The sequence below is a fragment of the Anastrepha ludens genome, chromosome 4 (genome assembly GCF_028408465.1).
Source record: "Anastrepha ludens isolate Willacy chromosome 4, idAnaLude1.1, whole genome shotgun sequence".
NCBI lineage: Eukaryota > Metazoa > Arthropoda > Insecta > Diptera > Tephritidae > Anastrepha > Anastrepha ludens.
Genome location: NC_071500.1, coordinates 71,402,054 through 71,474,142, shown reverse-complemented (window position 1 = coordinate 71,474,142; position 72,089 = coordinate 71,402,054). Strand labels below are relative to the sequence as shown.

General features: G+C 36.8%; 1 protein-coding gene across 1 annotated transcript; it reads right to left on the bottom strand.

Moving 5' to 3' along the window:
- Positions 1-11,560: 11,560 nt before the first annotated feature.
- On the bottom strand, positions 11,561-55,056 carry LOC128861869 (uncharacterized). Its single transcript, XM_054100244.1, has 3 exons — positions 54,872-55,056; positions 28,086-32,588; positions 11,561-14,117 (listed from the first exon to the last, which is right to left on the bottom strand). Exons 1-3 carry the CDS (start codon positions 55,004-55,006, stop codon positions 12,555-12,557), a joined length of 6,201 nt encoding a protein of 2,066 aa, XP_053956219.1. The 5' UTR covers positions 55,007-55,056; the 3' UTR covers positions 11,561-12,554.
- Between the last annotated feature and the right edge of the window lie 17,033 nt (positions 55,057-72,089).

Below are 72,089 nucleotides of genomic sequence, written 5' to 3'. Positions count from 1 at the left end.
CTATAACTTTAATCGTCTGCATGCTTATTGTTGTCTTAAATATCAGCTTACTTCTCGTTTAATAGTTCTTAAAGTTCTTGTTCTTAACGAAGTGGACATACGCTTTTTTGGGCATGTACGTGGGTACATATTAACTTAAAGCTACTAAGTTCTAGAAGATGACGCACATTTTGGCGAACCTTTCATTTAAACTTAAAGTTTGTTCAAAGTATTTAGCTTACGAAATTCATCAACCTGTGCTAGTGAAAATGTGTAATTTTTTCATACATAACTTTGCTATACCTTCAATAATATCGTATAAATGTTTAAAATCGAAATTCAAAATGCTATAAGAACGAAAGCCTATGAGTGAGATCCATCACGGACTGCGTCGCCCATATCCATAAACTTTACTTTTTGATGCTTTTATTTTTCAAGTTGTCTTGACGTACCATTTAAAAATGATTCGACTGCGTTGGCTCAAAATTCACATAAATATAATTCATTAGATATGAAACTAAAGCAAATAGCAATAAGGACCTCGCCTCATTTGAAATCGTGTTTTCTTTGGGTGACGGACACGAAAAAAACTTTTTTTTTTTCAATATTTTATTTTTTGATCTACCGCTAAAAAAACATAATTTTTTTTTTTAGGAGGATCGTTCAAAAAGTTGCCAGTCTTTAAAAAAACGGTCTTCAAATGGGCAATGGACACAGATAAAGCCGGTTTTACTGAACCGGGTTTGATGAAATACAATTTAAATGGCGTAGCCGTTATCGTGTGAGTTACGATCGTTCAGAAAAAAAATTTTTAATATTTTTTGGACCTTTAAAGTCAAAAAACGGGTTGAAAAACGGTTTTGTATCTTTGAACGTCCTTCATTTTGTAATTTTTTTTTGTTTTCAAAGATTGTAGCTTACACGCTATCGACATTTCGTCATCGATATTTCAGCGTCGACATTTTCGTCTTTTTGGTTTAAGACATCTGTGAGTCCCAGAATCCGTGTCGCCGCGACACACCTTTTTTTTGGAAGGCCATTTTTTGAAGACTGGCAACTTTTTGAACGCACCTCGTATGACCAAAAACAAAAATATTTTTAACAATGGATTAAAAAATAAAATACTCGAAACAAAAATAAAATTTTTTTCGTTTCCGTTCTACACGGTCTTAAAGAAACACCATTTCGAATGAAGCAAGTGCCCGAAAGTCTTTAATTAAATACATATTTGGTATGGGAATAAGTTTCCGCCCTCGTAAAAGAGTTTCGCTGCTGATACTATTTTTGTGTTCGTTCTAGTAATATAGTAATGATTTGAATGCGTATAAGTGAGGTCTCGATCGTAGTAGTTGGCATTCATTTGAAGCGTAAAGATCCTTTTTTATCTGACGTCAAAAGGTCTAAAAGAAAAGTGCAGCTGAAACGTCTCGGATATTAATCAATATTTACGGTAATCACGCTCCATCAAATACAACTTGTAAAGAGCGGTTTCGATGCTTTCAAAGCGGCAATTTCGACGTGAGCGATAAAGATCGCGAATGGGCACCGAAAAAGTTCGAAGATACTCAACTACAACAATTATTGATGATATGTCTAAAGAGTTGGATGTTGACAGATCAACCGTCGGTAAACCTTTGCACGCGATATGAATGGTCCAGAAAGCAGGTAACTGAATGCCACATCAATTGAAGGAGAGGGATGTCGAAAGACGTTTGGTGACGTGTGAGATGCTTCTTGAGCGGCAGAAAAGAAAAGGCATCGCATCGCATCGTCACTGGCGATGAAAAATGTATTTATTATGATAACCCTAAGCGTCGCCAGGTGAACCTGGTCCATCGACAGCGAGAAAAAATATTCATACTTCAAATGCTATGTTGTGCATCTGGTGGGATTAGAAGGGTGTCATCTGTTATGATCTCCTTAAACCATCTGAAAACATCACTGGCGATCGTTACCGTCTGCAGCTAATGCGTTTGAATCGAGCTCTCAAAGAAAAGCTTCCGGAATGGGACGGTGGGCATGACAAACTGATTTTGCTGCATTACAGCGCCAGGCCACATATTGCTAAATCGGTCCAGAAATATTTAGAGGAACTGAATTGGGGAATCTTGCCCCACCCGCCGTATTCCCCAGACATTGCACCTTCGGATAACTATCTGTTCCGGACAATGCAGTCAGCCCTTATTGGAGAGCAGTTAACTTCTTACGAGACCATCGCAAACTAGTTCAATGAATAGATCAAGTCAAAAGAACTCGAACTTTTCGTCAAAGGGATTCGTATGCTGCCTGAAAGATGGAGTAAAGTTGTAGCTTCCAATTGCACATACTTTGACTAAGAATGGACGGAACTTATTCCCATACCCAATAAAAATATATTATTTTTAAAATGTTTATTTTTAAATGTTGTAAAACAAAACTTGTTGTAAAGTGAAATGTTAACCAAAAAAAATTGTTTTAATAAAATAAAATATACAATATTAAAATTAATTAAAATATTTTTAATATATTTAATATATGTATTTACCATATTCAAATACACACAGCCATAGTGCTTTGCATTTTGGGTTTACTGTCGTTTTTTGTTTTTGCTCTCAATTTTCTGCTTTATTTATTATTCGCTTAATGATGCATAAACTCTGAGGCGATGGAATAATGAGCTGTATGAACTTTACGGCAACATAGGCAGCGAATAAAGAATGGATATAAATATTTTGGCTGTGGAAGTATTCGATGCGATACCAGCTGGTGGTAGCAGAGGAAGAAAAAGACCTCCTCTGCGTCGGAAAGATCTGGTGGAGAAGGACTTAGTTACACTTGTAACTGGAATCTATTCATACAGTTTTTCCTTCTTCGTAGTTTATTTTCTTTCGTATTTTTTTAAAACACTTCTTTGTTTTCCAAGTAGATACTTCCTTCTCTTCAGCTGTTAACGCTTTACCACGACCCAATTTAAATTTGAATTTAATTAATAACACTTTTTATTGGAGGATTAGTAGTTAAGATTATGTTCCTATCATTGACTAATGTACAAAATATTTGTACGAGCATCAATAGATTGCTGAAATAGTGCCCGATGCTCTTCTGATAAGCGCTTTTTGGCATGGCATTGAGCTCTTTCTGCTATGGTTAGTCTCTAATTTTTTTGTGTTTATTGAATAGCCTAGAAATTTATTCATTTATTTTATAAGCCTATTATTATTACTTGTTTTATAAAAAATAAAAAACGGAAAAAAAAAATAAAACGGAAAACTAAGGCAAGTCGGGATATTTATAAATAATAGGACTATGAATAAGTTCGTGCGGTTTTTTTTCGAAATTTGAAACTTTATTGACGTAAAATGGTTACAAATTTAATATTCAAAATATTGTCCATCGCTTACTACTACTTTTTCCCATCTTTCTGGCAATTCACGGATTCCCTTTGTGAAAAATTCGGTCGGTTTTGCCGCAATCCACGAATCGATCCATTTTTTGACTTCATCGTAATTACGGAAGTGCTGGTCAGCCAGGCCATGTTGCATCGATCGGAAGAGATAGTAATCGGATGGCGCAAGGTCTGGACTATACGGCGGCAAAATAAAATAAAACTAAAACTACTAAGAAATAAATACTAAATGTAATGAAAGTTCCATTATGCTTGACATTTTCCATACAATTAATACAATGACTGAAGCTTATTAATGCTCCTTTCAAAGGAATAAAGTTTGAAATTAAAAGAGAAAATACACAAGAGATAATTGACTAAAATAGGTTGTACTAATTTTTGCCTACTGTCCTCATTTAGGTTAGGAAAAAACGTATGGCTTTGCCAGTCTATTACTGCGACAAGCTCAGTATACCTCGAAGAGGACCGATTATATCATCCCGACGGTAACATTCAATAGAAACTTTGCCACTCTCATTCCATCTCAGAAGGATTGGAGTAGGGGATTCTCACTTAACAACTTCGCCAATATAGCCTATACAGATGGCTCCAAAATGGATTGTGGTGTTAGAGCAGATATACATTCTCACAGACTTAAAATTGAAAAATCTGCACATCTTCCTTATGCCTACAGTGTCTTTCAGACGGAAGTAGTGGCAATTGATGAATGATAGATACCATTGGAGATGTCTCTTTAAAAGGCAATATCGCTGTTCTTTCGGATAGACAAGCTATAGTACAGGCATTGAATTCGACTACAACAGCTTCTAAAGAGGTGGAGCAAAGTAAGAAAAGCCTCTCCACCTTGAGTAATAAGCATAAAGTTAAGTTAATCTGGGCCCCGGGACATCGGAGCATTGAAGAAAACGAAGAAACAGATGAGCTGGAAAGAGGGGGATCTGACATGAATAACGCTCTTGTAGAATTGGTATTCACGCCATTAGGTGCAGTTAAGAATATAATTTCCCGAATAGCGGATTGAAGATGGAAAAACCAGACGAAATGCAAAATTAGCAGGATGTTATGGACCACCTCCACCCTCAAACAATCGTCAACGTTGATAAACATGCAACGACGGAACGCCTGGAGACTCACGTCAGTCATAACTGGCCTTTGGTCTGTCGGAGAACAAGCAGCTAAAATGGGCATCCATCACAATACGGCATGGACATTCATTGTCACAGTTGTAAAGAACGAGAGAAAAAGGAAGCAATCTTCCATTTCCTCTGTGAATGCTCTGCCCTATGGAAGGATAGAATGTTAACTCTGGACAAACCTGAGAGTCTCAAACAACTGTCTGGCTTAGATGTCAAAAACCTGAAAAACGGATGATTCACCACTTAAACCAACCAACCAACCTCGAGATCCGTCTTTATTGCTATATGGTTTCAGCAGAATGGCTATATTTCTATATGTTGTGGAACTCATTCCATTGTTCAAGTGGTCGACGGCTTGAAATTTTACGCCTTGGAAATGTTTGGTCTTGTATTCCAAACCAATATCGACTTCTTTGGAAATGTCTACTACAAAGAAGAACCTTATCAGCTACATGGGTCAGCTATGCCTTCCACACATGCATACTTAAGCGCTCGAACCTCACTAAGCTTTCTCTGTACATACCTTTATGGGCAACTTGAAAATAATAAACCACGGAAATTATAAATAGAAAATTATGAACAATAATTTTATGCTTATCTTCACTGCGTCGTACAAATATATCCGGAGGTCCAATTTTCTTCCGCTTTATTTTCAGCAAAACCAGCTCTATCTCGCAGATAACACAGGGGATATTATCTTCTAAATTGTCAATTGTAGCTGTCCGCATAGACCATTCAATAGGGTTGAATCACATAAGCTAGGCATTCAATAATTTGAGATAAGATGGTAAGCTTTGAAAAGATTTACACCCAAGATGCCTTTGGAGCCTTTTTTAGATAGCACGACAAAGCGTTGCCTATATGCTGCGATGTCTGAATTTAGTATTCCCACAAAACTAATACAGTTGAGCAACGTGACAGTGAACAAAATCAGCAACTCCGTCAGAACTGAGAAAGACCTCTACGAGAAAAACCCAAGTTTTACCAAACGAGGTTTCGGACAGGGGGCTCGCTGTCGTGTGACTAATATAGACTTATCGGCCTGTTGATCTTTGGACCTTTGCACGTTAGCGACGGCGAGCATCGCAGGCGATGGAACAATGTAGTTCGTATAGTTCAGCGAATAAAGATCTAGTGGCTCCGCTGAGTAGGTTATGTCGTCCGAATCGATGCAAACGCTCTGAAAGTATTCCGTGCGGTATCACTTGGTGGTAGCAGAGGCGGAAGAAGACCTCCTTTGCATTCAGTTGGAGAAGGATTAGGCTTTTATAGAGAGATATGGAACGAAACCTGATTATTTTGTTACATTTTTGTATTCCCTTGTTTTGTTACACAATTTGTTTATTGCGCCGCACAATTTGTGCGAAAGAGTTAAATATTAAATCCCTTGCAAGGGTCAATGTGCGATTCCACTGAAAAGGAGTTACTAAACAAAGAAATCCCTTTGATGTCTCAATTGTTTGAAATTATAGAGATTTTCGAAACTTTATTTAGATTTCGTCTACTCATTATCAGCTACACACCATACGTGTGCATGAATGCGTGGATATGTATATGTATAAGTATCTTCTTTCATTTCAGTGCACTGGGCATTTACAATCGTCAATTTGCTTGATTGCTGTTGGTAAAGTTGCAAAGACGCACATTCAGTTCGCATTCGATAGTCAAATGATTCAAACCAATTCGACACTAATGGCACTCGCCCACCAGATAAATATACAAACATTTGCACACATCATGCCCACGTTAAGATATGTAAGTAAGCACTCGTATGTGCACACAGCACAGAATACAAACCCAAATTAGTGAACGAGTGAATAGTTGAATGGAATTTCAAAGCGCAGATTAATGACCTCACTATGAACTTACTATGTGAATGCTATATTTTTGATGAAACGTCATAAAGCTGAGTGGCAAAAGATTACAGGAACATATGAAAATTCAAAAGAAAAATTTCGAGACTTCGAAAAACTTGAAGATTGTTGCTAATTTGTTTTATTAAAATTGTTGGCAAATCCGTATTAGGAGGTCCTTTCCTTATCGGTTGCTGGTGTTTTAATGGTAGATACTGAAGTTCAGATCTACATAAGTTAAACTCTCTTATGCAGGTTGAAGGGTTAGGACACAACTAATTATAGGGCAGACAGCTGCACATACTTTATTTATGTTCCACAAACTGGTGTTCGGTGGAAGAGAGAGACTTCAATTGCACCAGTGGGAAAACTACTAATGTAAGGTGAATATATTAGATTGGGGAATAAGTTCATAGCGCTTTTTATTTTACAAAGATTTCTGAGCTGTTGAGCAAAGGGTAAGTATTCATTCGACAACACTCTATCTGCTCTATGTTAATTGTAATTTTGAGTTATGTAATTTGTTATTAGACTGAGACTAAGAAACGGAATACCCAGGAGGCAAATCTTAACATTTTCGACACCTGCTTTTCTTTGCTTTTCATCGCGGTCCAAAAATGGTTGCCGAAACAGCCCGGGACATTAGCGACAAGTATGGAGAAGGTTTCATAGGTGAGTCTACGGCACGGAAATGGTTTTCAAAGTTCAAAAATGGTGACTTTGAGGTCAGTGCCACGCCCCGCAGCGGAAGCCCTTCTGAATTCGATGAAGAACGTCTCAAATCACTTTTGAAGGGAAACGGTCGCCAAACCAGTCGTGTCTCAACAACTGCTTTAACACGCGATCAGGCGATTTTTGGGAGAACGACATCAATAAATTGGCGAGAGGTGGGAAGAGGTTGTAGACACCAACGATGAATATAAAGTTGATTAACTTATTGATTTAACTACTTATTCTCCCACCCAATTTTTTCAACTCATGATTGGGCGCAAAATATTAAAGGCAAACCGCGATATAAGATACACTGACTTTTTTCAAAAAAATGCGGCGGTAAAAAAGTAAAATTCGGTTCCGTTTGCAACGAGATATGCATTTGCTTTTCGCTTGGTGAATTCAAGGATTTTCTCAAATCAGCCGTGCAGCTATGTAACTATGGAAACTAAGTACATTTCAAAATCTTTTGCAAAGTAGCAATTGATAAAGCTTGCATGCAGAACTGTTTGTGTAAGCAAGCGGCATGGAATGCAGTGGGCGACAGTAGGTCAATCACCAATATCTGGTGTAAACACTCTTATGAAGAAATGTATATGTATGCCCCCGGAAGTTCGCGCCATGTAAGTATGTGAGTATAAGTTACAAGAAGTACTACTGCAATTTCTTAAGTGCAATTCAAACTTAAAGAAAACATCAAAACACACATACACATATTCACACACACAAAACCACACAGTTCCAGAAATACTCACAGAAACAAGTAGGTATAAGGATTAGTCGAACACACCCACTGTTAGTATACAGACGGCAGCCAGTAAGCAAACACAGCACACAGGATATTGAGGTAAGTATGTAGCTGTAACGGTACTTCATAATTACCGCATGTGACACAGTTTTTCGCACAGGAAAAATAACAAGCCTTTCACATACAGAAACGTATACATACGCGAAATTCCAATAATAGCACACACACACAGCCCCGGCAGGAAAGGCATCCCACGAACCAACCTATACTATAAAAAATACATTTTTGTTCTTGTTTTTTGCAAGGAGTAAGCGGCGAAAGCCTAACCGCGTCTGGTGCCGAACTCAACCTCCGACCGGCACAGTACCCCACAGTACTTTCTACTATATATTTGTGTGAATGCATTTGTGTTGCGTTGCATTCCTCAGTGAATAAGGAATTATGTATTGAATATACAAATGTATGGGTATATGTAAAGAATGTAAGGAGCTACGTACGTGCCGGAAGCCTGAAATTCACTTCCTTAAAATCACTGCAATGAATTAAACTCCTCAGTTGCTAATTTTGTAGTTGTTGCAGCAAATCGCATTTACTGCTTCCTTGTTGATATTGCAATTACTTTGTGCACACTTTTTTCGCCATTTTTTTTTAATGCTACTCAACTCATTTCCATTACATGCCAAATTATTTGATTTCTTATTATTTTTTATTATTAATTTATAAATTGTAAACATCTATAGTTCCACTGTATTATTTGAATAAAAAAGAAATAAACTCAAATATTTCGTGGAAAAAGAACGCAGTAGTGACATCGGTCGAATCAAAGATGCCGCATACGCCTCACAAATACATAAACGTATATTTACAATTCTTGTATGTAAGCTGAATCAAATGTCATGGAAACTATTTAGCCAAGTCCTAGCCAGACCTATACCAACCTTAATTTAATTTCTTTATAGAAATGATTAGTCTATAAATTTAAGATTTTATGATACCCTCAACAAATATATTAACCCTCCCCTTGTGTGATAGAGCCTACAAAGGTCATATCGATTTTCAAAGGTGTATTTGTATTGCGTTATGTGTTGGACGTGCATAGAAATGTATCATCCTTAAACAACAAAGGTAACGTTCGTTTGGCTAGCGGTCGAAGCGGTAATCGCCTGACAAGTGAACAAATTCGTGCTCACGGATAGTATGGAGCGAATTTATAGCAGCGGAGAGAAGAAGAGGATTCATATGCCATCGACAGTGTTGATGAAGTGGCTTATATTTATGTTACTAAAGCAGAAACTTGTGACATTGGTAATGAGCTCGAAATCGAAAAAAAATAACTTGAACACGAGTACATTGACGAAGTTCAGTCTGCTGAAGTCTATGATTAGGTTAAAAAAAAAATTATTGCATACGCTTGTAAAAAACGTGGGAAGTAGAAGCGGTAATTAAGCATCAAATGAGGCTAATCTAACATGTGAACTCAATATAAGTCGATAGACGAAAATGAGATACATCTTTACTATGATACAAATAGTTAATATTATTCTGAGGGGTGTATTAGTGTAGCAACAGACAAGTAACTCAGTAAGCCAGTTTAAAACAATTTTTTTGAAACTTTAGTCCTTTATAATTTTAATGAGAAAATTAAAAACTGAGTACGCAGCATCACTATATAAAATCTACAGCTCCGTGCGCATGTGAAATATCAAATTGAGAAAAGCAACGCAGCCGAGGCATACAATTTTTTTCAGAATGTCGTGAGGGTTAGTTCGTTACCAAGTCGACAAATTTATATATAATATAATCTCATAGCGACATATTCCGGCATTGTCGTATTGCTACTCATGGATGTGAACCAGTTGCAAGTGGCTCGCCAAATGTAAACAGATTGTGCAAAATATGCTATATTAAGGCTTAATTGTTTTTTCTAATAGTGGTCGCCCCTCCTCCCAATGGATTTCTGTCATGAAAAAGCTCCTCCATTTGCCGTTTGAAGTCGGCTTAAAACTGTGAGCCCTCCATTTGTTCAATTTGTTCAGCAGCATGAAGGCAAAGGAGGAGCTCGGTCAATTATTTATTGTTTAATGCTAAATTGCAAATATAAACAAGACTTATTGATATTTGTTACAACATTCGAAGCAACTACACAAGTATTATATAAGGAGAATTGCGCATAGTGAGTAAAAGTTAGTCTCAGGCATTATTGAAAAACTGGTCTCTTTTATTTAATTTGTTCAATTTATTTTTCATTCCTTTAAATAAGTTTAATTTAATTTTATTTTATACATTTTAGATTAATAATCAAAAAATTTATTATTTATTTATTTACATTATGTTCATTTTATTTTTAATTCTGTTTAATTTAATTTAATTTGTTCAATTTATTTTTTATTTCCTTAATTTAATTTAATTTAGGTTCAATAGAGTTAAGATTAGGTTAATGAAAATTAAATAATATAATATTTTTTTAATATTATTTAAAACTATTTTCAAATTATTATATTTAATTTTATTTAAGTTTGATTGAATTTTATTTTAATGTAATAAGATTAACTATTTTAACTTAAATATATTTTTATCTTTATATTTTATTTTAATTTATTTTATTTCATTAGATCAATTTATTTTTCGATATCTTTAGTTTTATTTCACTTATTTAATTCAGCTTAGTATAATTTAATTTTAACATTTTTTAAATTATTTTGTGATTATTATACTTAATTGTATTTAAGTTTAATTTAATTTGGTTTTATTATTTCAGATTAACTATTTAAAATTAAATATATATTTATATTTATATTTTATTTTAATTTATTTTATTTCCCTTGCTCAATTTAATTTTATTTTCAATTAATTGAATTTTATGTAAATTTCGTTTGTTCAATGTAGTTTTTATTTTTTTATTTATTTTAAATTACATATATTAATATTTTAAAGTATAACTAATTTTAACATTTTTTTAATTACTTTCGTATTATTAAGTTGAATTTCAAGTAAGTTCATATTTATTTGATATGAATTAATTATATGTCACTTTATTTCATTTGTTTTAATTATTTTTATTTTTATTTTTTAAATTTCATTTCTCTCATTAGTTCAGTGTAATTCTACTTAAATATTATTGTAAATATTTTTGTGCTATTAAATATAGTTATTAATTTATAATTTAATTTGACATGAACTATTTATATTTTCATTACTTCATTGAATGACTGAAATACTATTTAAATTAATTTAGTTTTATTTTTTATTTTATTTAATTTTTAATTAACGACATTTTTTTCTATTTCATTTGCTAAATTTAAATTTTATTTTTTAAATTTAATTTAATTTAGTTTGATTTAATTTAGTTTTGTATTATTTATAGTAATTTAGTTTAATTTTATTTTATTATTTCAGATTAAATATTTCAATTTAAATTAATTTGTTTTATTTCATTCATTCTATTTATTTTTAATTTAATTTTATTTTGAATTTAATTTTCTTTTTAATTTTTTTTTTTGAATTAATTGAATTTTTTTCATTTATTCAATTTAATTAAACCTTTTTAAATTTAATTTTATATAATATAATTTAGTGTAATTTAATTTTATACTATTTTAGGGAATAACTATTTTGATTCAAATTCATTTGTATTAATTTTTTTTATTTCTTTATTTTATACCCTTTAAAATGAATTTTATTTCTTTCATTTTCATTTAATTTTAATTGATTTTTCATAATCTTTTAATTTATATGTTACATTGAATTTAATAAAATTTTGTATTGCTTTGGATTATTGTTGCCTTTGTAATTTTTCATTAATAGAAAACTATCAATTAACCTTTGGCTCATAAAACACTTATTTATACTTAAATTAATGCACCGATATAAGAGCAATAACTCATTTGAATCACTTTCAACGCTAACATTATCTTTCACTTTTTATTCCCGCTGCACAATTGACCGCTGTATACCACATTTAAAACTGTTCACTTTAAAAACTCGATTTCTATCTATTGTAAAAAGAAAAACAAAATTTATGCACACACGTGTACCCCGAGCAGAAGGACACTCACGCACAAGGCCTTAGGCACCCCCCATTAGCTGCATTAGCTCACACCGCAAATGTGAGTGCTGAATCCGCGTGTATATAGGTTTATGTGGTGAGTACTTAATTGTACTATATAAGCGTGTTGTACTTCGGTCGTCTCTTAGATGGTGCGTAAAACATCAAGCCGGATTAAATCGGTATAAACTACGGGCATATCCGCGAGTAGATTACGTGTTGCGTGTCTCCTGAAGCCCAAATTGCAATTAAAACAAGGAAATCAAGTCAACTTGGGATAGGTGCGCGACAAACATGATTATAGGTATATACATACATACGAGTATGATACTTTCATACACACTTATCTGGGAAACCGATAAAAAGTAGCAAGCAGCAACAATTAATTGCCAGAAAGTAACAGAAAAAGCAAAGTCGCTGCTGCAAGGAAATCCCAAGTGAGCCAATGCGCGAAAATAACACAGCATCAAAACATTGCCGCGAGGCACTTCGTGCAAATGCATGCAATAAAATCTTTATTTTGTACGTTTTTTTGGTTTTGCTTTTGCTATTGCACATAAAAAACTAGTAAAATGTTTTTTTTTTGTATTTGTTTTTGTTTTAATTCTACCAGCTTCATTTTTCACACTGCACCATTTTATTACACACTCACACAGCGAATTATTAACGATTGTAAATATGCAATTTTTCAATTACATCAACCGATAAAACTAAATAAAAAAAAACAGTAAATGAAATAAATAAACCACGCGCGTGCGACATACCTGTACGAATGCGTAGTGACACCTGCGATATCCGAAATACAACTGGCTATAGAGTTGGCCGCACTGGTTGTTGGCGAAGTAGTTGCTATGGTTGTTGCATCGGACGCTGTTATTGGCGTCGACGTGGACGTTGACGGTGCCGTTTCTGTTAACAGTTTAGCAGGCACTGTAGTACATTCTACTGCTGCTGTGTCGTTGACTGTTGTTAACTTTGTTGTGATTGTTGTTACTGTTATTGTTGTTGGTGTTGGCTCAGCTGGTGTTATAATGATTGTTGCTTCTGTCGGCGTTGTTGTATTTGTTGTTGACAGTTCACCAGCTACTATTCCTCTTCCGACTGTCGTAGCTGTTGTTTCATTTCGTTCGCTCGGCAAACCAGATTTAGCAGTCTGCTCAGCTGCAGCAGCGCTGCAGGCAACAGCTTCAGGAGCATGTTGTGGGCTCATGCCTTTGCCAGCCATGGTATTTTCGTTGCTCTTCGATATGTCGTCAGTTTGCGCGCCAATTTGATTTATAATCGTCGTTGTGGTCACCAGTTTTGTCTGAGAGACCGTGGTGTGAACAGTAGTTGTGCTCGTTGTTGTGGATTTAGTTTGCAGTTCATTACTTTGGTGGGCGGCTGTTGCTCTCGAATTTGGCAACATAGCTGCTGCGCATGTCAACGAATCGTCCACTTTCGTAAAGTCTATTGCTTTTGTTGTTAGTATTGTTGTTGTAATTGTTGATTGCTCAACACAACTCTCTGGTGTGGTTGCTGTTTCAACGATAGCTCTGCTTTTTTCGCCTTTTATTTTGTTCGCTCTTTCCTTACTTGTTTTGGTTTTTGACTCAGCACGCGATTCATGGCGGTGACTTGGTTGTGTGTACTGCGTTAGCTGTTGTGGTGGTTTTTGTTGTTGCTGTTTCTGCTGCTTCTGCTGCTGCTGCTGATGGTATTGTTCGCATTCGACTTGGCAACATGTATCACAACTTATAGTCGTTGTCGACTTTGCAGCAACTTTATGCTGCCTGCTTGACGAATCTCGGTTGCTACTGCTGGTGCCGCGACGCTTCTTCTCTCTGCGCGTGTGACTGTTGTTGGCACCGCCATCGCCGCCCACATCTTTATGCTGCTCTTTTTCTTGAGCAGCAGTAGCCACTGTTGCCGCAGTTGCCTCGACCAGGTTCAATGCCATCATCGAGGACCCTGTTGCTCCATTTGTAGCAACATTTGTGACATCTTTAGCTTGTGCACTTTTCGCAGCTACAGTTACTTCGTCGCTTTTCGTTCGTTCAGTTTTTACGCTCTCACTGGTAGCCGCTAGCGTGTCCTTGGATTTCGTTTGTATTGCGGTCGCATTGTCCTCGACGTTCACAGTGACCGCCTGCACTGGGGCAGAGCTGTCTGTGTTCAGTTGCATGTCGCTGCTGCTGACGATAAGCTGTTGTTCATATTGTTGTTGGTGACTTTGTTGGGGTTTCCGCGGCTCTCGGCTGAATTCAGGGCTCGATGCAGTCTGTAATATATAAACATTTATATAAATGTTCTGCCCGTTTTCAAAGCAATTTGGGAATTTTATTGGTTTTTTCTTCTTCAGTATTACCCCTTATATGCACAAATTCAGGGTATAATGAGAATAAGGTGATGTGAGTAATTTATTACATATATATTTTTCACTTTTTCGGTCTAGGACGGTGGAAGAAATAGGGTATTTTTTGTCTATCATTTAATCATTAAAATTATTAAAATTACTGAATAATCGAAAAAATTCTCATTTGAACATTTCTACACTAACATTGCATAATTTCACTTTACTTTTTATTCATAAAATCTGCAAAATTATTACAATAGACTCTTTTTGGTACTTCACAGTAAAAACATTATAAATGAATTTCGCCACATTTCTGACGTTTTTTCAATTAAAGACATCTTACTAAATTATGTTAAAGCGAAACAAACCATTAAATAATGTAACTCGTGCACTTGAAATATTTTAGTTACATGGAATTTCCATTGGAATAAAACCCTAGTATGAACAAGTAAGGAAGTGCTAAATTCGGTTCGAATCGAGCTTTATATACCCCCATACATTTTAGCCAAATATAATTTGAGCATACTGTACCTTTTTGGAATCAAACAAACACTGTACACAATACTGTAACTCTCATGTAACATTAGATGGACGGACTGGTAGTCAATTTTAACAAGTTTTATATATAAAAATTGCATGTGGCAGTTTTCACAATATCCCAGCAGTACTTTGCGAGCCTAATGGACTCCCATTTTCCTTGCTAACGGCTTTCATATATTGCAACACCTCGGTGAAAACGTTCCATTAGTTTATTAATAAATTAATCGATGGAAGCAATCTATTCAATTTTTGTCTCTATAAGTTTGCGAATTTTTGGTTGCGATAATGGAAGGCAGATCCATCTTTGTTTAAGTGTTCTACAATATTTTTATTAGTCCCAATTTTATATTCAAAGCCGGCAAAATAATTATATCTGATTCGGCCAAAAATTCTAATTTACAGTTTTTCGGTCCCACCACAAAACACTTTTAACTGAGTCAGACAAAGGTAGCAATCGTTGTCATGATTCCTGGCTCATAGTTCACTTTATACCATTGGCGTAGCAAATACTAATCGGTGGAGAGGATATAGAAAGTCTCCACATCCGCCAACCGCTATCTTGCTCTCATTGGATTCGACGGAATCAGCTACGTTAGCTTAATAAGTGGAGCAATATCAAGACGCACGCCACAAATAGGAGGAGGAGCTCGCCAGTGTAAGCGCCAGTTATTTATAACAAGTGAAAATTGTTTAAATTCCATTGCTGCATTGTTTTCCTTTTTTTTATTAAAATTCGCTACCACATATAGGGGCTAAGGAGCTCCTCAACTAATCAATCTCAGCTATTACATAGCCAATTTGTTAGCAAGCAACATCCCACACTATTTCTAAAAACGTTATTTGCCTTACATCTTTTTCTAGCGAAAAAGTTAAAACTTTATAAGAGATGTGCTTTTGCGGGATAAGTAACTGAACTTTATTTCGAAGTGGAGGCCTAAAAGCCTCAGAAGTGCGATAATGTCCATGAAAGTATGACAAAGTTAGGACACATTTAAGTACACATATCGGGTGCTTTTTAAGAGCTTGAGAATTTACAATTACACTAAAAAACGCATATATTGTAGGCAAAGCCTTTTTTTATTATAACCTGTCATTAATTTTTTGAATATGATTTCCGGCATGCGAGTGTATCCGCCAGGGCTATGAGTTACATATTCTACTCGATCAATGACGGCTTGAATACTGCAATAAATCGATTATTGTTTATTGTTATTATTTGCCAAATTGAGCCACCTTGTTGGAACGAGATATATAGCTGATTAATATTTGGAAACGCTCGACATTCAACGTAACGGCAGCTCCTTCCTCACTTCAAAAGGAATAAGAAACCCTCGATGCCTCCAGCGTGTAAACGGCACGAAAAATGGGCGAAATATTCTATGAACTTCGCTCACAGATTTATTTTTTTTTTAAGTAAATTTCCAAAATTCAAAAACGTTAGTCTCGTATAGAACGATTCATGATGACTTGCTAAACCTTATTGAACAGAATTGTCAACACAGTTTGCCATTCTCAGGTTAGTAGCTATGGATATAGATAGTTGTCATGCAGCTATACAAAAACACTCTATATACATTCGAAGCAATACATATGTGCCAACGGTTAGCCCGTCATCAAAGCACCGTTTAAATGCATTTGAACAGATCTTGTTCAGCTCTTTCAAAGAATTCTCCTTAAAGGCCTGTATCGACTTAAAGTGGCGTCCGCGAAGTAGCAATTTAAGTTTTGGGGGAAGGAAAAAGTTACAGGGAGCTAAGTCCGGTGAATACGGTGGTTGCTCGAAGATGTTTGTCGAGTTTTTCGTCAAAAAAGTATTCACAATATGAGCTTTGTGAGACGATACGTTATCATGGTGCAAGATCCATGAGTTTTCTTTCCACAAATTGGGCCGTTTCCTACACACATTCTCTCTCAAGCGTCGCATAACTTCCAAATAATAGTTTTTTTTTACGAGTAGCAAGACTTTCACTTTTGTCTGAGTTTCGGCTCATATGGATAGCGCCATTCAGATGCCTGCTGACTGGTTTGCATATAAAACTCATATACATACCCACGTCTCATCACCTGTTATAATGCGCGGGATTAATGTTGTGTCCGAATTCACTTGCTCAAGCATGTCTTCAGTCCCCTTCTTCCGATGAATTTTTTGAAAGAAGTTCAACTCTCTTGGAACGAGTCGAGCAGTCACGCGTCTCATGCCCAATTAATGGTGTAAAATGTTTCGAATAGATTCGTGAGACACGCTAAGGTCACGAGGTCACGAGTAACCTCTCTCAAACTTAAATGATGGTTTTCGAGCACATTTTCCTTGACTTTGTCGACGGTTTTATCCGTTGAAGACGTTGGTGGGCGACCAGATCGGAGCAAATCCTCCACGAGTTCTCGGAACCACACCTACGATTGACTATATAATTAAATGCCAAAAACAAGCTAATTGACAGATCACGCTCAAACTATGCGACTTCCCTGTTTATGTGTGGAAGTACATGTATACTTATGTACTTAAAGAGATAATTAAATAATCAGAAACTGCTAAACGTAATAAATATGTAAAAGTGCGTAAACGAAAATGTTTATGAAAAATTGCTCCGAAAAATATTATTCTTTATAAATTTGTAAGTACAATAACAAAAACAATGCTCATCTATAATACCAACCTTTCAGTAAGATCAACGAATGGCATTTCAGACCAAAAATACTCGTATACTCATTTCGACTATTGCAGAAGCTGCAAAAATGAGGAGGAGTTTCTCAGACAACTCCTTTATCACCGTTCCAAGTGGCATGCCAGTAGGTTTGGATACTTTGGCTAAGTGGATTTGCACTTTAAACAAAATGGTTCAACTGTTGGTAAACTGCTACTTTAGCATCACAATGGATAGGCAATGGTTTTAGTGAGTTGGTTTAAAAACCGAGTGACACTCCTATCTACCTACCTACCTTTCAGCGATTCCAGATATATCATATATATGTGTGTGGGCAAGAATATCCAGATTTGTTTCAGACTTTCTTGCGCGAACTGCGAACCAGCGAAAAATATTTGACTGGGAAAGGTATTTCTGCATTAAAAACGAATCAGTCAAAATGAAAGAATTGCTAAAAAAAACGAAAAAATGAAAAATAAATAAATAAAATAATTATTCAAATATACTCCTTATTTACTTCTTAATGGCAAAAACTTTTTAATTCAGTCCTCCTTTTTCCTAAAATATTCGTATGTTTACAAATGTAAATATTTATAGTGCCAGGATTAGGTAAAAAAGCGAACAAAAATTGCACAAAACAAATAACAAAAATTAATTTTCTTCCAGACATTTAAAGATAGAGACAGCTATTTAATCTTTACATATGTAAATAGTTCGAAGGTGAAAGCGCTGTTGTTGGTTGTTTTTTGTTTTCTTTTATGCATCATTGTGCATTTGTTTTCGGTTTGCGTGCTATTGTTGCTGCGTTTAATATCATCGCACTGTGATTGCTGTGCTAAATTCGTACTAACTGTTTTTGCTTACGTCTTACGAATCGATTTTCGTGTTGGACCGTATACATTCTTACCGACAACAATAACTTCTAATATGCCTGTATATATGCATGGTTCTATATATTTTGTTGACAAATTCACGCATATGGGACGAAGGACTCGGTGTTGAAGAACCAACTAATTAAACTGCAATCGTTTCACGTTGATTACAAGATAAATTGAATCTTATTTAGGAGCAAAATATCATGCGATTTTTTACTAAGACTAACTTGGCCGCCATAGCCGAATGGGTTGGTGCTTGACTACCATTCGGAATTCAGAGAGATCGTAGGTTTGAGTCTTGGTGAAACACCGAAATGATGAAAAAGTTTTTCTAATAGGCGGTCGCCTCTCGGCGGGCAATGGCAAACCTCCGAGTGCATTTCTGCCATGTAAAAGCTCCTCATAAAAAATATCTGTCGTTCGGGGTCGGCTTAAAACTGTAAGTCCCTCCATTTGTGGAACAACATCAAGACGCACACCACAAAAAGGAGCAGGAGTTCGGCCAAACACCCAAAAAGGGAGTACCTGCCAATTATACATATATGTAACTTAGGGCAAACGATTTTTTGGAAGTGAAAATGAATTTTGTCTTGCTGGATAAAATTTAACAGAAGCTTTTTTAATGCGTTTCTTTGTACTAACTTGTTTAAAATTATAAGATGTTTCCTTTGCTCTTAGGTAAGTAAAATAGAAATAATTGTGCGCGTTTAATAAAAGAAAAATTGTATTATAAGAAGAAATCTAAATCTAATAAATTGTGTGGTGTAATATAAATTAAATCATGAAGCGCTAAAATAAAGCAAAATTCGGGATTTTAGTTGCAATCAGGTGCAACCAAAACCAATGGTAATGTGGGTAAAGACAGATATCAGGTGTTCCGATTTTATCGAGAGGTACCATAGGGACTGAGGGACTCATATGTAAATACATATGAAATTAGTTACTTTTATTTATATTTTCCACTCATTTCTTGTTGGTTTTATTTTCTTTGGATAAGTGGAGTTTAGTTAATGGCGAAGAGTGGACTGCGTACTAAACTACTTATTAAAGTTTTGCGGTTTGCACAATTTTAGAGCTTGAAATACACTTTATTATTAGGTCCCTGAACATCAATATTCTTATTCCAATGAGATTCTAGTTTATGAATTGCATCCCTGAAGTGAAAATCTGGAAGGGCTGCAAAATAGGATGAACCGCAAAGCTTATTGAACAACCTTGTATAATAAAAGTGTTTTGTAAAAGGACTGCTTGCTGGTTTTTGTAGTGGGTCCATCACCGGCATAATACTTTTCAGAAAACTATGGGTTTTTTTAAATGTCTGGACGAGATGTTACATTTTTGAGAATTTTTCTTAAAGGCTTCCGCTCTGGCGACGGTCACGGCAGTTGAGCTATCTTTATGGAGCCTTAAATAACAATTCGATAATATTTTTGGAAGTAAAGGTATGGCCGTCGCTCATTGGATTTACTGGGAACGAGCCCTACCTTGTATTGGAATGTGTAAACGCACTGGTCAATAAATACTTGAATAAATCGGTCGATTCCGAATCACATCCAACCTGTTCAAGATGCATCTAGATGTTAGAGCGCCACTTATAATCCTAGCAATCGTCTGTATCTTCATTAGAGCATAAATCCGAGTCTAGCAAAAATAGCTACTACAATCCGATCGCGACCGACGTCCTCGCAAGTAGCTGTTTAGAGCAATCACGGATATGAGTTACATCATCGAGAACACCAGTAATATCAGCTTGTACTTCTATTGCCTGCGCCCTTTCATTGGGATATTTTGATTCAGTGATACTTGTAGAAAGAAACCGCCACCTACAATCGCGTCATCGTGGACCTAACGACCACTATGCGCTTCATATAGCATCATCAGATATATTCAACTCTAGAAGGAGCAATTACGTTCGCTGCTTCCATTTCAGCAGGTTATGGCACTGATTTCCACAACATGGATCGTACCTATATAACCATTTAATGGAGTGGAATCGACTTTTGTGCCCCGATCGAAATCTATCTGTAAATTCAAGAAAAAACATCATCATCCAAATTTTGTGCGACATTTTTTGTTATATCTCCACCTTTGGTTAATTTCGTTGGCGCATCCAATCAATTACAAGACCTTAAGCAATTCCTGCGCAAAGACGAGACGAAATCGGTTTTGGGACTAAGAGTAGCAGGGCAATTGATACAATGGAAATTAAACTGCAGTGATATATGGAACGTAAACTATTCATGCTACGGTATTTTTCAAAGTAATCAAAGATAACAGATCAAATATATTACGTGCTCACACATCAATCACTTATTCACAGGTGGATCTAAAATTACTCAAAGAGTTTGACTTTCAGCAATCCTATAAGCCTCCAAATTTCCAATCCAAGATCTTAACTTCAACTAAAGCGGCTGAGAAATAGCCGAACTTTAAGCATTTTTAAAATAATTAATAAAATTTTCTAATAGAAACTATTGATTTTCATTGTAGAACGAAACTTGTTTAATTATTCACTTAACTGTTTAACTTCTGAATGCTTAATAATATTCTAACACATTTTAAAACAGTTTTCCTCAAAACAAAACAACAAAACGAAATTTCAACGTTCTATCAAACCTCTGGTGTACTTTCTTCTCAATACAATACATTTCAAGCATTCACAAAAGTTTACCGGTCTTCCGGTAACTGTATTCCATCAATCGTCCATATACACACACACAGATACTTCCTCAGTGTAGCCATCAGTTTGTTCACCTCTTGAATCCTTTTGTTAGACGCATTGTTGGCGTCATTCGTGCCGCCTAATCTGTACGTTCCATTATTCCTTCGCGAAATATGACATTAAGCAAATTTGTTCAATTAATTGAAAAACTTTTACGTTGGCTTAAGTCTTTCGAAACTCAAACGTCTGGGTATTGTCATTGTCGAGCAAACAGATTTGAAAGAGCAGCTCACCTGCTGCCGTCGTTTTCACGTCACTACCCATTTTCTTTGTATGTGGCACGTCGCACTTTTAAATGTCATTGCTGCTACCCTTGAACAACAATAGTATCTTCATTGCCCTGCGTACATATAGCTTTCCTTCTTCATGTGACGAAGAACCTAGTGGGGCTGTTTAGTTCAAATTCATTGCCACACAGGTTTTCCGCGCCTAAACCACCATTTGCACCACACCTGTTTATTGCTTTGCTTGCCGTGCCTGTGTATATATGCATATACTTAGATAAGTACATACAATTTAATACTTGACGTTTGACTTTTTATCCAATCGCAGTCTATTCGTTCTTGCTGCATTACTTCGCGCAGAGATTATAAAATAAATTCCTACTTAGTTCTACTGACTTTTCTATTACACCATGCGACAGTAAATTATGTCCAGGAAAAATTTCAATTAATAAAAATATTAATAAAAATATTAAAAAAAATTGTTAATGAATTTTAAACCAGCCTGAACCAAATGACTGATGATAATAAAGTTTTGAATTTAGGATTTTTCGGCCGCCATAGCCGAATGGATTGGTGCGTGACTACCATTCGGAATTCAGAGAGAATGTAGGTTCGAATCTCGGTAAAACACCAAAATAAAGAAACGTTTTTTCTAATAGCGGTGCCACCTCGGCAGGCAATGGAAAATCTCCCGAGTGTATTTCTGCCCAAAAAGGGTATATACACATAATATATATATATATATATATATATATAATTAAATTTTGATAAAATAGTTTTAATTATTTATACTCATTTTCTAATATTATTTTATTAAATTTTTACTCTAAACTTTTGCTGACTTCACGACAGGAGAAATATAGTACAATAATTTCCTTTGAAAAGAAAACGAAAAACTTCTCACAAATTGGAAAAGCTACCTTTAACACCTCCTAAAAAAACAAAACGAAGTCATTGAGCGCAACATCATTCCGTGTAATGCAATTAAATTTGAAGAAATTATGTTCGAGCCAGCTACAACTGATGATAAAATACTTGCGATTGAAAAGTTAGGAAATATAAAAGCAAGTGGGAGTAGCCGAACTCATCAAAATGAATCAACGTAATTGCTAAATGCCTCCTTAAGTCGTATAAAATAGACCTGGAAATCTGTGAGTATACCAAAAGAGTGGCAGAGGTTGTCCAATTATGCTAGACCAATCTATAAAGAAAGGAAAAATACACGATGCAGCGAGCTAGATGTATTTTCCAAGATGAAAACGTTATACAGTTTGTCAGGTCACGTTTCAGAAAGCCAGAAGAAAGAATCCCTCGCAAAGCGCTAGATGCGCGCATGCTTGGTGAAAATCGAGGAGGCCATCTGCGTAGGCGATAGTTAGAAGATGCTGAGGACGATATAAAAACCATTGGAGCGACCACCTATTGTAGTATGGCTATGGATTGAGATGCATGGGAAATAATTAAAGGTTGGCAAAAAAGTCTTGCGGTATTTCCGCAAGCTTGTCTTTGCAAGCGCGTAGTTCTAGTTGTATTCGTCGCATCGGTTCACGCTAAAGCTTTTTGGAAAGCTCTTTTCACGTGCTAACACGTGTTTGATTAATTGTTGTTTGCTTTTAGTCGTTCGTGAGTTATAGCGTCGCAAACATGGAGCAAAATAAAGAGAAAATACGGCATATTTTACAGTACTACTACGAAAAAGGCTAAAATGCATCTCATGCTGCCAATAAAATTTGTGCAGTTTATGGACCCGATACAGTTTCCATTTCCACCGCACAACGATGGTTTCAACGTTTTCGTTCTGGTGCAGAGGTGATCGAAGATGTGCCACGGTCCGGAAGGCCTGTCGTCGAAAATTGCGATAAAATCGCTGAATTGATCGAAAGAGACCGGCATAGTAGCAGCCGTAGCATCGGCCAAGAGCTGGGCATGAGTCATCAAACCGTTATAAACAATTTGAAGAAGCTTGGATTCAAAAAGAAGCTCGATGTATAGGTGCCACACGACTTAACGCAAAAAACATTTTTGCCCGTATGGATGCATGCGAATCGCTTCTGAATCGCAACAAAATCGACCCGTTTTTGAAGCGGATGGTGACTGGCGATGAAAAGTGGGTTACTTACGACAACGTGAAGCGCAAACGGTCGTGGTCGAAAAGCGGTGAAGCTGCCCAGACGGTGGCCAAGCCTGGATTGACGGCCAGGAAGGTTCTTCTGTGTGTTTGGTGGGATTGGCAGGGAATCATCCACTATGAGCTGCTCCCCTATGGCCAAACGCACAATTCGGACCTGTACTGCCAACAACTGGACCGCTTGAATGCAGCACTCATGCAGAAGAGGCCATCTTTGATCAACAGAGGCCGAATTGTCTTCCATCAGGACAACGCCAGGCCACACACATCTTTGGTGACGCGCCAGAAGATCCGGGAGCTCGAATGGGAGGTTCTTTTGCATCCACCGTATAGTCCGGATCTCGCACCAAGGGATTACCACCTATTTCTGTCCATGGCGAACGAGCTTGGTAGTCGGAAGTTGTCCTCAAGAGAGTCCTGTGAAAATTGGCTCTCCGAGTTTTTTGACAATAGGGAAGCGAGCTTCTATAAGAGGGGCATTATGAAGTTGGCATCTCGTTGGGAACTCGTCATCGAACAAAACGGCGCATATTTGACTTAAATCGCATTATTATAACCAATTTTATGAACAATTGAAAATTCAATAAAAATACCGCAAGACTTTTTTGCCAACCTTTATGAAGGAAGCTAAGGCTCACAACCAGCTGTAGTGATATGAATGATGACTGATTTCCTTTGAAAAATGTATCTTTGAAATTCCTTGAAATTTACGAATGGATTATTAAAAAAATATTTTTTCTCTCCATTATGGGATTCACTCCTGTTCATCAGCAATTTTATACAATAAATAAAATTTTTACAATTATAAACAAAAAATAAGTAAATAAATATCAATTATCGATAAAGCGGATAGTCGAGCACTCATTCCAGCGTTTCGGTGGGGGTCCGGATGGCCTCGTAGTCCTCGATTTTCCCTTCATTGCAGATTTAGCCAACCTATTGTCACACATACGTAGCATTTAATTTTTTTACTCCCTTCTTCGTCTTCGGCTCTACCAGACAATGTCTTGCGTGTCACATATATCTCTAATATCCTCGCTTCGAATACGATCTGTCCTCTAATCGCAATGTAGCCATCTCAACCTTGGTCATTGCTTGTTGTATTGCAATTGTATTTGCTCGGGTTTCAACTGCATAGGTGAGTACTGGTCGAACGCATGTTTTGTAGATTCGGACTTTGCCTTTTAAGCTTAGATGCTTATTTCGCCATATAACATTGCGTAAGCATCCAGAAATTCATGCTGCTTTATTCATGTGGTTGCTTACCTCTGCTGTTGATTCTTTCGCTGATGTAGATAATTATGGTATGCCGGTAGCAGATTTGCATAACCTGCTCGATAGTCTTTCCAAAAATTACGAGCTTACACCTGAGCGGTTGCTTAGATATTGTTATGGTCTTCGTTTTGGCTACCGATATCTATATGTTAAATGCAGAAGCAGCTTTTTCGGAAGGCATTTAACTTCTGCTGAAGGTCGTCTTCGCTGTCAGACCCTACAACTGCAGCAGTGCACATTATCTTGATTTCATTTCCCAGCAAATATTCTCTTGCCCATGTGGTTTTACAGCCGTCCATAATCAAATTTAATAGTATAGGACTTAAGCTGCATCCTTGTCTTATCCCTGTTGCCACCGGTATTGATACTTCATAATTAGTGTTGACGGAATTGGCGTTTTCGGTGTTGAGATTCCTAACAATTGCAAGGACATTGTTGTCAATATTCCATTTTTTGAGAATTTCAATTAAATCTTTAATCAAAACCTTATCAAATGCTTTTGTCAGATCGATAAAACATAAAAAAGCTGGTATTTTATATTCAATAGCCTGGAAAATTACTTTTAAGTAAAAAATGTGTGAAAATAATACAAAATTATTGAAACTTTGAAGCCCTTTAAAAAATTAAATTCTTGAGAAAATAAAAAAACTGAGTATGCAGCTTTACTGCATCAAATCTATAGTTCCATGTGTAATGAGATTTCTACTGCATGACAAAAAAAAATATTTTTATTGCACAGTGTTATACTTCCGTATTAATTGTTGCTTTGTTTGTTTGATTCATTCACCTTACCCGTTGTCAGCCTAGTGGAATATTTATTTTCTTCTTCTAAGGAATAGTTAGATATGCGCTGAGTTACGCAGCAGACTAACGAGCTTAAGCCAAATAAAACAGGCGAAAAAAGACAGTTTCTGTTACCCTTTCTACTCTAATCATATTTTATTTTATTGTTTCGTTCACTTGCTGTAAATCGATTTTATTCCATAGCAATTTAAACTTAAATCTTGACTTGTTTTGCTTTAGTAACTGCTATTTATTCCAAGTATTTTTACTAGGATTCAGAAGCTTCGACTCACATTCTCCCACATTCGGAACCAAGGGTACATAATACTTATTTCTGCATTTTTACAGCAAAACACTTAACGAAAAAAAAACGCGAAAAAACATCTCGCCTACAATTTTCTTCAACATTTTTCTCGATAAGCTGTGATCTCGAAGGTTAGGTTAACCTAGTTGGCAATAAGCCACGCATAGACCTTTTGGTCCCTAGCGATACCAGATGGAGACCGACCTCTATGAATACCTGAAGTAGACATCATGTAGGATGTCAGCGCTTTTGGCGAATCTAAGTAGGGCTGGGAGCTCCGCTTTTGAGACGTCTTCCAGACCCTCAAACAATGGGGCTCCCAGACATCTTAGTCGCGTTTTTAATAATGCCGGACAAACGCACAGAAGGTGTTCTAAAGTCTCGTCAACATCCTCTCTGCATTTTCTGCATTTGTCGAATGCACCAGCTGCAATATTTTTATTACTGAGCGGCCGACTTTGGCAATGTTCGGTCTTCACATATTTGAGTAAGAATATTTAATTTTTAGCTTTTTTTTGCTTATTACTCGTATTCCGAATGTGAGAGAGATTAAACTTGTTTTAGTTTTTCATACGCGATAAAAGAACGCTTAAATAAGTATGAAACATTCGCGAGCGTGACAAATCTCATACATGGATAAAAAGGGATAACATTAAATGTGAATTTCCCACCGCTGATTTTTACATGAGATATTGTCTGCAACAAAGATTATCTTTGGTGAGGCATAAGACTTAGAATTGTGCTCCATAAAAATATGGTATAATTTCGTGCTCTTCCACACTTCTTAAACCTAAAACATGAAAAGTTTATAAAGGTACATTTTTCGAGTGAATGTCCGTTCGGTCTCAAACTAAACTGGGTGTTACATACACATATTTGTGTATGCGTATACTTCCATTTTGGTTACTGTAGAAATTTCAAAACCATATATATTTTTTTGCTGCTTAAGAAATGCTCTAATACCTTAAAATTGGCATATTCATAGGAAAACGGTGAATAAAAATGTCTAAATTCTTCCATTTTGAATTTAGGTGCCACTCTTTGGGTTTCCATTCGCAAAACTACATTTGTTAGTGCACACTCGTATGGTGTGGCTAAATACCTTTTAATAAATTTGTTAAACTTTATGGTGCTGTGGTTCTTGGGGAAAGTCGCTCTTATGGGAAGAGCTGGACACTGCAATAAGGCGCATGGCATAAGTGAACATGGCATGTAGTGAGCACGTAATGTACGCTTTCGATTTACTAATTCATGAACTCTTTGAGAAATGTAGCGATCTACCCGGCATATAAAATGATACACAAGGCTAGTTCGCCACATACCAACTTTGGATGATTTTAAATTTTGTAAAATATATAATCGGGCGAAACCTCACAGTATGGAAATGTCATGGCCTAATAATATTATGAATTTAAAAATGTTCCAAAGGATGGCTTACTTATTATATAAAAAAAATCGGTTCAATATTAAAACTTTGGCTGTCTAAAGTTTGCTTGCTAACTACTATATTTACTAGTTGCTGTAAACTATATTGTTTTTCCTACTCGCAATCCTTTACATATTTTCGCAGAGTGATATTATTTAACCCGTACATTTACACATTCCATATTTTAAGGTGCACTTCCTTCTATCCGCAAATTTATTCAAGATGCCTAGCATGCCACAGTTTGCAGCTTGTAGGTGTCTGGGAGCAGTGCCATTGTGCTGACTGTTGAGGATTCGTTCATTTAATATAAATTGTTTCATTAATGAAACATCTCAACAATGCCATGCAATGAAATGTATTGCTGCAGGGCTTCGGAATTATTATGCATTAGCCACCTAAGCTACTGCATATCTACCACCCCCGCTACCGCTCATATGTACCACAAAGTTTCTCAAGCCAAAAACAAAACTAGAAGGCACGACTTGACGTGCGACTTGAGCGAAGTATAAATCCAGACAACGGTTGCATAAATTAGCACACACCAAAACCGAAAAACAAAGTCGTAGAGTACAGGTAGACAAAGATATGTCAGCGTACTCTGTTCAACGAATACACTTTCAAAACGCAGAAAACTTACAAAGTTGTAAAACTTTGCTGCAAAATCATTGCACTAACAAATTTCATAGAAAAATAAAACAAACAAAAACCCTACAAAGAATGGCGACAACAATGTGGAGAAAGTTAAATACAGTGGCAAGTTAGACGTGTCGCAGTTGCAAGCAACCATGCAAGTAAAGGCACGTTGAAGTTGAATGCAAACACGTGCTGCGGCGCCTGTAGGTATGCTAAAACTAGCGTTATCCGAAATGTCTATGCACTGTGACACAGAATATTCTCAGCGCGCTGTTATAAGAGCAAACTAAGAACACTACCACACACACGTACACACAAGTGTTCGCGAACTCGCTCACCTTGCCTCGAAGTTGCAAACATTGCGAACGCTGCTCACTTCTGTTTTTGCCTGTCGCTGCTATTTGTTGGCTTAGTAGACAGCTTGACGCTGCGCTGGGCGCTGTGCCACCCGAGTCCTCACTGCGTGCATCGTAGAAGACATCGTCGTCGTCGGTGGCGTGTGCGCTGGTGCACACTTCTAGTTGCTTGACTGCTTCCGAAGAATTTTTACTGGAGCTATTTTCATTATTTGGCTTGGCATGGGCGCGTTCTCGTGGCATTTCATTTTGTTGTTGTTGCTGTTGGTGCTGTAGTTCTTGCTGCATAGCTGCGCTGGTATCTGGCATGTAATTAGCACCTGCAACTGCTACGGCAGCAGCCACACATGACTTTGCGACGGCCAGAGACTTTGTCGGTGTCTCACATAATTCTTTACCGCCAGAAGTGCCAGCGTATTGCGTTATTGTTGTCGCTAATGCTGTGTTTATTTTCTCCATCGCGGATGCATTAACTTTCGACTTTGACGACCTCATTGTGGTATTTTTGCCACCCCAACTACTGTCTTGTGTCAAATTCTGCTCTGCCGCCTGCTTTTCCTTTTTACGCTTCAATGCCGCTTCTTTTTCCCCTTTAAAATGACCTTCTTCGAGTTTTTCTTGCCGTTCGCCACCTTCTTTTGGCAGTTTTTCCTTACGCCTTTCGACTGATGATTTTTTGGCATCACCTTCATTTTCATCGCTCTGCTGTTGCTGGGCGTTCTTTAAGTTTGCACTTAGCTCTTGCATGTCGGAGTGCGTGGCTGGCGATGGCGGTGGTGGAGCTGGTATGTCCTTGCTTCGGCGCGCAGCTGACAATGCAGCTTGCTTCGAGACAGATGTGCTGCGATGGTGGCGTTTGCCAGACTGTGTTGCAGGTGCGTTTCCGGTCTGTTCAACACTTAAATATCGCGCTTCATGCTTTGTTGAGCCACAAACCGCGCCTCCACTTACTATCTTAGCGCCCCCAACAACCTTAGTCGCATCATTTTGTTTCGCATCGGCGGACTCCAATACAAGATTATTATTGTTGTTATTAGCAACTGCTTCAGTGGCGACAAGTGTCTCACGGCAGCTGACCTTAATCGCATCCATGTTAGCAACGTGCGGCAGCGCAGCTGGCAAGCCGAGTGGGCAGTCGATAATTTTCAAACCCTTTGGACTGTGACATGGACTTTGGCGGTCCGTACGATATACACTGTTGCTGTTTTTGTCACAGTTAGATTCTGCTGGATGTGGCCTTGAGTTGGGTGCATTCGTTTTTATCTTACCGGCGGCACTGGGTAAAAAAGTAGTTGCCGTTTTGGGTATAGCGCCGGTGGCGCTTGCCACTAAACGATCCAGTGAGGGATATTCATGGTGGTGTTTGTAAGATGCTTGCCCGTGAGCATGACGTGCACGTTTTATAGGTTGTGGCGGCATTGTTGACTGTGCGTGCTGTAAGCTTGTTCTGGGCGCCGGAGTAGGCGTGACCGAGATGTCTGTATGCGATGAATTGATGGCGCGTTGTCCGTGCGACCGTTCCTTAGTAAGCGGTAAGGTTGTGATTTGTGGCCCCTCCTTGGCCGCACGACGCCTCGGACTCACCTCCGCTGCCTGCGCTATAACATTACCGTGTTCATCTTTTACGTAGCTGTTTTCAAATTTACCCCTTGCGTCAGTCACATCACACTCTCCCGTACCACTCACGTTGCGTTTCATCTCCGACTGATATATGCTACGCTTTACATCATTAACATGCTTGAAGAAATCTTGCGCATACTTGTTTTGCTTCAACTCGAGTTGGTCCTGTTGACGCTCAAGCTCATTCGAACCGGCACTCGCCGGCAGGGTGCCTGCTGCCGTTTTACGTGGGATACCGCTGTTTCGCTGAGCAGCCAGCGCTGCTGCAGAACCACCAGCACCAGGCACACTGCCGTACATGTCATCAAAATCCGAGGAGAAGTAGCTAGACGAGCAATCACAATTACGGCACTCATAGCGGCAAGTATCCGAATAGCTACACTTTTCGCCGCCATCAAGACTGCAGCGTCGACATTCGAAACCGAAGCGACAGCTTTCTGAACTGCCAAAGTAACGTCGCTGTGCGGAAGTGCACGAAAAAAGCGAGTCACCCAGACTAGAATCACTCACCTGTCCGCCGCCACCAGCCACACCACTGAAACTACCACCGCTGCCAGCGTAGCGAAAACGATTGTACCGATGCGAATTATCGCTGCTACGCAATGAGTATTCGCTTAATATAGAAGCGCGGGAATCGCTCTTGTACATTTGTGGTAATTCGTATGGATCGACGAGGATCTGCGAACCGCCAATAGGACGACTTGTAGCGAACAAGAGCGAATTTGAGGGTCCCATATTGGAGCCGCCATAAAAGGGGTCCCCCATTAGCATTTGTTGTGCCTCCAGGCGCGACATAGTGTTGTATTTATGCATATGCTGATGTTGCAACGAATCGCTGGATGAAGAGGATTTTGTGGTCAAGCGCTGATTTCCACCGCCTGCCGTTGGCGGAGCTGTAGCCATTGGCGGCGTATTGTAAGTGAGCATATAATGAGACTGTTGTTGTTGATTGCCACCACGATGGCTGCCGCGCACGCGTTGCTGTGTTATAAGTATGCCGGCGCTGCTAGACGGGACACCACCAAAACCAGGCGATTGATGATAGTGGTGATGCGGTAGGGTGGCACCGCCGTGCAGTAAATAACTATGTCCCGAGTGCTTAAATTGTTGCTGCTGATGTTGTGTCGGCTGATAATTGTATTGTTGCACTAATTGTGAGTGTTGTTGTTGGTGTTGGTGTTGCTGCTGTGGCAACTGCTGGTGGTGCACCAATGGAGTTGCATGATGCGCAAGACCCAGCTGCTGTTGTGGTTGTAGCTCTACACTTGGCGTTGTTGTTGTTGCCGTGCCAGACGAAGGCGAAGACTGTTGAAATTGTAAAATCGGATTGTAATCGCCGGTGATTGCCACAGGTGTGGTCTCTATTTTGAATACGCCCGGATTATTCGGATTGTATGATTGGAATTCAAGAATATGCGAGGCAGGCAGTTGTCCGCCGACAGAGCCGTTTCCAGAAGTTTTGCTGCTTCCCCCCAATGCTGCCTCATTGAAGTTGTCACTGACATGTATGTTGCTATTCAGTGCGTGCGTGATTAATGGACCCCCGGAACTATCGAATTGATGTTGCAATTTGTTGAGTGGTTGTTGTTGCTGCTGCTGCAGTGGAACAACGGCATATGGTTTTACCAATTCACGCTGCGCCTTGACCGACCTCTGACTATCTGCTGTTGCCGTTGCCTGCTGCGCATAACAGTATTCACAATCCTCTTTAGTGCACTGTTGCAGGCAAAGCTCGCAATCAGCGTAAATACCCTCCTCTCTGCCACTACACTGTGATATGGGCGTGCCTGCACTTCTGGCCGAATGTGACTGAGTTGTGTGTTGTTGTGCATGTTGCACATGATGTTGTTGTTGTTTTTGTTGCAGCTGTGTTGATGCTTGGGGCGGTAAGCTGCTTTCCTGCTGCTGATGCTGCTCTTCATCGGACGGTGGCGCGTCTTTGAAGAAAATCTCTTCGTATATATTCTCCTCGCTGCGTGAGTGCGATTTCTTGTTAACGCCTGCCATGCCAGCCAAACCGCTTGTGAAAGAGTTGCGCTGTCTCTCCACGAATCGTTTTGAGCTCTTAATACCCTCCTTCAGTAGATAATAGTTGAAACTTTTAATGCCAATCTCACCGCGTAGAAAGCGACGACCGATCTGCATTTTTGTGCTGCCACCCGAGGTGGAGGTGGTAGGCGTTAGCGTACTTGTGGCAGCTGCCTTTGTGGTCGATGCGCCACTATGCACTGAGGCGACCTCCTCGCGCGCCTGCTCTGCCATACACTGCAAATCCACTGCCATGCCATCGCTATACTGTTTGGTCATTACAGCTGATTGCGTTTTCGAACGGCGATTGCTGTTACTGGCGGCGCCGGTTGATGCGGGCTCTACACTTAGATCTTCGTTCACTTGCACGTCTTGCGTTAATGTACTATCCAAGCAAGGACTGCCTTTTTGTTTGTTACTACGTTCACGTTTCTCATGTTTTTTAACCGCACTCTTCCCCTCCGTATAAGCTGCGCTACGTTCTAGACTGCGCCCACGACGTCCCACACTACCTGTGGCGCTCTTTGATTGACTCTCCGAGCGTAGCGGTTCATCTGAGCTGCTCGAAACGTCATGCTCATAAGCAGTTCCTCTATCATGCAATTTACCTTGTTGAAGAAATTCCTTTGTCAATTTACTACGTTTTCCCAACGAGCTGCTGCCACCAGCTGCTACATTGCTAGCTGTATTGACGCCAAGCAAACTTTTCGCCTTCCCATCGGATTTTCCCGAGCAGCTGTTACGACGCAGAGGATTCGCTAGGTGACTTATGTCATCTGTGTAGGCTGGATCATCATAAATGCGGTCCCGCACTGAGGATACTGATCGGTCTTTAGCCTGAAAAGCGGAAAAAACAAAGAGACAATGAGTTAAAATATGTAAATCGAAATACAATTCAGCTAAACTAAACTAAGCTATGCATTGCCAGTTAGTTTTGAAAATATGCAAAATGAGTGTCATCAAATGCAGAAAATTCATATTGGTATGGTGAATTGTGGCATGCTTGCATAATCAAACCGTATCACTATTTTGCACAAGCGTTAAATTCTCAACCGTTAAATGCGCACCGCATGCGGTGACATATCGCATTTCGCAATACGTGATATGCGTGTAGATATGTGTGCGTGTGTTTTTTTCAATGGATTTATTGTGCGCTGTATAACCGGCATTACGGAAATGTTGCTGGAAACGGAAATCTGATTGAAAAGTTTCCCGTTGTCGCTAAAAACCGCAGTTGATGCGTAGATGCAATATGAGAGTAGTGAATACTTGGACTCATATGAATGCATGAGTGTAGATGTGTGTATATGCAGTTCAATGGAATAAAGGCACACTAACAACAACAGCAAAGCAAAATCAGCTTAGCGTTAAAAGTATTTGTATTGAAGAGCAAAATATTATAAAAACCACCTGCCACATGGCGTGTATTGTTTTCGAACTTCTATGGGTGATCGAAATGCTCACAAGCACACACACACATACACATACATACCACATCTTTTATCTGTTGAGCTATTTTCAATTGTGACTATTTATACGATATATTTCTATTTCAATTGCCTTCTATTGCATTAGCTGGTACAATGCTCACCCCGGCGTATAAGTAACCTACTTTCAGTGGGAATGTGCACGATAACAGATTTTATTTAAAAACAATTTCCAAATACTCCTAGGATATACAAAGTGGCAGGAATTCAATAACAGGTAGCACTCAACTTTTTTCCAATAATAATTTTAAATAAACTTACATACATACATACGTACACAGGCTAAGGCTAAAACTTCCTAAGGGAGCTGCTTCGGTTTAAAAGTTTTAAATACTTATTTGCCATAGCCCGGAGAGATAGAATATGGAATGTTGAGAAAACATACATACTGCGCTCTGAGTACGTTTATAATAAAATAAGGTAATGAAATAAGGAGATTTATATTTTTTAATAATTTCTTTTATTAACTTATGCAAGGTAATTTGTTTTTGCCACTTCTCGTATTCGCAGAATAGCATAGCTTGAACCACTAATAATTTCAATCTAAACAAAAATATAGATTGATTTGAATGTATTGCAGATTTGTAGCATACCATATTGGTTGGAACGGTGAGCATATCGTTGCTGCAATCGGATGCCCTGCATGACCAAATGGCACCGGTAGTGGTTTGTAAATTTTATTTATTTATTTATACACAAATAAGACATAAAAAATATTACTCTGATAACAAAATAAGATTAAACAAAATAAAATAAAGATAAATTAAATAAAATAAAGAGATATTTATAAAAGAGTTGAGAGAGTTGAACAATTGTTAAGTCTCAGGAAAAAGTATAAAGTCAGCAGCCAGTTTTAAATTGTTAGATAGAAAATTCCACAACTGTGTAGCCCTAATAAAACACTTTTGATGTAGCAGAATACTTGAAGCATGGCACAATACCACATTGCTCAAAAAGTTCAAAATACACAATTATGGTATTTCCCAAAAGTAAAATTGTCGTCTTTAAAGTGCTCCCCATCAACTGCAACGCGCTTATTCCAGCGTTGAATCAACTCTATTTTCAGAGCCGTTTTCAATTCGTTTTTTAATTCGCAGGGAGCCATGTCTAGTGAATTCGATGCCTGTTGGATGGTATTCGCTTCGTTCTTGGTAAAAAATTCACGGATAATGCGACGGTGCGTTAGCATGGTGCAAAATTTACGAATTGCTTCGCATAAACGTCTCATAACGCCCAAAAGTCTAGTCCTTATTAACTATTTGACTTAGGATGGGCTCTGAGGGCAACTTCTTTGGCCCAAAGCCCGTTCTGCCCCTCCCTTCTGCAGCCATCAAAGTCGCGGTTAGCAAATGGGTTAATTTAACCCACAAGGCAGCTGATTGGACTGATGACGGGCGACTTTCTGTGGGTGAAGCACATTGAAAAGGTACGCATCTCAGACAGTGTATTCTTCCCAGCTTGTGAAGAGGAGGATGAGACGGCGCACTACTTTCTGTGCGTATGCCAGGCCTTCGCTCGACTCAGGCTTGAGGTCTCTGGCACTGATGTGTTAGAAAGTGACCATTTGGCTCGGCACCACAAATCTACTCAGATTTCTTCGGAGATCGGGTAGATTTAAAGAAAATAAAAGGGAATCCGAGTGTAGTACAATGGACTTAATTGTGTCTGAGTGATAGTTGTCCCGACTAAAACTATTTGACCTTATAACAAACTTGCCTAATGTCTCGATTGGGGGTCGTACTCATAAACACACGCCTCGTCTCCAATAAAGATGTGTTTAAAGAATGCTTGGAAGGATTCAGTTTTCGAGATCAAGTCATTGGTGCTTTGGCAATATCAACGCGGTCCTTGTTTGCATGGAATACAGATCCATTGCGACCAACTTTGCTGCAACATGACGTTTACCCAAATCATTAACTACGAATAGATCCATGGCAGAGTACGCCAGCTCTCTATTGGTTAAGTGATTATTGATCAACTTTTCTTTCACTTTACTGATGTTTTTATTAGTTTTTGATATCAACGGCCGACTAGTAAGTTCGCCCTCCTTGATGGATACACGATCTCTTCTGAAGCGTTCATGCCAATCGTAAACGACTGTTTTTTTTAAAATATCATTACAGAAACAGCTTAGTAATATTTCTAATGTTTTCACACCTCATTATTAATTCTTAATGTAAAATTTAATGCAAACCCTATTGTTTCAAATTCAAATTCATTTTTAAAACTGGAAAATATCGAAAACAAATTATGCTAAAGATGTTAATCACAGGTATGGCAACCCAACAAAAAAAAGTAGATCTCAAATCAATTAACTTAGGGCGTCACTTGGCGTTTGTTCTGGTAACTTTTTGATCAAGAGGTTACAAGGACGGTTTGACAGCGAAAGATGAGTTTGAAAAACGGATAATTTGGAGGATACACTGCAGGCACCATTTTTTAGCAAAACCTCTGAAATGTCCAACGGTATTGTTAATTAATGGCTAGAATTTCTTCATCCATGATTTGTAAGAGTAGACCTGCATACACTCTTGATTGGGTAGTATTGGTACTAATAGGGTTTTCACTAGCTTGATTTTAATTCTCCTATAAAGAACAATATTTACTCAGTTCATAGCCACCATTAGGGGTGGGACTATTCGAATAAAAATTATTCGAATAATAAAATCTTTTATTCGAGAGGTATTCGTAATTCGAATAATATTTATTCGAATTTTTTATTCGTTTATTCGAATAATGCTATTCGAATACCTCACTATTCGAATACCTTACTATTCGAATACCTTACTATTCGAATACCTTACTATTCGAATACATCACTATTCGAATACTTCACTATTCGAATATTTTTGGTAAATATTTATTTAAATTAGCGGACTACTAATCGGTTTATGTACAAGTGCATGCACCATGAGAAGGGACAATGTAATTTTTATATTTTTAAAAGCATTTTCTCCCTGATGTTAATGAATATATAGTGAGGTATTCGAATAGTAAGGTATTCGAATAGTAAGGTATTCGAATAGTGAGGTATTCGAATAGTAAGGTATTCGAATAGTGAGGTATTCGAATAGTAAACTATTCGAATAGTGAGGTATTCGAATAGTAAGGTATTCGAATAATGAACTATTCGAATTATTTGAAACGAATAGTATTATTCGTTTTATTCGAATAATGTTTATTCGAATATTATTCGAAAATAATCCCACCCCTAGCCACCATTTGATTGGTCTAACAACTTGAGAATGGAGAAAATAACATGAGCTTATATGAAGGGTGGTTAAGTTTCAAGGGCCGGTGTTGATTTTGAATAAAATAAAATTTTTTTAAGAACTTATTATCATTTCTTTTTATTATGATAATATTGGTATGGCTCAATTACATATGGAATAAAATATTGGCCAAATAACCGCCGTGGCCTCGGCGGCACACCTCCATCCGATGGTCCAAATTTTCGATGACGCTGAGGCATAGTTGAGGTTCTATGCCGTTAATGTGCCGAATTATCTCATCCACCTCGATGGTCGTGAGTTTTATTCCTGGAACCCTCTATTTCACTAATATAAATAAATAAATAAAATGTTTTTCAATTAAAATAAGATAAATAAGTAAAAATAAAGCTAACTAAAATAAAAGAAATTTACATAAAATAAAGTAACTAAAATAGAATAAATTAGCATTTCCTAAAATTAATTAAGGAGTTAGGGGTAATCAGAATTATTAATAAATTTGATTTTGTTTTGTGTGTGCTTAAAGTAAAGTTGAATCTACGTAGGCAATAGCAAACTATTATATGGCCCAGGAATAGATGACACATTGTAAGTAATTAAGTAATTCGTTTAACTCTACATAAATCGATAGCAAAACTTTAAATACGTTTTTCTCAAAACCATGTTTTTGAACTGATGATCACTGAATCTTAAAAACCACTTGGTAGATTTCTATAAAATGTATACTGATTTTGAAAAAAAAAACTCGTGCCTGGTCGAAGAATTTTTTTTTTTTAAATTTCGATTTTTTTAAACAATTAATTGTGGGTTTTTTTCTCGAAAATTGGAAAAATATTTCTTGAGGCCGCCATATTGTTAATTTTGAAAAAAAAAAATTTTTCCATAAGGCACAAGATTATCTATTAATAAAACTATTTTTTCCTGTCCGATTAATTTTAGATGAGTCTCCAAGGACTTGTGACGATCACCGCAAGGGACTTCTGGAGAAACGGGATCCACACAACCAGCGATAACTTTTACAATTATAAATTTGTTTGGTTGAAAATTTCCTTAAGTCACGTCGAAACATGATGTATTAATGCTATATTTTTATTTTTGTAAAATAAAGCAACTGACTAGCAAAAAAAAAATTATTGAAAATCATCCTTTTTCGGGCCTCTGACTACCCCTCACCCCTTTAAAAGTTGAAATAAATTAAAATATTTACCTTTACAACTTCGTCTTGACCGTTTTCTTTTCCTTAAACTTTTCATACATTATTTCAAAAAGTAATTCCACATGTGAGTGTACATTTAAAACAAAAATAAAGGTAAAGCAAAATCTAAATAAGTATTTTAAAATCATTTTGTTTAATTAATAATTTATTAATTTAAAGCACACATTCTTTCCTATCAACTTTTTATTGATTTTATTAATTATAATTAATTATAAATTCCTGACTCAGCCAATAGTCCTAATTATATACGCACTTGCAAAAGTACTGAGATTCGTTGAAATCCTTTGTTCATTCAGGAATGGGCCAATCCAATGCCAATAATTACTTAATCGCCACATTAATATGCCACTTGAAACATTTTCAACAATATGTGCTTGCAACCGCAGAGGCTTCACGCAACTTATTAATTTTTATGCCCGCGCCCACTTAGGCACAAGGGTATTGAATGTTTTATTTTCCATTCAGCAATAAATACCTACTCACTACAGTGATTAATTATCGTTGGCCCAAATTTGGCGGCAGCGAATACATTTTAAATTAAATCAGCGGTGTCGCATAATTTAGTATATAAAGTCACAAGCACACACATTTGTGTATACGATTGTACTAGTAGACAATATATGAAAAGCTATGTGTATGCATGGTACATATGTATGACTCCGTGAGTGTGTGTTAATGCGGCACATATACGAGTATACAAATTTATTACATAAAATGAAGAGAAGGGAAGAGTATTTCCTTTATTTGACTCACATTTTACTCACCTCAACACATACTCGTACATGCATAAAAGGTGTAGGAATTGGCTGCCCAAGGAGCAAAGAAAATTTGTTTAAAGAAGTGGAACTTTCTGACTAATATTTTTGAGCTCCGTCAATGTGATAACAAAAATCAAGCAAATTACATTGTGTAAAATAAGTACCCGGAATTTAAAAAAAAAAACACATTTTTTCATACTATTCATCATTACTTGTTGGATCGCCTTCAAAATAGGCTCCTTTTGAGCCGATACAAATATTCCAACGAACAACCCAGTCATCCATGGCCCGCTGGTAGGCCGGCGCCGGGATGGCCTTCAGCTCCTTTAGCGAATTTTTTTTAATGTCTTCAATCGACTCAAAACGCCTTCCCCGAAGTGGCAATTTTAGTTTTGGGAAGAGAAAAAAGTCACAGGGTGCGAGATCTGGCGAATACGGTGGCTGTTCGATAGTATTTATTAAGTTTTTGGTCATGTATTCGCGTACAATCAAGGCTCGGTGCGATGGCGCGTTGTCGTCGTGCAGAATCCACGAATTGTCCTTCCACAATTCGGGCCGTTTACGGCGAATGGCTTCACGTAAACGCCTTAAAACGGATAAATAATATTCCTTATTAACCGTTTGGCCCTCTGGAAGGAACTCAGAGTGCACCACGCCTTGGTAATCAAAGAAAACCGTGAGCATAACCTTCACTTTGGTTTTTTTGGATACGGTTCGTTCTCGAAGCGCCATTCAGACGATTGCTGACTGGTTTGCATATCGTACTCGTAGACCCATGTCTCATCACCAGTTATTATGCGTTTCATGAACGTAGGGTCCGTATTAGCTCGGGAAACCATGTCTTCAGAGACCTCCTTCCGATGCTCTTTTTGCAAAAATCCATAGTAAAATTCGCCAAGTAAACAAAAGATCAACTCACTTTGACTGCAGAATAAAACACACTAAGTAATAGATCCCGTTCTAATAAGGCTTGTGCATTCAAGGACATGTGTACCAACATGAAAAAACCAAATTTGAAGTGTCAGGTATTCCCGGGAGAGTTTAAATTATAAATTCCGGGTACTTATTTTACACAATGTATATAACGAGCAAAATCTTATTGTCGGCATTTACAACAGCCTCTCATTAACTCTACACATCTTTGCTCGCCCGATTGGAAGCACTCTTGGTAATTTTTCTAAATTAATCAGTTCAGCACCGCGATTACAGTTCCCTTGGCTTTCTATACGCCGTCATGATAAACTCCTTAAGATTCGAAAATTGGGAAAGTCATAAGAGGTGATAGCACTCACTAAGGTAAGCGTAGCAACATTGGGACACCTTTTTTCATAATGAACGAAGAAACAACCGACGTGTTCTTCTTCTTCTTAATTGGCGCGATAACCGCTTACGCGATTTTGGCCGAGCTTAACAAAGCGCGCCAGTCGTTTCTTTCTCGTGCTAACCGGCGCCAATTGGACACAGCAAGTGAAGCCAAGTCCTTTTCCACCTGATCTTTCCAACGCAAAGGAAGCCTTCCTCTTCCTCTGCTACCACCAGCTGGTACCGCATCGAATACTTTCAAAGCCGGAGCGTTTGTATCCATTCGGACGACATGACAAGTAATATCAAGCCTCGACGATTTTGGGTCAAATAGGGGATATGTTTTCCCGCATCCGACTCAGGATGCCAACGTACCATTATGCAGTCACGGTCTGTCCAGCGAGAATATATTTACGATGAATGACGTCGCAGATATTGAAGACAAAATAATAAACTTTGCTTTCATTCCTTTCTTGTTCAGTCGCTACTGACTTCGATTATGGAGTCATTCTCAACAGATTTCACTAAGGCTTACAACCCAAAACGTTGCTTGTTATGTGAATCATGAAGCAAGATCCCCTCCGTCAAGCAGTCGTAGCAGTTCTCAAACTATAGCTAATATCCCAGAATTTAATTACCACACCTACAATATTACAATATTGATGAAATATTATTTCATTTAGTACCCAATTAAGGAAGAGGCCCAGCTCCTCCTCCAATTTGTGTTGCGCTTCTTGATTTCGTTCCACAAATGCAGGGACCTATATTTTTACGCTGTTTCCGAATGGTAGATGGTTTTTTTTTATGAAGATATTTTTGATGACAGAAATATATTCAGGGGCTTGTCAGTGCCTGTCATGGGGAGTCTGCTGTTCAATAAAATGTTTTTCTATCATTTGGTTTTTTGCGCCAGGCCGCTTACACCTTTTTGGGTGTTTGGATATAGCTACTGCTCCTATTTTTGGTGTGCGTCCCTCCATTTGTGGACATACAAATGCAGATGAGGAGCTTTTTCATAGCAGAGATACACTTGGAGGTTTGTCTATTTAGTCCGAGAGATTTGCCGAATTGCTAACATAGTCCATTGGTCAACAATAGGAATAAGAGGATGGAGGGACTATGTGCGTAGAATCCCCAACAGCGGAATGACAAAAATGGCCTTAGACTACGCCAGGCATTAGGGACGTCGACCAAAAAGGTGGAATGAGTGTTGGGCCTGAGAATAAGTTGAAAGCTAAGGGCATTAACACAATATAGAATATATACTACTTGTATATAGTCATATATGGGCCACTTGAGACACCTCCATAAAGACATACTTACATGCATTAACATAAAGACATACTTGCATACATAAATATATAAATATATAAATACATAAATCTAAATAAACACACATACGTACATACATATGAAGACACTTTACACGCGAGTTCTGAAGCCGTGACATAACATAAACGTAAACAAAATGCAGGTGTATGTTATTAAAGCTTCAAATTCGGCATGTGAACGGATCACAAAAAGCCTTCTCACGAAATGCCAACAAAAAACATATATTGTGTTTTTATATATTTTCTAATGTTAGTTTAGCTTAAAAATTTTTTTGAAGCAGTTGAAGAAAACTACCGAAGAAGGAAGACTTCTTTCAATTCAACACTTAACTATATACATAAATAATATAGCTTTAAGTCTTTATGCAAATTGGTTGTATATCTCACTACATATGTGTTGCAACTTCACCGGACCAAGTCCTAAATAAAGTTGAAGAAGAGGAATTTTCAAATTTCAATTTTCCACTTTCTTGAGTGTGCGCCATCATCATTAAATGGTGTGAAGTATTCCTGCATGTGTTTGCTCCATTCACCAGTTCTAGTTTCCATCTTGGAGCCATCAGTTTATAAATTTTGGACCATACCTCCGCAAAGTGATTTAGGATTTCTCCAATAGCAGAGACCGTGGAATCATTTGAGACCAGTGGCGAATGGGATTGTTCAGGCATCCTTCGGAAAGATTTAGGCATACAAACTTAAGATTGTACACAAGAAGATACATTAAAATGTGATCCTAGTTATCTTATCACGAAATGTCCGTGCTGTTGCTGAACCCTGCTTGAAAATTAAACGTTGAAACGAGATCAACGTTGATCGCTTCCGCGCGTCTCTTTCCTACACTATAGCACGAGCACATGAGTATCTTCGTTCGTTTTCCAGAAATTTTCTTGATAATAAATAAAAAATTTGGACGCTCTAATATACGTGCTCATACACGAATATACCTCATATACATATATGTATATACATATGCGTACATAACAAATAAACGTAAATTCACGCTGAAAATGAAACAGTAAAATGAGAGTACGAAGGCAATCGCCTGTTGTCCTCCCTACGCTCTGCTGCTGCTCGAGGGAAAGCGGAGAACGGGCGAAACTAACTTTAATTAAAAATTCTAATTGAAGCGTGAATGATATTCCAGCAAGCAGAATGGAAGTTGTATGCGTAACTATGTATGTATGACTCTGTTATGAACACCAATTCAATAGTAGATTTGTATGGACGTCCAAACAAAAACAAAAAGGATTTTTTTAATAATCTCCAAAATCGAGATTCTCGTAATAGTCCAGTCAAAAGAAGATTTAACTTAGTAATTTTAGGAGTATGCGAGTTTATCGTTTTATTATGTAAAGCCCATCACTGTGAACTTAAGTTTGAGTTTTCGGGGTCGGGGGTTGTGTCCCGCGGCCGGCATCTTGGAAATAAGGGTGCAACTGGTTTTTTGCGATTATCTCGTGAATTTCGAAAGTTACGAAAATTTTGTAAAATACTTTTTTGTAGATAATAATATTATCTATCACTTTCATTCAAAACTTTTTATTGTAAAATTAATCATAAAGAAGTTATAAACAAAATTACGCGAAAAATTAAGGGATGAATTTTTTTCAAGCGGAATAACTTTTTTTTTATTGATTTTATGGAAAATATACATCAGAGCTTTTTTATAGAGCATTCTTTTGTGAACATTTTTGTCCATAAGTTTTTTTCGCTATCTTTATTTAGTCTTATGATTTTGAGCTGCTTACTTACTTATGGTGTGAGACAAAATTTTAAGAAAAATAAGACTCAATTCAAGAAAATTAGTAATCGACTATATCATGTCTATGTTATCTCAATCGATTTTCAGGTGTAGGAAAATTTAGAAACATGAAATTTTCTAAATGCGATATCTCAGCGAAAAAAAAGGATATTTGAGCAAACTTAACGCCATTTGAAAAAAGAAGGCTTGTATTTAAAGATGCCATCCTTTAATTTTGGTGAAAGAAAACATCTGCAAGGCTACATAACCTCAAATATGGGCAACAACGGTGTCTTTTGCACTTTTAGGTTAGGATATCTCGAAAACCAGAGCTGATAGAGCAATTCTGAGGCCAGATTTGAATTCAGCGCATCATAGACCTTCGGAAATATATAGTGTTTCTGGGTCTGAATGTTGGTTAAATTTTGTCGGCCTGTGTAATCATGTACGCGCTTCGCTAATGTAATGGTTGCTCCGCTTAGCAGCTCAAAATCATAAGACTAAATAAAGATAGCGAAAAAAAATTATGGACAAAAATGTTCACAAAAGAATGCTCTATAAAAAAGCTCTGATGTATATTTTCCATAAAATCAATAAAAAAAAAGTTATTCCGCTTGAAAAAATTTCATCCCTTAATTTTTCGCGTAATTTTGTTTATAACTTCTTTATGATTAATTTTACAATACAAAGTTTTGATTGAAAGTGATAGATAATATTATTATCTACAAAAAAGTATTTTAAAAAATTTTCGTAACTTTCGAAATTCACGAGATAATCGCAAAAAACCAGTTGCACCCTTATTTCAAACTTAAGTTCACAGTGATGGGCTTTACATAATAAAACCATAAGCTCGCATACTCCTAAAATTACTAAGTTAAATCTTCTTTTGACTGGACTATTACGAGAATCTCGATTTTGGGACACAACCCCCGACCCCGAAAACTCAAATTTAAGTTCACAGTGATGGGTTTTACATATTGTAATAAACCATAAACTCGCATACTCCTAAAATTACTTAGTTGGCTATTTTTTTTGTCTCTTTTGACTGGACTATAAGGTTAAGTTTTGAGCAGCATACCTTGTAACCAAATTAATCAGCAATGACCTAAATAATAATGTTTTTAAGTATCTAGCACGATTTTGGAAACATTTTAAAAAAGTTTTTAAGCAGTAGTTAAAGTTAAACCAAATTTCTCGAAAAATAATCGGCAGCGCAATTTTATAACTGAACTATAATGAGCCCAGATGTTTAGTAACAGGCTGACTATCACTAAATATGAAGCCACACCTTCTTAGCGACCAGGCTTCGAGCTGCTGTGCAGCTTTAAATGATCGACCGATCGATAATAAAGTTAAAAAAGTGGTGCACGGTAATTTTTTCCACACTATTCATTACTTGACATTTTAGTGCTTAATTGTGCCAGTAATTCTGAAAGTGGTCTAAGTCATATACATTTTTCTTGTTTCGAGATATTAAATTAATTGCGTTTGAATGAGTTAAAAAATATTTTTATATTTTGCGATATTGTAATTTATAATTTTCTTAGACTTGATTAATGAAAATTTATTATCAATATGAAATTTTGTATGAATTTTATACGCAAGTGTTGTTTTTAACGCTCTAATGGACTTAGACCATTTTCAAAATTAATTGGATGCCCTATAAATGACTTAGTGCGATAAAGACGTTGAGTTTTATTTGAGACTATAACTTTACCGAAGTAATTCATGAACATTTATTAATTTAATTTAAAAATTAACTCATTTTTATCACTTTTTCCTGTTTTTAAGATTCTTAAAATGTTCATGGTGGGATATACGTTAGTAAAAACATAATATCTTTATATTTTTCTTCCGTTACTGATCTAGGGCTGGTGTATAATGGAAGTAATATAATATTTTCGTATATTTTTGGTCTTCCTCTTTTAGGGATCCGAAACGTGGAATTTAGAATAATCTAAAGAAGTTTTGTAGAACATTTTATAAGGTTAATTTTTCAAGAAATGCATCCAATGAATTTTCAGTGAAGAGACAGATCTGCTCGAGGTATTTTTTACTCACTTTGTTATTGATCCTTCTAATGACTTACTCGAAGTAAAATCCGGCTGAGACATTCGTTTTATAGAAAATGTATTAGGTGCGCAACTAAGTGCTCGCTGTTCTTTTGATGAAAATACAAGTTTATTCTGAAAAAATGGTTACAAGTGAATCATTGAAAGTATTACCCATCGCTGGTTACTACTTTTTCCCATCTTTCTGGTAGATCTCGTATAACGTCGCGGTAAAACTGTTCATCTTTTGAGGCTATCCACGGATAAAGCCATTGTTTGATGTCTTCATAGACCATGTGCCATCGATCGGAACAGGTAATAATCGGACGGCGCAATATCTAGAGAATATGGCGGGTGGGTAGGATTTCCCATTTCAGTGTTTTCAGGTAGGTTTTCACGGGTTTGGCAATGTGAGGCCGAGCGTTGTCATCCCTCTCGGCGTATTTCGGCCGCTTCTCGCGTAGTGATCCGCTCAATCGCATCAATACCAATCCCCAGTGATGGTTTTGCTTGATTTGAATAGTTCATAAAAAAATAACACCAACTTGGTCCCACCAAATACATAGCATAACCTGCGGAGCGTGAATATTCGGTCGATTCGACGACGTAGAAGCATGACCGGGCAGTCCCCATGACTTTCTTTTCTTTGGATTGCTGTAATGAGTCCATTTTTCATTCCCATCACGATGGGATGAAGAAAATCCTTCCTTTTGTCGCTGGAGCAGTTCTTCATAGGCGAAAACAAGGCCGTTCAACATCCCTTGGTTTTAACTCATAAGGAACCCAAGTCCCCGGTTTCTGAATTATTCACACAGCATGCAATGGAAATGGATTGGCGGGTAACCCCTAATACTTAAGCAACTTCTTCTTGCGTTTGACACGGATCCTCATTGAGCAATACCTCCAATTCAACGTCTTCGAAGGTTTTTGGCCTTCCTTCACGCGGACGGTCGTCAACGTTAAAATCACCGTCTTTGAAGCGACGGAACCAATCTCAGCACGTTGTTTCACTTAAAACAGCATATCCGCAAACTTTTTGTACCTCTCAATGCGCTTCAGCCCCCATTTTTTTTCAAATGAAAGACGAAAATCAACACTTTTCTTTCAATTCATAATAGTGCTGAGGTTGTATAAGTCATTCGTTTTTTTGATTTTCATTTCTATCAACCCAAAATCACGGTCGTTCGATAGAAACGAATGACTCAATAGCAAAAATTTGTGGTCTCGTTATTATTATTATTTGATACCTAAGCAATTTTAATTCAAATCAATGATATTTTAATGTTACGATTTTGGCCTTTGGCGCATCACTGCAATCTATTACGTGTTTTTGAGTAATTATAATTTCCTCCACATGCGCTAAAATGCATGATGCAATTTCCTGTGCACCTCTTGGTCCTGTAGTTTCATCCCATACATACATCGAAGAGGGTCACACTTTATTTTGAAGTTATGTCTGTATGTAATTTCTTTAAATTTTTTACTTAGACCACTTTCATAATTAACACTAAATGAACTCTGTATAACGTTGAAATTACATCCACTATCGAAAGGTTAATTTTTGACAATATCTTGGAAATTACATTAAATACATATAGTTTAAGAGCATGTGGATGTGAAATAAGTGATCAACTAATTATTTTGAAATTTTGACTTAGACCACTTTCATAATTGTGAGCACAATTACTCTTAGGTAGCAGTATCGGAGCAAAGCGAAATATGTGTATGCCACTCGGAAGGAAGCTAAACAATTTGTGTTTGTATGTATGAGTGCCCTAGTGTCTCATGCTCATGGTTAGCCACCTTACCCAAGCCAGGTCACCACACAAACATTCCATAGGAGAGCGCAGTGTAAATCCAGCCATAATTTCTTACGTATACCTATTCTTTTTAAGTAAAAGAGTTGTAAAAGCCTTCTCGAAGCGCTGAGCTATGTTGCATTCCAGCTCTTCTGTGAAATCACTCGCAAGAATCATTGGCTCGCATTCTAAATGAAAAATTCCAGGAAAATTATCTAATCCGTGAAAATTCTATATTTAAATTCTCAACTTCTGTCATTATCGTCTTTGGTCTCATTTCGGTCATTATGCCAGTATTGAAATTCTTAATAACAGGAAGATATTTTTCGAGGTACATATCAACATACCATGTTATGCGAAACCCGATTTTTTAGAGATGAGCTCGCTTATGCTATGCTCACCGTCTAAACTTTTTATGGGTCTTGATTTATACAACCCCGGTTACTTTCGCAGGTGAGCCGATGTTTGGAAGGCTTAAGCAATATTTTGGAATTTTTCCCTTTAAAATTTCACATTTTAATTTGGAATTAGCGTTTGCTGCTTGGTAGTAGAGGACATTTCTGTCCAAAGTCGAGTTTCGAATTTCCACTCTAAAATGCTTGCTTATTTTATAAATAAATCTTTTGTTAAAGTCCAACTGAAAAAAGGTAAAATTTCCCACAGTTCGTTGGAGTGAATTATTTTCATAAAAAAATATTTTCACTACATTTTTGGCACCGTGGTTTGGAATATTTACGACTGCGTTTAATATGAGTTAAGTTTTCCAAAGTGGCCCAAAGTTAACTTCTCGATTCTCTATATGCAATTAGTTTTTTCATGAGTTATTTGTAAACAAATTTTTACGCATTTTTTACTTTTTACAAGGTTTCACCGACAATTCATTCGATTCATTTGGAGCATTTTGGGGCTACTGCACCTTTGAATGAGCAAATAGTTACGTCGTTTATTGTGAAGACGTGTGAGTGCTCGAGCTCACACTGCCAGGTGACGCGTACCGGCTCACCTTATTTCTGCAAAGCAAATTTTAAACGGCTTGGCTGTTTTTCCAGTTAAATTCCAAAGGTTTTCAATTTATAGCAAACTGCTGAAAGTTTTAATTAAAATTAATAACCTGAATCTTATATATAAAAATGGAGACGTTTTTTTGTGTTCGTTAGTCGCCGATTCACGCCTAAACGCATTCACCGATTTCAATCAAACTTTCACAGATCATTGGTATTGGTCCATAGATGGTTTATGTGAAGTTTTAAAGAAATCGGTAAAAGTATGCGTGCGTTGTGTAAGTGTGAAAACTACAATATTTGCGTGTTTCCCTTATACGGACATTACGTATACGGAATGAGAATACACGCAAATGAATAGAATATTCACAGACATGAATAACATTGTTTCGATATCGAGTGACGTATGCGACTGTATTAGTCGTAACGCAATAGTTGTCCTCTCTTTTCTTTCCTTTTTTATGCATGCGTGACACGGCATCAAAGCACATTGCTTTTTTTTAAACTGGAAAAATATTTTGAGCTTCATTTGAACTTTTTATGATTTAGATAAAATAAAAAATTCGTTAAATATATTTGATTCCATTAATAACTATAAGCCTGTACTTTTCGAAGTTCAAAGTTTTTGGACAAATATTGAAACGTTTACTTAAATCAAATGTTAAAGATGGATTTAAAATATACGAAATTATTCAGAGCTTGAATCCATACATTTTTTGAAATCCATCAATATGGATCGACAGTCGCCATAAATGTTCTTTTAAAAAATAAAATGTGTTAATTTGATGGTAGCTCGAGTATTAAGATCAGGTTTCTATTAATATAACTTTGTTCATGGGTTTGCGTAATTTTTTTGTGGTGAAGAATTAGTTTGAAGTGTTTTTCTAAATATTGCGCAAAATTATCAAAATCACAATTGGTTAGCTGAAAGAGCAATACTGGCTGCGAAAAATAAGGATGTTGGTCAATTGAATGCGAATATTTTAAATGATGTGCCTGGTGAGATTGTAACATTTAAATCAATTGATGCAGTTATAAATCAAGATGCCGCTGTAAATTATCCAACAGAATTTTTTAATTCCTTGCTCATCGCTTACAATTGAAAGTTTGTGCACCAATTATTTTACTTAGAAATTTAAATCAGCCACGATTGTGTAACGGAACAAGATTAGCAGTCAAAAAGGTCATGAAGAATCTTATTGAAGCAACAATTTTAAAAGGAAAATTCAAAGGTGAAGACGTATTGATTCCGCGTATTCCGCTGACTCCACCAGATTTAGCTTTTGACTTCAAAATATTGCAATTTCCAATACGTCTTGCATTTGCAATGACAATAAACAAAGCACAAGGACAATCGCTGGAAGTATGCGGAATTTACTTAGAATATCCATGCTTCTACCACAGACAATTATATGTATCATGTTCACGTGTAGGAAAGCCATCAGTTCTGTTTATTTATACCACAACTCAGGGCAAATCAAAAAATGTAGTTTACGAAAAGCCTTTGTTAGTTTAAGTTTAAACTTAACATTAATTGTATATTGTAAAAAAAGAATAAATACACATAGAGTGAATTTAAATCGAGTGTTCATTATTCATTTCTAATTTTGATATGCCTAGCGAAGCAGGCAGAGGGTCCGCTAGTAGAAATATAAAAATAAACCTTTTTTTTAGTTTTTCTGTTAACATGCTGCAAACGTATTAACGCTGTGTTGCAGCTAGTAATGGGAAACTTTTAAGACTCTTAACCTTTATTACTTCTTCTCTGTTTTTTGTGCAATTCTTAGAAGAGAGCTCATGCTTTTAATTATGCTGTGAAATATCTCTTTCACTTACTGAACTAACTAGTCCCAACGATTGTGTGTTAATTAATTTGTAATGAATCCAAGCAACCACAGTACGAAGAGTAGTGCTTTTCCTCGATATACTTACAGGGTGTCTGACGGCAGGATTAGGAATTAAATTAAAAAGCAACTAATGATAAAAGTTTATTTCACTAACTATTACAAAAAAGACAAGTGCGGACTTAATTTTTTTCTCTAATGTTGGCAGTTACGTGGGATACATTCTTAGAATCTGGCCTCCTACTCCTTGAGAAGTGATGTCGGGATGTAATTCACCCGACGCACGATATTGCCTCTTAGAGCTGAGATGGTCGCTGGATTTACTTCATAGACTTTATTTCTGAGGCAGCTATAATTTAGGTAGCCAATAACGGCAATTTTGCATACTTACCATTTAAATGGAAATGTACTCCAACAGTCCAAAAACTCCAAAAGATACTGTTTACCCTACTAAATCGCTCTAGCAGAAAATGTTTACGTAAATTGTAATCGGTAAGCTTAAGCGCTTGCACGATTTGAATTTTGACGGGCTGAATTATATGATCTTTCTTAATTGTGTTGTGCATCTTGATGTTGTACCGCAAATGGAGAAATCTACACTTTAAGCCGACTGCGAAAGGCAAATGGTTTTTATGAGCAGTTTTTTCAAGTCAGAAATGCACTCGCAGGATTGCCATTGCCTACCGAGGGGCCAACGCTATCACAAAAATCTTTTCTATCATTTCATGCACGGAGATTCAAACTTGTGCACTTCCGATTGGTAGACATGTACCAACCCATGTTTCATCAACAATAATTTTTAAAAGTGCCAGAGTACCCACTCCTTTGCATGCGGTCTGACGCGGACCATAATGTAAACTTGTTGCGACGAGCTCAATATTTTCATTTGTCCTCGGTACCCGTCTGGATCATGGCCGCGGGCTGTTTGCCCTCGAGCTAATTTCCCGCAGCCCTCGCACATATGAATGAATCAAATCTTCAGTTCTGTAGTTCTGAATAATGTAACGTGAACAAAATCTACGACAAGCAGCTGCACACGAATCATTAGTCTTGAACTATATTATGCTTCGATAGCGAACGCACGTTGTTCGTCCATTGCGATATCGTGACTAAATAAGCCGTACGAAGCTAGCGCGTCACCCTATCCTTTCATACTACGCTCAGCGGTTAAAGAGAAACTTTAAATTTCAAACCAATTCTGCTACTGGGCACCCTATATATATATATACATATATATACATGCACACATTTGTTTGCAGCGGAGCATTCAATAAGATATTAAAAAAAAATCTCTTAGAAACAGTTTTTCTAATAGGAAAGGTAAAGGTACATAAATCTGCTCTGCTAAGTTTAAGACATACCGACCGATAATTTAAGCAGCTGATTTTTATTGACATTTCATATTTAATTTGAACAAATGGCTATCAAGAATGTATGCCTTGTTATATAAAGAAGTCAAACCGCCAGTTTTATATATTTGATTCGCTTAGTTCCTTTCAAATAAGGGAAACATTCAATTCAATGTTACTTATTAATGCTAAAAATATGGGAAAAAGTTTGAACCTGGGGACCCAAGTTGTAGCTTTAATAATGATACTATGGAACTCCACTTCGTCGAATCATTTTTCCAGCTCCGATGTACATGTATTGACAAACTGTTATAGCAAAAATATATTCCATAAAGAAAAGAAAGGAAATACTTTAACGCCATATTCGATATCCTCTGCGTACTTGCATGAAGGGCTTGAGTACAAAAAGTAATCAGCTTTTCTCTATATCGTTGACACCTAAAATCCATAAAAAATAATTATGGAACTAGTATTTAAGGAGTGTAGATCTTCTATGGGCCACACTTGAGGTTTTATTTGAACTATTTTTACACACACAAGTTTATTTACTCAATATTTCATTCACCTAATACTCATATCTGCGGTTTTCCACGGGCTTATGAAGTAATTATAGCGTGTGCTACATTAAACATTGGATTAGAGATTTTAAGAACCTATTTACAATAGTGAAAACGAATAGATAATATGGAATTAGAAAGCTGGATAGGAGATGCAAAATTGCTTTTGACAAACCCTAACGAGGCTAGGGTGAATTTGTACATACAAAAAGCCTTGAGTCAAAAGGCCTGGTTTACTTAAAAAAAATATGACTTAGAATCAAGCATGTGGATAATGAGGTCTAGAACTGACAACAGATTTGACACAGGAAATAAAATTCGCTCAATGTGTAATATAGGCGAGCTTGAAAACATAGTGCATTTCCTGGCACACTGCCTAATAATATTAAGAGAATTCAAAAAAGTCTTTTTCGGAAATTTTACTTTAAATGATTCACAACTGATTGAGATTCTCAATGAGTAAAATGATCATAGGGATAAAATTTTGCGTATTATGAAATAAGACTTTAGATACAGAGATTTCTTAATAGAAGAGTTTAACTGGTTATAAAAACCGAAAACCTGATAATTGTTTTGCACGAAAAATAAATCGACAGACGGCTCATGCCATTGTCGTTAAATTATTGCAAATATATTTTTTTCTTGATATTATAATAAAAAGTTATCAAAATGTTGTATATTTTACTTTTATTTGCATTAAATTTTATTAACTACTAGCGGACCCTCTGCCTGCTTCGCTAGGCATTTCAAAATTAGAAATGAATAATGCACACTCGATTTAAATTCACTCTATGTGTATTTATTCTTTTTATACAATATAAAATTAATGTCAATTTTAAACTCAAACTAACACAAAGCCTTTGCGTAAACTACATTTTTTGCCCTGAGTTGTGGTATAAATAAACAGAACTGATGGCTTACCTACGCGTGAACATGATACATATAATTGTCCGTGGGAGAAGCATGGATATTCTAAGTCAATTCCTTGTGTTTTGTTTATTGTCATTGCAAATGCAAGACGTATTGAAAATTGCAATCTTATGAAGTCAAAAGCTAAATCTGGTGGAGTCAGCGGAATACGCGGAATCAATACGTCTTCACCTTTGAATTTTCCTTTTAAAATTGTTGCTTCAATAAGATTCTTCATGACCTTTTTGACTGCTAATCTTGTTCCGTTACACAATCGAGGCTGATTTAAATTTCTAAGTAAAATAATTGGTGCACCAACTTTCAATTGTAAGCGATGAGCGGGCAGTCCAGGTAAATCCAAGAAATTTAAAAATTCTGTTGGATAATTTACAGCGTCATCTTGATTTTTAACTGTATCAATTGATTTAAATGTTACAATCTCACTAGCACATCATTTAAAATATTCGCATTCAATTGACCAACATCCTTATTTTTCGCAGCCAGTATTGCCTTTCAGCTAACCAATTGTGATTTTGATAATTTTGCGCAATATTTGGAAAAACACTTAAAACTAATTCTTGTTTTGTGTGTGCGAAATTACAAAAATTATCTGGCAAAGTGATTAAGCCAGTAGCAGCATCAATAGGAATTTGTCCATTTCCTATCTTCAGAAGTTGTCTTGAAAATTTGTCAGCCGATGCATAATTTTGCAAATAAACTCGCAGATTTGTTTTCAAAGTCAAAGTTTTTACGTGCCTCTATAAATGGGATGTCTTTAAACATGCTTTTAATTCATCTGCTGGTGTTGAACGGGGAATTACTGGCAAAGTTTGAAGAAAATTACCAGACAATATTATTAAAGCGCCACCAAATATTTCTTGATTATTACGTAAATCTTTCAAAGTTCTATCCAATGCTTCTACTGATTTTTTATGTCCGATTGTACATTCATCCCACACAATTAATTTGCTCGTCGGCTTTCGCGTTTTCTTTTCTTGGTTTTAGACTTTCACCACAAAAAAATTACTCAAACCCATGAACAAAGTTATGTATGGATTCAACCGCTGAATAATTTTGTATATTTTAAATCCATCTGAACTTTTACATTTGCGAATTTATATATATGTATTTAACATTTAATTTAAGTACACGTTTCAATATTTGTCCAAAAACTTTGAACTTCGAAAAATACAGGAATTAATGGAATCAAATATATTTAACGAATTTTTATTTTATCTAAATCATAAAACGTTCAAATGAAGCTCAAAATATTTTTCCAGTTTAAAAAAAGCAATGTGCTTTGATGCCGTGTCACGCATGCATAAAAAGGAAAAAAAGAGAGGACAACTATTGCGTTACGAATAATACAGTCGCATACGTCACTCGACATCGATACAATGTTATTCATGCCTGTGTATATTCTATTCATTTGCGTGTATTCTCATTCCGTATACGTAATGTCCGTATAAGGGAAACACGCAAATATTGTATTTTTCACACTTACACAACGCACGCATACTTTTACCGATTTCTTTAAAACTTCACATAAACCATCTATGGACGTATACCAATGATCTATTAAAGTTTGATTGAAATCGGTAAATGCGTTTAGGCGTGAATCGGCGACTAACGAACACAAAAAAAGTCTCCATTTTTATATATAAGAAGATTACTACTATAAACCACATCTCAGCTTTGGCTGCTAGTCGTGTACGAACAGTGCTTTAATCACACGAATTCTTACGCTCTTTCATCCAGGCGTTATTCAGGCAGTACCGAAGTAACGTGGATATCGGTTATGCTGATTTTTTCTTATAACACCAAAAGAACCTTAGTTATTCTACGATCCCTTTCAATTCCCTAGACTACTGACTTACAAACAGTGCTGTATTCTCCTAGCTTCCGAGTAAGTGACAAAAACAATGCTTTGGATTGATCGAAGTCTACTTATAATGACACTTTACAAAAACACAAAAAAACAGTGTAACAGCAACAAAAGGTTTATTAGACAATTATCCCACTTAGTGCGAAAAAACAAACTTTCTAATGGGAGGCATGGCGCATATAGCGTCGGCAATCCAGAACAAACTGTCTGTGGGCATATTGATGTATTATAGCAAATGCGTTCTCCGATCTCTACATATAATAGTTTTTTTTTTAACGGAGCGGTTGATACATGAATAGGTGAATAGGTTTCATTGCCAAAATTATATGAGATTTAAAATGAGTGCAGCAGATCACATCCTTTTATCTATATAAATAAAACAAGTACGGAGGTACTATATTCGGTCCGGACCTATCTTTATATACCTGCGCACATATACAACTTTTATTTATAACTCGTCAGCTCAATCAAACAAAAGGAAATTTAGAACTTATAAAAAGTCTGATCTAAATGAAATGAGAAGAGATCCATGTATCAGTTTTGGACGGGTTTTACATTATTAAACCATTATGGAGATGCACGAAGTTACTCAAGAATGAGTGGTAAAGCAATAAACAGCTCAGTGCAAATAAAATTCCAAAATTTTCTATTTTAACTCACCTTAACTTTGGTCTTTTTTCTGCTGCGATGTGGCATGGTGACATCAGTTAATTTCAGCAACTTCGGTCTAATTGGGCGTTTGCCACTCTTTCCACTACGCTCAAATGTCAAATCCAAATATGTTTCTGAAGTCATTTTGTTTCTATGTTTTCACTTGGTATAATGAATCCAAAATATTGAATACACTTTTCTATGTGGCATTACTGAAATGAAAAGAGAAGAAAGATGAAAATCGGTTGAATCAAAAATTTTATATAGGGTTTCCTAAGAGGGACGGGTTGATGTTGACAGGCAGTGACAACCATGTTTTTTGGTGCTAACAATTGGCGCTGTCAATTCTGTTGCTTATTATTTAGTTACTAATGTCAAAATTCAATGATAAGTTACAGGATAGAGCAAATAATATAACTTTATTATGAAGGATTTCAGGCGAGAAATAATTTTGAGTGATAGAAGTCTTTATTAGACCTTTACATGATCCATTGCTTGTCTATTTGCAAGATTATACTACGTTTGTCTGGCTCACAAGTGGCAAATATGTGGCAGTCATTTATAAATTTTCCTACAGGGTGATTAATTGTGCACCACCTTGTATCAACAGCTCGCGAAAGCAAAAAAGAAAGACTAATAACAGACTTTTACAAAGAAGAAACCAACAAAAGCCGTTAATTGTAATTTGAATGGAACCCGACAGATGGGCCTGATATAACTGACATATGTAGTATCTGATGCTATCTGATTAATGATAGCATTTCTAGTCCGGACCATAATAAACGAGCACGCTTGTTCTTAAATGCATTGTTGCGAAATTAATTTTTTCCCCCTATTTAAATTTGAATGTTAATATATTTTGTACTTATGGATTGAACTTTTACTGTACAGTAATTATACCAAATTATATTACCCACGTCTGGGTCCACCATGATTGTAGCCAGCTTCATGGTATAATCTCGTCTCCTTATGTCTCTGTCTGTGAGGCTTCGCTTTGTTGTACTGCGTCGAGATCTTTTTTCTTCGTAATACGTCTTCCACATATATTTTAACCGCATTCCAGTTATCCTTATCAAACATCTTACTGATCACATTGATCGGGGCGATGTCTTCAAACTGCTCCTTCAGGGCAGTTCTTTCCACGAGCTATCTGTCGCAATTGAAGAACGTGTTCCGCGTCATCGCTCGGAGCTTCACAGCACATGCACCTGGGATTCCTTACCTTACCCATCCGGTATAGGTATTTTCAGAAGTATCCGTGGCCCGAGAGGAACTGAGTCATGAAACTGCCCACTTTCCCGAAATTCCTATGAACCCCTTTATCTATTGTAGGAAGGAGCTATGCCATCCATCTGACACTCGATTCAGTGTCCCATCGGCTTTGCCACCGCTGCATGGTTTGGCAACTCCGTTCCGCGGCGTTAGTGGTGTCGTATTTTTTCCTAGAGTCTCACGCATCCACTCGATCTCATCGAACCGTATATCCTCGCTGATCACAAAAATTGACCGCTCATATGATGGTCACTGTCGATCGAAATATTCGGCAAAGTTTCTGTCTTATTCTTAATGCCAATGTGAAAAACTTCCCCAAGACATTTGTATACGTCTGATTTTGTATCTTCCTCCAACATATGGATTTTGTCGACTAATTCAATAACGACTTTGAAATGGAAACTTTATTATTATTATTAGCAAAATTCCAAGTTTTGTTAGCAGCTTGCAAAATAAACGCGTTCGTTGTTACTTAGAGAGAATACAATATTTGAACACAAAGGAAAAGGGAAAAACCAATAATTGATTGGCAACAAAGACAATGAACGTATGACGCTCGAGTACGAGCGCATGATTGTATCAACGCAGAGTTGATACGAAACAACAACAAGTAAGTTTTGCGAATTACAAAATTAAAACTTAAGGAGAGCCAAGGTAATTGTAATGTCTTTTGATAAAGGTATATAAACAAGTAGTTAAATGGACCAAACGAAGCAAAAAAGTCTTAGCACATCTGTGTCCGCCAACTAAGGGAGCTGCACTGCAGTTTTCCAAAAAAAAGGTGAAAATTTGCTTCACTGCATTCGCATTCCCGAATTTCTGAGTTCTCGCTGGTAGTCCAAACCACATAAAGGAAGCGACATTTATGATCACCAAGTAATCGTACTCAAATACATACCCTTTGCAGATTCATAAATAAATAAAATTAAAATTTTAATGCTCCTAGAAACATGGCGCTCCTTCATCTCGATTGGTGCTTTAAACACTTAAGCGATATTGACTGAGTTCAGCAATGTGAGCCTGTCGTTTCTACCTCGTGCTACCTGGCGCTAATGAAACACAGCAAAATTAATCCAAGTCCTTTTTTACTACAACTTCAACGCAAAGAAGACTTTTTTCTTCTTTTGACAGCACTGTGCGGCCCTCACCGGATATTTGAGAATAGAAGTGTTTGTAACCATTCGTATGACATATCCGAGCGAAGCATCTGGATTTTTATTCGGTATATATCTACGCGTTCATGCAGCCTATTCCCATGCCTTAAATAGCACACCACCGTCAATCAAGAGCACTGTCGAAACGTTCGAACTCTCAGACGATGCATTTTGATATACCATACCTGTCCTTTTCCTTAAATGTTCACTGTATATAAGCCCTGCCGCATATCGAGTAGCCATATTGCATCTTCACTATTTTACCTCCCCGTTCATTACCATTGTCTTCGAATTCAATTGAATTGTCTTTCAATTTCTGTAAGGCCGGTAAGCTTGTGTAAGCGTATTATTGACATGCTAATAATTCCCTGCTGCCCCAACTTTGCCATTCCTTCGCTTTCTTCAGTTCAGCAGCTGTTTGTTATCAGCTTGATTGTCAGCGTATGTTGGCATTATTACATTTGTACATATGTATTTGATATACCATTTGTGCACATATGCAGCATATATCGTAGGTATGTATTTTTTTATTCTTTTATTTGGGGATTGGGAGCGACTCACAGTCGAAGGCGCTTAAACGCTTGCCCGCAGCAAAGTATCAAGTAAGCCAGATTAGATGATGATTCGCATCACTGAACAATTGTTGTTCCTAAGATTCCCGAGCCAGTGAAGCTGAATTAAGCGAAGCGTCGCTTTATTAGAGCAAAGAAGATTCGTTAGATTGAGTTCGAAGAGGTCCATTAGAATCTACTTCTCAAAGCAAATGTGCCTTAACTAAACGACGGGTATACATTAGTTACATAAAGGCTATTCAAAAGACGTGTCTAGATGTTGTTTTAAAACGAAAAAAAAAAATTAAAAATGTACATTCTTTTAGATTTCACTATTTTTATTCAAAATACAGCTTCTAACAATTATATAGTGTGTGAAAAATTACATCACTTAAATGTACACCGTGAGCACGTCTACAAGTATGTAATCTCCGCGAAACAGACGATTCATGAATGCCTAATTATTCAGAACGCCGAGATATCGATGTTGTTGGTTGTTTTGCAAAACTTCGCGGCAATATTTTCACCTGAATGTCCAGTTCTTGGTCTGCCAGTTTTTTTTATATCCTCGACAGAAACAGTTTTCCGAAATTTTTTCACCAACCTTTGAATTTTCGACTCATTCAATGATTATTTCCACCTTCCGAGAAATCCCAAATTTTGCGATATATTGCTCTTAAAAATCAATCATTTTTAGAATATATTGGGAGGTTGAATTAGTTTTAAAGGTGACACACAGATGGCGCTATTTATCACTTTATCGCGTTGGCAATACTGAATATATATTCATGACAAAGCCTCATCCCTAGGCTTTGTTTATCAGTATCTGTCATTTCGCTGAAGTATAAACAACGCAGTGTTTTCGTGCTCCGAGTATGTCAACTTTCGTGCCGTCGAAACGCAATTTGCGGGAAGCTTTGCTTTTCTGCTTCAATTTGAAAAAAAATACAGCCCAAGCCCGTGAATTGCTGCAGGAGGCCTACCCAGACCATACTCCGTCGATTTCAACATGTGAGTACTGGTTTCGACTATTCAAAAGTGGTGATTTTCACACCGAAGACAAGGAGCGTCTTGGCCAGCCCAAAAAGTTCGAGGACGCGGAATTGGGGGAATTGGTAGACGAGGACTCGTGCCAAACCCAAGAAGAGCTCGCTGAATCATTGGGCGTTGATAAATCAACCGTTTGCAAGCGTCTAAAAGCGATGGGAATTATCCAAAAGCAAGGGCATTGGGTCCCGTACGAGTTGAAGCTACGCGACGTCGAACGGCGATTTTTTACGTGCGAATTGCTGATCGAGCGACAAAATCGGAAGGGTTTTTTGCATCGGGTGGTGACTGGCGACGAAAAATGGATCCACTACGATAACCCAAAACGCAAAAAATCATGGGGTTTGCCCGGCCACGCATCAACGTCGACGGCCAAGCAGAATATTCACGGCAAGAAAATCATACTCTGCATTTGGTGGGATCAGGTCGGGTTGAGTCATGGATAGCCAAGCAGCGGCCAGAATTTTGGAGAAACGGCATCCGGAAATTGCCCGAAAGATGGGCGAAAGTTGTAGCTAGCGATGGCCAATACTTCAAAAATATTTTGTACCGTTTTTTCACAATAAAGCCCCAAATCTTCGAAAAAAACCTTTAAAACTAATTCAACCTCCCAATACATATACATATATACGATTATTCATGAAGTATAAAAGATATATATTTATTTTTTTTACAAGAAAGTATGTACAAAACTTCCAGTCGCAATTACTCAATAAGCTGTGTAGTATCCATCGTTGTCGAGTATAGCCTACCATCTTCTCAGCATGCTTGGAAGATTTTCTGCGTAGCTCGTCGACAAACAGAGCTAGATTTTGCGAACTTGACGCATGAGGTGCTTTAAATCATGGACTAGCCTTCCGGCAAGATGTGTCTTCATAGTTCCCCACACATTTTCAATGGGGTTGGCGTCTGGGGACTGGGAAGGCCAGTCCTATACTATGACGCCGTTTTCTTGTTTTGTTGTTTCTCAATGTGTTTTTCTGAGTGTAGTGGTTCTGATGATGTGGAACGGTAGGATATGTTCGCCTCCTTCAGTCGTCGTTCGATGGTGCTTATACTCACATCTATTCCCTTTTAGCAAGAACTGATCGTGCTTGGCGTAATCACAAAGAAGGACGCTTAAAAAGTTGGACCATCACTTTATCCCGCTTCTTTGTCGTCACTCGCTTCAAGCCGCGCGAGTTACGTCACTCAACCATTCTACTCCAAAAGAAAATACAATTGAAGTGGACTGGTCATCGTAACTCGATACCCAACCAAATAAGTGCCATTGCACTAACGCATTTCGCAAGCGACACAATTAGCTTGTAAAGAAATGAGTGCAACGACACTTATGCAAATAATTTAGGAAACTTAGAATAAGCAATATTCGTATTTCATTGATTCACCAAATATTGTATTGTAAGTGAATCAACTATTAGCAATAGGAAATATTATAAATACTAGCTGTAAGCATATCAAAATTGTAATTGAAATTTACCATTTAATCAATAAAGACGCGTTTCGACGCCAGTTGATTTTTTTTAAGCCACGACTTTCGCATTGGCTTATTTGGCGCAGTCACCGGAAATCAATTCTGAAGAATTGATTAAAAGAACCATCGGCATCCTTAAGGACCGAAAAGTAAAATTCCTGACTAAAGTCAAGAATTAGTGATTACAAGAACATCGGCATCCTTAAGGACCGAAAAATAAAATTCCTGACTAAAGTCAAGAATTAGTGATTAAAAGAACCATCGGCATCCTTAAGGACCGAAAAGTAAAATTCCTGACTAAAGTCAAGAATTAGTGATTACAAGAACGTCGGTATCCCGAAGGACCGAAAAATAAAATTCCTGACTAAAGTCAAGAATTAGTGATTAAAAGAACCATCGGCATCCTTAAGGACCGAAAAGTAAAATTCCTGACTAAAGTCAAGAATTAGTGATTACAAGAACGTCGGTATCCCGAAGGACCGAAAAATAAAATTCCTGACTAAAGTCAAGAATTAGTGATTAAAAGAACGTCGGTATCCCAAAGGACCGAAAAACAAAAATTTCTGACTAAAGTCAAGAAATAGTGATAAAAGGCTACTTGAACACTGGCAGATCGGTAAACCGAAAAATAATAGTGAACAGTGATCAAAAGACACTAAAGACGTTTGTATACTCGTACAAGTGATTTAAATTGCTCCTACATATTTAAACAAAAGCAAAAGTTTACAAACTAATAGTGAACAGTGATCAAAAGACACTAAAAACGTTTGTATACTCGTACAAGTGATTTAAATTGCTCCTACATATTTAAACAAAAGCAAAAGTTTACAAAATGAACGACCAACCACAACCAGCAATAGCGGTAACCGAACTCATCAAGGAGGCGTCCCGCATTAAAGAGTTCAGAGGCGACAGATCTTATGACTTATCGGCGTTTATACGGGAAGTTGAAATCATCCTTCCGCTATTTAATCAAAACCTACCGCTGCAAGAATTCATATTCCAGCGTCACATCAGGACGAAGATCCAGGGACAGGCATTAAACACAATCAGAACACTGGGACAATCACCTACTTGGGACGATATAAAAAAAGAGCTGATCAGGAATTTCGGCGTAAAAGAAACATACCACAATCTCTACCACCAGGCGATCACAACGAAAAATTATAATGTACTCTTGACATCAATGATGTTAATAACACTGATAATAGGATCGACCGCAACGATAATAACTGAAGACATCAAAAGTGAAGACGGGTTTGCTGAAATAAAACTCGACAACATACAGGTGATCACAGATTTTGACATCATCCTCCACATAATCAAACCAAAGGAAATAGAAAATATTATTGACGCACTTGAGAATTTAGCAAAAGACTCGAAACTGACCGAAAAGGGACAAATTCTAACACAGGAATTTGCAATACTACGAAGCAAACTTTACACATTACTACCTCACAGACAGAAAAGAGGACTAATTAACATATTAGGTACAACAATGAAATGGCTATATGGAAGTATGGACGACGACGATAGACAAAATATAGAAGAACATTTTAAAGTTATTGACACGAATAACCATATTGCCATAGACACTTTAAATAAGAATATAAAGATAAATGATAACTTTAACAAAACATTCCAAAATATTCAGAAAGCTATAGAATCAGATAGAAGACAAATCTCTTTAAAATTAAATTCAGTACAACATCAAAATCAAGACATACATAAAGAACTTCTACATCTTGACATTCTTTTGAGAATTAGATCGCTTAGCAATAGTATAGAGCACATCCAAAATAACTTAGCATCAGCTAGACTAAACTTAATGTCCAGCAACATTCTTACCCCTGAGGAAATAAATACGTACAATATAGATATATTTAAACTAGAAAACATAGAATTAGGAGCAGCAACCGCCGCAGATAATATTATATTTTCATTAAAAATCCCAACAAATACAACTATAGCAAAACATATATTCATAACTCCATGTGCAAACAAGAACTCGGAAGAATTACAATTCAAAAGCGAACATCTTTTGGAAATAAATAAAACAAGATTCACTTTTTCAAGAAATTTATATCAAAAAAGCCTAAAAGCCTCAAAATCATGTGTAATAAAGAAAAATTGTAAGAAAATCAAAAATTATAAAGAAGAAATTATGGAAATCGAAAAAGGCTTAATAATTGTAAAAAATTCAAAAGGAATTGAAATAAAAAGTACATGTAACGAAAGAACTTTAAATTCCATAGGAACTCAACTTATTTTATTCAATGATTGTGAACTTTATGTAAAAAACGAAACTTATAAAAATATAAATAAATCATTTACACAAAAATATGTAATACGTCACCTTGAATCAAATATAAATAACACACAACTCGAACCTACATTTGACGAATTAATTATCAACCAAATTGAAAACGCTCAAAAAATCGAAGAACTAACCTTCCACAAAAAATCATATCAAATTAATATTTGGCTAACAATTTCATTCATCGCAGTAAGCACATTAGCCTTATCTGTAATTTTTATTCATTTCACAAACAAGCACAAAGCCATTGAACTTAACGTAAATGCAAAAACCCAGGAGTGTTTTCAATCAAAGGAAAGGGGAGTTACGTCACTCAACCATTCTACTCCAAAAGAAAATACAATTGAAGTGGACTGGTCATCGTAACTCGATACCCAACCAAATAAGTGCCATTGCACTAACGCATTTCGCAAGCGACACAATTAGCTTGTAAAGAAATGAGTGCAACGACACTTATGCAAATAATTTAGGAAACTTAGAATAAGCAATATTCGTATTTCATTGATTCACCAAATATTGTATTGTAAGTGAATCAACTATTAGCAATAGGAAATATTATAAATACTAGCTGTAAGCATATCAAAATTGTAATTGAAATTTACCATTTAATCAATAAAGACGCGTTTCGACGCCAGTTGATTTTTTTTAAGCCACGACTTTCGCATTGGCTTATTTCGCGCGGAAAAGTCATCAACATTTTTGTATACCTTATACCGCTGATTCCACATCACAACAAATTGTTTTGATTTTTAATCACTTTTGCAACCGCGGCGTAAGATAATTTCGACCATTTCGAAAGTGCGCATAAAAATACCGCCTCAAAATGCTTCGCGTACTTCTCACTAATTTTTGTTTGGTTGCGTTGACGAGAAAGTTTCGAACGACACTAACCTGAGTTAGCACTAGCGTCGTAGCCCTTAAGTGGGACTATTACACAGCAAAAAGCAGAACGAAATTTATCTTAAAGTTACGAGAAAAAAACCAGTTCTTTTCTTCTGACACAGACTGTATATAATAAGATTCTAATATATGTATTTGTTTTCTTCCTACTCTCTTCTTACTCTATCAGGGATATTTAAGATTAAAAAATGCAAAATGGACTCACGTAATAAAACAGAAAAGAAATTTAGAAATTCACACAAACGCACAACGATATGACGAAATAATACAATAGCTGATAACAAAAATTTAAGCAGTGAGAAAATCATTAGAAATATCCATAGCGATAATTATGGCTTGACAGATGAGAATGGCAAACAGTGTCGATATTTCAGTTCATAAGGTTTAGCACGTTATCAAGTATGATAAAAGAGTTCCGAGTGGTTGGAAAGATGGAATTTTGTAGGTGGCAACCCTATTCAAAAACATATTCGAAATTAAGATATTCAAATATCTTCCTTAATGCTTATATTGTTCTGTTTCATTTATTTTCTTATTTTTACTGCAACGTAATTTTCCAAATGGTAACCCTATTCAAAGTCATATTCGATAATAGGCTCTCTTAATCTTTTGACCCTATTTTTTAATGCTTGATGATTGAATACATTAATTTTGATTAAATAAATTTTTAACAGGTGGCAACTCTCTTAGAAAAGTTATTTTTTTTCAACCCACCTCATAAACTATTTGTGGAAAAAATTTCGTGCAAATCCGTTTAGTCGTTTTTACGTGATTGAGCTGCAAACATCCAAACACACACATATACACAAACTTTCACATTAAATATATAATATTAGTAAGATATATGAAATATGCATACAAATGCAGAGATAGCAAATTTTGCCAAAACTCTAGTCCGATTTTCATATTTTTTTATTTAATTTAAAGCTGCTTTGGTTGTAAATGCTGTGAATGCAATCCTTATTTCTATAGAGCGCTGTCCCCTTTTTGTAATGATTTGATTATAAATAATTAATATTACAATCAATAAATTTATTAAAAAACACAAATAAATGTTTCAAAATGGGTATCCGAATAAATGTGTTAATACAAACTTTAATCCAAACCCCTTATTTGATTTTAATATATTATATATTGAAGAAATACGAATGTAGGACACATTTGAATTGCATGCAATGATATAAACATTGAAGAAAATGTTAACCACCTTTCAACTTAAATTAAAAACAAAATTTTTGAAAGGCAGTGCGGCCTAATTTTCAATTTCAAACTTTCATTATGTTTTAAAGGGGATTAAGAGGGGCTATAACCCAAAAATATTTTTCAAAGGTGATACCAAATTTTTTGACATATTTTGGGGATAAATGGAAATTAATTGCAAATATTTGTAATTTTAATATTAGAATATGGTTACCAAACTTCAATTGTAGAAGTAGAAAATAAAGACGAAAACTTAAATTAAAAATTTACAACTAAACAAACAACAAAAGAAAGTTAATAACAAAGTTCGAGTTTAGTGCCTAAAATAGGAAAAATACTTTTTTGATAGCGTGTAGATATAATGGACAGATGTAAACGAATTCCAAATTTTTTTTAATTTTTTGTTTTTTTTTTGTTTTTTGCTTCTTGGTGATGCAACTCACTTTTAGTTTGCTGAATTTGAAAAATTATAATGATGTAAAAATCCGGACACTTTATGAAAGTTGGTGGATCATCGACGGTGTGATTACTTTGAAGTTTTTGGTCACTGTAGAAACTTCAACAAATCGATTTTTATGTCATTTTGCATCATACTGAGCGCGATAAAAAACATTAAAAAAATACAATCAATGGTGAAAAGTTCTAAAATGTTTTTAAAACATACGGTCTTCTTGATTGTTAATATAAAGAGGGATTTTAAAATTCCTCTCACAAAAACCACCCAAAACTATTGTTAATTCTTGCTGCTTATATGTTTCTATAAAAAAGCTATATATGTTCAATTCGTTTATTCGCAATCTAAAAAATGCGTATATTTGGGAATTACACTTGACACAAAGCTGAAATAGAAAGAACGCATACAAATAAAAGCAAAAGAGTTAAATATAAAATACCAAAAAATTAAATGGCTTACTGGAAAACATTTCAAACTTTCAACAAGCAACAAACCGCTAGGCTAAGACTCTATAAACACTTGAACTCAAGAATAAATAAATCACTTGTAAAGTTACACCGAACGCGCTCGCATTTCATTTCATATCACGCGAAAGTAGTCGAAAGGCATTTTATTGGTTCGCGCACTTTCCTACCTACTAAAATAAAATAATTTTCATCTTCAAAATGCTTAAGATTTTACACTACTAAATGTCAACAATACACAACAAACATTTCAGCCGGTATTAAATGAGTTGTTAAAAATTTTTTTTCGACACGTTTCGCAGCATCTCACGCACCTACCCAGCGCTACTGGTTTCGTCATCCACCAGATGGCGTCTGCCTTCAGTATTAAAATCAGTCGGCATTAAATGATAAGGTCAAAATGACCCCTGGCTCCCGGACTAATAGCATTCTTTATGATTTGTACTTTATGTATCTCATGTTATCGACGTATGAACTCGCCTGCCATGTGCGCCTAAGGTAGGAACATAACATAGGTAAAAATACCATGGGTACACTACAAGTAGCAAAAGAGTACCGTTTTGATACCATAATATAGAACACTACCTCCGAAAGATTGCAAAACTTACAGGAAGAAAAACCATCCAGTGCTGTTGATGTAGTGAGGATAGAGTGAACCAAAGCTGGAGAACTGCCTCAAGTTATCCCAAGGCACACTAAGAAACCGCCAAACCTGGACATTTGTTCTACGGAAGTCCAAGCTTCTTTGCATGCGTTCCGATCGCCTAGGGAGCGGTGACCACCGCTATGAGTTTGAAAATTGAATGGTTGGGGATTCCCAGCACTTTAAGAGTCCTGCTTCTATTGTACTGAGGCCAAAGTGTTTTTGAAAACACACGATAAAAGAGATTTCCATCTCTGTACGTAATATCGAAATAAATTTCTAAAACTTGCCATATAGTTTTAGCGGCATGAGTTGAAGAGTGTGCAAAAGGGTAAGTTTTTCAAAATTCTTTTAATTGCGGCATTTTAATATATTAATATTATCAACATACAGAGAATAAATTGTTTGATTTACCCAATGTGTTTGGTTGGGCCAAGATGTGAACTACACCATTAGTGAGTATTTTACACCGGGATAGTGCGTATTTTGTTCATTTTGCAAATGCACTACTCTAAAAACTTTATTTCCAACATCTGTTTAACTAAAAGCATTGAGGTAAAATTCTAATATAGGGTTTTTCAGTAAGAGCGCTTCAACTTTTGAACTTTTTTGAATAAAACACAAACGGTTTGACTTTTTTAACTAATTTTTTTTTATTATCGAGTTTGAACATATACATTTAAGTATGAAATTCGATTTGTTTTGCATGACCACCGCGTGCACGTTTTACAAAGTCTAATCGTTGAACCCAATTTTCGACCACTCTTTTGCATAAATCGGCCGAAATTCCAGCAATTTCCCGTTCAATATTGGCTCTGAGCTCACAAATCGTCGCCGGCTTGTTACTGTAGACCAATGACTTCACATAACCCCAAAACGGGACGGCTTGTTAAATGGACCGTAAAATGGCCGTAATGCTCTTAAAGTAGCAGCAACAGAACGATTATTTTCATAAAAAATTTGCACGATTTGCAATCGTTGCTCAAGTGTGTAGCGTTCCATGATGAAATGTATACTAATGAAGTTTACAAATGACAAGCGAAAAATAAAAAATATTGCGCCGTTCGCCCTCCCTATCGGAAACATGTTGAAGCGCACCTATTGAACAACCCTATATTAGAACACACATGCATGCATATTAATTGAAATCCGACCAATCGCATAAAATTGCGCTCGAAAGGCCAAAATATCCGTTAAAACCCAGAATTTATGCCACATCATTTGTGCCTAATAGTGAAATTAATTAATTTGGAAAACTTTAATCTGCTTTTGGGTATTAGTACATAGTAGCGTACCTGTTTTGTTGCTTTATTGACAACAACCATTATCAGTGTATGGTTTCATACAAATTTTCGTTGTACAAACAAACACATACATATGTATTAAGAGGGTTCCTATTTTTCAACTCTCTTAAAGTAGCCGGGTCAACTCGCCATGCGGTTTTATCACGTAAATAAATAATAGCGTGGTCCCCATCTAACCTCCTTAATGGTTAGGTGGGGAGTGTCTCGTAAATGCGTTACATATCTTCATTTCAGCGAAAAAGGGGTTAAGACTGGGGCAAAAGTGTACCAGGAGAATGTGCTAGAAGGTGTGTTGAAGCAGTTGAGCAATATTATCTTTAATGGAGAACATTGGATCTTCGAGCCAGATTCCGCTCCAGCCCATAAGGCAAAGCCCACCTAGCAGTGGTTAAAAAACAATATTCCTGGGTTCATAGCCGCAAAAGATTGGCCGTCTAGAAGTCCAGATCTGAATCCATTGGGCTACAGTTGGTTGTCAGAATTGGAGAACGTGGCCTAATCGCTTGAAGGCTTGTGCAAAAAACAAATGGTGACCATTTCGAATGAAAATTAATTTTTTGTTTATATTTAGGTTAGGTTAGGTTTGGCAGCCGCATAGTACATAGAGACAACGATGCCATTTAGACCACGAAATGGGTCCGTTGTGAGCCGCGGGTGCTGGGCTTTCCATATTGAACCATCCTGAGCTTTTGACAAAGCGTAAAAGGTTGTTGATACCTAAAGTGTATAGATTATCTATATTCGTTAAGAAGTAGGATTTTAAAAATCGGTTCCTGCTTCTGGCTAGAGCTGGACATGTGCAAAAAAGGTGTTGAATTGTTTTCAACTCCTCCTCATTTCTGCAGCTACGACAGAAGTCATGCGTGTAAAAAGGCCTAATCTCCTTGCATGATTTCCTATGAGATAATGTCTTGTGAGGACCCCTCCTAAGGTCCTGCTTTTAAATCTACTCTATTTTATAATACTCTTGGACAGACGTAGATTTAGCCTTGGCCATTTTTGCCTAGCAATTTCACAGATGTTAACGCTAATCCATCTTTGATGTGTAGAAGTGATTAGTGCGTCCTTAATGAGAAGCTTACAAGGTGCGAGAGGTATCTCCTTAAAATTACTTATGTCTGGCATCCAGGTACCTTCTCTTGCAAGTTGATCTGCCCTACAGTTCCCTGGTATATCTCTGTGGCCTGGGACCCAGCATAAGATTATACGATATTGTTTGGCCATCTCATTTAGAGATTGGCGACAACGTAAGACACTCCTTGATGTTATTTGGAATGCATCCAGGGCTCGTAGGGCAGCTTGGCTGTCTGATAGAATGCAGATATCTGTTGATGATATTCTGTTTATCTTTAACCATTTTCAAGCATTTATTTCCGCTTGAAAAACTCTACAGTGATTCGGTAGTTTAAAGGATTCACTTCGAAAAATAACCCTGATCCCGCACCGGTGTCCATTTTAGATCCGTCCGTGTAGATCTTAACGGGTGTGTTGGGTGTTGGATCTTCTTCAAGCCATTCCAGTCTAGAAGGGATTTTCATTAGGAAATTCCTTTCGAAGCAACGAATGGGAGGGTGATAATCACAGTCACTGGGTATATCCGTGTAGGAAGTACTTGCAGAAGAGATCTAGGGGTGGCAGATGTTTATATTTACATGATTAATTAAAACTAACTTCATTGAAAAAAGTATTACTATTTAATATCTATAACGGACTTAACTTGTAACAGAACTTATGGCAGGACTAAGTACATTATTAGCATAAAGTATCATACATGTCTTTTCGTGCAATAATGGTTTGATTTATTTGTTTGCAATTAATAAAATCCTGAAAATAATATCTTATAAAGATTTTTAGTTCACTGGCAACGACCCCTCAATATAACTATATAGATGCGAAAAAAGGTTCTTAACTTTTTTATGCCTTAGAATAGAATACAAATATGGCACGCGATAAAAGATAAAAAATTTAAGTTACATAAGCATCACCCTAATAGACACATATACCTACATTTATGCAATGTTTATTATATACTTATATACTCGTGTGTACATATATTCAACCACAAAAATGTTTTCATAGTCATCCGCGTACCTATATTTGAAAATATTCCCTTATTGGAATGTAATTGAGATTCGTGATGGCAGGAAACCAATAATTAATGGTAATTATAAGTGGAATGCAAATACGAGAACATTCAAAAATAGCTAAAAGTACTTCATTCTAATTAGAATATGTAGTTGTATATTAGTATATCATAAACTTTGCAAAAGGGGTTAATTTAAAACTTACCGCAACTTAAAACTGTTTTTATATAATTGAAGGTTAGTAGTAATTAAAAATGAAAAATGAAGCTAAGGTATTAAAGAGTTTGCAAGCAGCTAACTCATCCTCAAATTTTTTTGCCTTTCGGTTTTCCATTCTCCAAACTTAGATTGAAATTATTATTAAATGAAATACGTGTGTAACTCGTAGCTATATGATATACAGTTATTCTAGATTGGTAATCTGTAAGAAATGATTGTGTAAAGGCACCTTGACGCAGTGCAGGGACCAAAACCTGATTTAGTCACCAGGAGGCATTGTCTTTGGGTGATGCTCCACCCTGATGATTGGTACCGTTTGAGAACAATGATCATGAGCTGCCACCTCTTAGGCCTGAGTGTTACGCATCACCGTGACTCTACAAGAAGGTTTATTCGGCCGTATTATAACGGTAATTTCTAAACACCGGGCCGAGTTGGAAAATAACAGTGGCCTTACAGTGACAAGGCGCTGGCGCGGTGGGCCAAATGAGATCGCCTGTAAAATTTACAAATTTCTTAGCTTGCCTTGTCGAGTAGGAAGTAATATGAACAAGATAAATACAAGTACAAGTACAAGAAAAAATGAAAATAACAATAGCAACAATATTAAGAAGAGTAAAGGGAGGAAGCAGGGTAATTACCACTTCGCGGCACTCGAGGGTGGGGAAGCGGAAGTGCCATTCTTCGAGTAACACGCCTGCGATGATGATGAACTCTCCACCAGCCGAGGAGTTCACAACTAACCAGCCCAAGTTGCTTTGTGCTCGAGTAGGCTAGTCACCATGGACTCAGCATCCAACACAAGAGAGCGACGAGTCCCTCGAAGAGCAGCAACAGCTATCATCTGCCGGGCTAGTAACCGTTCCAACAGTTTTCACCAGCGATTACCAATACTGTTGCTACGAAACAAGGAACATACTTTGTCAAGGAGGACAGAATCTGATATTGGTCGAAGTAGTCACCGATGAGACGTATTCAACTACCAGCCGTGCGTTACAGCTACCAGCAGCAGGAGTCACAAACCACCTGAGACTCAGACAAAGGGAACGGTAGATTGAGGAGGAGCAACTGCCCGGATATGCTGGCGCCTTGGGCAACTGAACCATAGATAGATAGATTATCCCACAGCCCCCAGCGGCAGAGACAGTGAACGGTGGCCTACTGCAATATGGCTCCGGGAGTGAAAAGTACCCCAGCAGCCCCGTGGGATAAATATGGCCAGCATACCTGTTATATGAAGGCCCTCAAAGACATTAATTTGGCGGTGATGCGCAGGAACTACCTCGCTTACTGTGCTGCAAGAAGCCATAGTGGACTAAGCCTTCAAAGGTTGGGCTCATCCTCTGGTCTTCCGGGATACTTCAGGCCAGGTATTCTGCTTGTTGACCGTGAGGACCAAAAGACCACAACATGACACCAAAACGGGAGATGAGATACTTCCAACAAACAACGCTTCATTACGTCCTTTATCTATATATATAACTGGCGCGCACACCTTTTTTGAGTGTTTGGCCAAGCTTCTTCTCCTATTTGTGGTGTGCGTCTTGTTCCACAAATGAAGGAACCTACAGTTTTAAGCCGACTCCGAACGGCAAATTTTTTTTATGAGGAGCTTTTTCATGGCAGAAATACACTCGGAGGTTTGCCATTGCCTGCCGGGGGGCGACCGATACTAGAAAAACTTTTTTCTTCATTTTGAGCTTTCACCGAGATTCGAACCTACGTTCTCCTTTAATGGAAGTCAAGCACCAACTCATTCTTTTATACGACTGTAAATTTTCAAGTCATCTGCATACATCAGACAATACCCTATCAAGAAAACCTCTAAAATATCTTTACTGGTGTTCACCTGCTCTCGAAAGAAAACTTCTAAAGAGGGAATAGTTGCTGGTGTCAAATATAGTAAACAAGGTGGATGTTCCATCAATTCGTAATTTAATTAATTCAATAGTCAAAACACACCGAGACATTTCTTCTTGCCTCAGTTAATGTTGAATTCTTAACGAATGCCCCAATAACTTTTTCAACAGCTTTTCCATATGTGATTTTTCTTTTAAAGTATAGAGTAATCATTTATCTAAGGTGCATGTGGTATTAGCAAATCCACCATTAATTTTTCTTTTGAATTGATACAAATTGGTTTA

Bases quoted from the DNA above. Each gene is read 5' to 3' on its own strand.
- LOC128861869 (XM_054100244.1), bottom strand. From the start codon at position 55,006: ATGACTTCAGAAACATATTTGGATTTGACATTTGAGCGTAGTGGAAAG. The intron at 32,589-54,871 runs GTGAGTTAAAAT...TCCGCTTTTCAG, and splicing joins GAAAAAAGACCAAAGTTAAG to GCTAAAGACCGATCAGTATC. The intron at 14,118-28,085 runs GTGAGCGAGTTC...TATATATTACAG, and splicing joins GTTTGCAACTTCGAGGCAAG to ACTGCATCGAGCCCTGAATT.